Source organism: Eschrichtius robustus, chromosome 8 (assembly GCF_028021215.1).
Source record: "Eschrichtius robustus isolate mEscRob2 chromosome 8, mEscRob2.pri, whole genome shotgun sequence".
NCBI lineage: Eukaryota > Metazoa > Chordata > Mammalia > Artiodactyla > Eschrichtiidae > Eschrichtius > Eschrichtius robustus.
In genome coordinates, this window is record NC_090831.1 from 69,708,462 (window position 1) to 69,780,550 (window position 72,089).

Consider the following 72,089-nt stretch of genomic DNA (forward strand, 5'->3'; position numbering starts at 1 on the left):
CAACGACTTAGAAGAACTAAAGAGCAGACTAACAATGATAAACAACACAATAAATGAAATTAAAAACTTCTCCAGAAGGAATCAATAGCAGAATAACTGAGGCAGAAGAATGGATAAGTGACCTGGAAGATAAAATAGTCGAAATAACTACCATAGAGCAGAATAAAGAAAAAAGAATGAGAAGAATTGAGGACAGTCTCAGAGACCTCTGGGACAACGTTAAACACACCAACATTCGAATTACAGGGGTCCCAGAAGAAGAAGAGAAAAACAAAGGGACTGAGAAAATATTTGAAGAGATTATAGTTGAAAACTTCCCTAATAAGGGAAAGGAAATAGTCAATAAAGTCCAGGAAGCACAGAGAATCCCATACAGGATAAATCCAAGGAGAAACATGGCAAGACACATATTAATCAAACTATCAAAAATTGAATACAGAGAAAAAATATGAAAAGCAGCAAGGGAAAAGCAACAAATAACATACAAGGAAATCCCCATAAGGTTAACAGCTGATCTTTCAGCAGAAACTCTGCAACCCAGAAGGGAGTAGCAGAACATATTTAAAGTGATGAAAGGGAAAAACCTACAACCAAGATTACTCTACCCTACAAGGATCTCATTCAGATTCAACGGAGAATTAAAAACTTTACAGACAAGCAAAAGCTAAGAGAATTCAGCACCACCAAACCACATTTACAAAAAATGCTAAAGGAACTTCTCTAGGAAGGAAACACAAGAGAAGGAAAAGACCTACAATAACAAACCTAAAACAATTAAGAAAATGGTAATGGGAGCATACATATCGATAATTACCTTAAATGTAAATGGATTAAATGCTCCAACCAAAAGACATAGACTGGCTGAATGCATACAAAAACAAGACCTGAATATATGCTGTCTACAAGAGACCCACTTCAGACCTAGGGACACATACAAACTGAAAGTGAGGGGATGCAAAAAGATATTCCATGGAAATCGAAATCAAAAGAAAGCTGGAGTAGCAATTCTCACATCAGACAAAATAGACTTTAAAATAAAGACTATTCCAAGAGACAAAGAAGGATACTACATAATGATCAAGGGATCAATCCAAGAAGAAGATATAACAATTATAAATATTTACACACCCAACATAGGAGCACCTCAGTACAAAAGGCAAATGCTAACAGCCATAAAAGGGGAAATCGACAGTTAACACAATGATAGTAGGGGAATTTAACACCCCACTTTCACCAAAGGACAGATCATCCAGAATGAAAATAAGGAAACACAAGCTTTAAATGATATATTAAACAAGATGGACTTAATTGATATTTTAGGACATTCCGTCCAAAAACAACAGAATACACTTTCTTCTCAAGTGCTCATGGATCATTCTCCAGGATAGATCATATTTTGGGTCACAAATCAAGCCTTGGTAAATTTAAGAAAATTGAAATCGTATCAAGTACCTTTTCCGACCACAACACATGAGATTAGATATCAATTACAGGAAAAAAACTGTAAAAAATACAAACACATGGAGGCTAAACAATACACTAATAAATAACGAAGAGATCACTGAAGAAATCAAAGAGGAAAGAAAAAAATACCTAGAAACAAATGATGATGAAAATACAATGACCCAAAACCTATGGGATGCAGCAAAAGCATTTCTAAGAGGGAAGTTTATAGCAATACAATCCTACCTCAAGAAACAAGAAACATCTCAAATAAACAACCTAACCTTACACCTAAAGCAATTAGAGAAAGAAGAACAAAAAAAACCCAAAGTTAGCAGAAGGAAAGAAACCATAAAGATCAGATCAGAAATAAATGAAAAGAAATGAAGTAAACGACAGCAAAGATCAATAAAACTAAAAGCTGGTTCTTTGAGAAGATAGACAAAACTGATAAACCTTTAGCCAGACTCATCAAGAAAAAAAGGGAGAAGACTCAAATCAATAGAATTAGAAATGAAAAAGTAGAAGTAACAACTGACACTGCAGAAATACAAAGGATCATGAGAGATTACTACAAGCAACTATATGCCAATAAAGTGGACAACCTGGAAGAAATGGATAAATTCTTAGAAAAGCACCACCTTCCAAGACTGAACGAGGAAGAAATAGAAAATATAACCAGACAAATCACAACCACTGAAACTGAAAGTGTGATTAAAAATCTTCCAATAAAAAAAAAAAAAAATCTTCCAACAAACAAAAGCCCAGGACCAGATGGCTTCACAGGCGAATTCTATCAAACATTTAGAGAAGAGCTAACACCTATCCTTCGCAAACTCTTCCAAAATATAGCAGAGGGAGGAACACTCCCAAACTCATTCTACGAAGCCACCATCACCCTGAGACCAAAATCAGAGAAAGATGTCACAAAAAAAGAAAACTACAGACCAATATCACTGCTGAACTTAGATGCAAAAATCCTCAACAAAATACTAGCAAACAGAATCCAACAGCACATTAAAAGGATCATACACCATGATCAGGTGGGGTTTATCCCAGGAATGCAAGGATTCTTCAATATACGCAAATCAATCAGTGTGATAAACCATATTAACAAATTGAAGGAGAAAAACCATATGATCATATCAATAGATGCACAAAAAGCTTTTGACAAAATTCAACACCCATTTATGATAAAAACTCTCCAGAATGTAGGCATAGAGGGAACTTACCTCAACATAATAAAGGCCATATATGACAGACCCACAGCCAACATCGTTCTCAGTGGTGAAAAACTGAAACCGCTTCTTCTAAGATCAGGAACAAGACACGGTTGCCCATTCTCACCACTATTATTCAACATAGTTTTAGAAGTTTTAGCCATGTCAATCAGAGAAGAAAATGAAATAAAAAGAATTCAAATTGGAAAAGAAGAAGTAAAACTGTCACTGTTTGCAGATGACATGATACTAAACATAGAGAATCATAAAGATGCTACCAGAAAACTACTAGAGCTAATCAATGAATTTGGTAAAGTAGCAGGATACAAAATTAATGCACAGACATCTCTTTCATTCCTATACACTAACAATGAAAAATCTGAAAGAGAAATTAAGGAAACACTCCCATTTACCACTGCAACAAAAAGAATAAAATAACTAGGAATAAACCTACCTAAGGAGACGAAACACCTGTCTGCAGAAAACTATAAGACACTAATGAAAGAAATTAAAGATGATACCAACAGATGGAGAGATATACCATGCTCTTGGATTGGAAGAATCAACATTGTGAAAATGACTATACTACCCAAAGCAATCTACAGATTCAGTGCAATCCCTATCAAACTACCAATGGCATTTTCACAGAACTAGAACAAAAAATTTCAATTTGTATGGAAATATGAAAGACCTGAATAACCAAAGCAATCTTGAGAAAGGAAAACAGAGCTGGACGAAACATGCTCCCGGACTTCGGACTATACTACACAGCTACAGTAATCAAGACAGTATGGTACTGGCACAAAAACAGAAATATAGATCAATGGAATACAACAGAAAGTCCAGAGATAAACCCACGCACATATGATCACCTTAGTTTTGATAAAGGAGGCAACAATATACAGTGGAGAAAAGACACCCTCTTCAGTAAGTGGTGCTGGGAAAACTGGGCAGCTACATGTAAAAGAATGAAATTAGAATACTCCCTAACACCGTACACAAAAATAAACTCAAAATGGATTCAAGACCTAAATGTAAGGCCAGACACTACCAAACTCTTAGAGGAAAACATAGGCACAACACTCTATGACATAAATCACAGCAAGATCCTTTTTGACCCACCTTCTAGAGAAATGGAAATACAAACAAAAATAAACATATGGGACCTAATGAAACTTAAAAGCTTTTGCACAGCAAAGGAAACCATACACAAGACGAAAAGAGAACCCTCAGAGTGGGAGAAAATATTTGCAAACGAAGCAACTGACAAAGGATTAATCTCCAAAATTTACAAGCAGCTCATGCAGCTCAATATCAAAAAAACAAACAACCCAATCCAAAAATGGGCAGAAGACCTATACAGACATTTTTCCAAAGATATACAGGTTGCCAACAAATACATGAAAGGATGCTCAACATCACTAATCATTAGAGAAGTGCAAATTAAACTACAATGAGGTATCACCTCACTCCGGTCAGAATGGCCATCATCAAAGAATCTAAAAACAATAAATGCTGGAGAGGGTGTGGAGAAAAGGGAACCCTCTTGTACTGTTGGTGGGAATGTAAACTGATACAGCCACTATGGAGAACAGCATGGAGGTTCCTAAAAAAACTAAAAATAGAACTAGCATAGGACCCAGCAATCCCACTACTGGGCATATACCGTGAGAAAACCATAATTCAAAAAGAGTCATGTAACACAATGTTCATTGCAGCTCTATTTACAATAGTCAGGATATGGAAGCAACCTAAGTGTCCATCGACAGATGAATGGATAAAGAAGATGTGGCACGTGTATGCAATGGAATATTACTCAGCCATAAAAAGAAACGAAACTGAGTTATCTGTAGTGAGGTGGATGGACCTAGAGACTGTCATACAGAGTGAAGTAAGTCAGAAAGAGAAAAACATATGCTAACACATATATATGGAATCTAAAAAAAAAAAAAAGTTCTGAAGAACCTAGGTGCAGGACAGGAATAAAGACGCAGACATAGAGAATGGACTTGAGGACACGGGGAGGGGAAGGGTAAGCTGGGATGAAGTGAGAGAGTGGCATGGACATACATACACCACAAATAGATAGTTATGGGAAAGCAGATGCATAGCACAGGGAGATCAGCTCAGTGCTTTGTGTCCACCTAGAGGGTTGGGAGAGGGAGGGTGGGAGGGTGATGCAAGAGGGAGGAGATATGGGAATATATGTATATGTATAGCTGATTCATAATAATTCCTTTAATATTGCCTTTATTTCTTATAAGCAGATCCATTTTTGTCTTCCAAATTGATTTTTAAGCTCCTCCTTACCTTTAAATATTTATCAAGCCCCCAGTAAAGATCAAGTTTCATAGAGCATGAGCCCATAATAGAATTGCTGATATTAGGGGTTTATTTTCTGTGACAGAATACATATTTCATATATGTACAAACATCATATAAAAGTCACAGATAAAATTTTGTTTGGATTTTTCTATTGCTGGTTTAAGAATAAATGGAAGCAAATATCTAGAGTTCCAATATTGATGAGCATTCCTCATTCTTAGTAAAACTCTAGGACATATTTATACATTAAGGCCCCACAATGCTGCATAATGCTGACATTATTAAAACTTATAGACTGAAGGAGCATGCAGAAACAGGGCTGATGTGTGGGTGGAGTGGTTTCCCAGGGAGGCTGACACCTGGTATGAATTAGTTTCTTCACTGAGTTCCTAGGATTCTTGAAGCAAGATAGCATGTGTAGTTTACTCAGAGTAAGAGATGAGGTCCTAATAACAACCTACAAGGCCTCCCAGACCTCACTGTAGTAGTCTTCCCTAAGCTCACTCCCCTGCAGCCACACTGGCCTCCTTCCTGCTACTCAGACACACAAAGTTTGCTCCAACCTTCCAGGTGTGCTTTAGGTTCTCTTGGACTACAACGCTCTTCCCCCAATATCCACTTGGCTACCTCCTTTTACTTCCTTCAAGTCTTGCTCTGACGTGTTTCCTCCCTGAGTTCTACCCCGATTGCACATTACATACAGTAAGCTTCCTGGATTCCACCCCTGCCCCTCATTTTCCTTACCCTGCTTTTTATCCTCCTTAGCACCTACCACAGTTTAATTTATATCATCCTATGTTGTTTATCGTTCCTCACACTAGAATGTAAAAGCCACAAGAGCAGAGATCTTGTCTGTTTTGTTCACTGATGTACCCTATCCTAGAGCATTGGCTGGCCTATAGTAGGCACTCATAACCTTGTACGATGAATAAATGAATTAGTTCACTCATAGACCAGGCACTTTTATAGATTTCTTTCCCTTTTCAATTTTTTTTAATAAATTTATTTATTTATTTTTGGCTGTGTTGGGTCCTCGCTGCTGTGCACGGGCTTTCTCTAGTTGTGGGAAGCAGGGGCTACTCTTCATTGTGTTACACAGGCTTCTCATTGCAGTGGCTTCTCTTGTTGCAGAGCTTAGGCTCTAGGCACGCGGGCTTCCATAGTTGTGGCACGCAGGCTTCAGTAGTTGTGGCTCATGGGCTCTAGAGCGCAGGCTCAGTAGTTGTGGTGCACGGGCTTTGTTGCTCCGTGGCATGTGGGATCTTCCCAGCCCAGGGCTCGAACCCAGGTCCCCTGCACTGGCAGGCGGAGGCTTAACCACTGCACCACCAGGGAAGCCCTCCTTTTTCAATTTTTGAGCCTGATCTAGTATTAAGATCAGCTGAGAGGTTTTGCAAGTCTGTCTGAGAAGTTGAACTCTCCCAACCTGTTGGTTGGTCTTGCTCACTGAAGGGTCCTGTCTCTGGAACCTATTCCACTGGGCAAGTTGCCAAAGCCTGAATTTGTCCACCTTGGGGTATGATGCAAGATTTAGGTTCTTTTTTTTTTTTGTCTCTTTGGAAGGGCGTGTTTCAATTTTGGCTGACTTCACTGTTTTCTCTGGGGCTTTATTCTTATGTTGAGTTTTATTTTTTCCTGGGTTAATCAAGCAATTTAGCAACTATTCTTCCCAGAGCTATGGAATAGTAGAAATTAGAGCTGGAAAAGACCTCACAGTTGATCCAGTCCATCCCCCTTGCCATTGAAGTCTTGCTCTACACAATACAATGTCCACGGCTTTGTTCAATGAGGTTTTAAATGTCCTCAGAGATTCCTTTGGGCGCCCACTCAACTAACCTAATACTTTTAACAATTAACAAAAATTCTCAATGTTTGTCTAAACTTTCCCTTTCATATTTTCATTTTATTTTCCCTATTGGTAGTCCAAGGTAGCAAGCCCTTTCTCTTTGGGGATCTTATACCTTTCAGAGAAGTATGGACTTACATTTCTGCTCTGTCTGTTCCTTAGCCAAACTATACATGTGTTCCTCCCTTAATCTTTCTATATTCTCTTTGTTTAATTTTATTTTTGCTTATTGAATTCCTTCAAACTCTTCATCTTGATTATTAGTATGTGTACTTTCACTAACCATCCATTGAACCACTGTAACATAATGCTTTTCCTTCTGAAACCTGAAGACAAAGCACTGCCATCTACCACGTGACATTGCAAATATATCTGATTCACTGTCATAATCAACTAGGGTATTTTTATTCACCAGAATATTAAATAAGTTCTGTGCAATGCTCTTCACTTGAGTTTAAAATTTTGATGATAATTGTGTAATGTCAGATATCTTATTTAAGTCCTTTGCCCTTTTCATTTTATATCTGCAAAAGGAGAGAATATCCGCTTCAGCCTCCTTTACTGTAATCTTAATGAAAGTAAATATATGGTTATAGGGCTAGAAAGAAATCTTTCAGAGATAAAAACCTTTCATTTCCCAGCTCTTTTCCAGACAGAATCACACAGGTTAAATTGTTTTCAATACTATGAAGTTCAAATGGCATTCTTTTTGTTTGTTTGTTTATAGTAATTTATGCTAGATCAATGCATCTCAAACTAATTGTAGTAAAGGGAAAATTTTTTAAATCATCAAATGCCATGGACTGAGTTTTGTAAAATACAAAATCACAGGGTTGGGTGAAGTAGTAATGTCAACTGCTCTAAGATTTTCAAATTTACACTCATTTTCTGTATTTATCTTGTCTCAGATGGGCACTGGTCCTTGGACCTCATTTTGAGTAGCCTTGATGGACAATCATATTCCTTACCTTCAGATTCAGATACTTTTCAAGATAAATATTTCTCTTCTGATGATTGACATAATACTTGCTTTTACTTTTCAGCTTGTTTTCTGCTTCCCTTCAAAGTCAACTTTTAAAAAATATTGATAGGGCTTCCCTGGTGGCGCAGTGGTTAAGAACCGGCCTGCCAATGCAGGGGACACGGGTTCGAGCCCTGGTCCGGGAAGATCCCACATGCCGTGGAGCAACTAAGCCCATGTGCCACAACTACTGAGCCTGCACTCTAGAGCCTGCGAGCCACAACTAATGAGCCTGCGTGGCACACCTACTGAAGCCCGTGCGCATAGAGCCTGTGCTCCGCAATGAGAAGCCACCATAATAAGAAGCCCGCACACTGCAATGAAGAGTAGCCCCTGCTCACGGCAACTAGAGAAAGCCCGCGTGCAGCAACGAAGACCCAACGAAGCCAAATATAAATAAAATTAATTAATTAATTTAAAAAAAAAGATCTACTCTCAAAAAAAGAAAAAAAATATTGATAGAAGAGCCAATCAATTAACCATTTCCCCAAAACATCTAGTTATATGTTTCCCATTTATTTGTCTTCACCTTTTCAACATGTAGTAATCTTTAATTTACTTCATAAAATTAAATCTGAATGAAAAATACTTTTAAGAAAGAAAAAAACAACTTCTTGGAGTTTATACCAGGTCAGTGAGTTATATGATAGATTCTTGGTCACACATGCTGGTAGCTTCACTTCTGGAACTCTCACTAGTCTCTAGCAATCCTGACCAAGGCCACACTGATAGCGGCAGAAATCCACCAATCCAGAAAAGATTAAAAAACACTCTCATTTATTTCACCCTGTCTGGCACTCTGCCATCAACTTGTACTTTTTGGATTTAAGACACAGATTATATGTCAGCAATAACCAGAGTAGCTATTACATAAGCTGGTTATGGGATGCCATGTGCTTTCAACCGGCATCTTTTACAGTTTGTGTACAACAAAAATTTAGTTTTAGCACTCTCTTCTGAAATAAGCTTCTCTTATTTTTAGTGGCTTTTAATTACTTTGAGAGGGATTTAAATAAAAATATACTGAACTATCATTTCTCCAGGGAATTAAAAATATAAAGTTTATGGGAAAACATGAAATGTGGGGAAATATTAAACACAGTAAACTGCACAAATGTAATATATAAGTTAGACATCAAGCTTTTTATGATCTAAGAATCTATTCCAAGAAAAAGAAAAATTGAAATTCGAAGACTTAATGACCTTGTTTCAAAAAATAGTAAAAATAAGTTCCAGCTGGTGTAAGAGCATAGTAAAGGTACAACACAGTACCTGGGTAAATAATAGCAGAGGATGGGTGAGGCATTGGTAATGGGAAACTTTAAACAGAGAACATTTTACACTGCTTTTTAAAGGGATTTTTACAAAGATAAGGAAAAAATATATACACACATATAATATATATCAATAACAGAGAAAATGTATTACAACAATATATCAGATGAAGTTTTCTTTACACAATTTTCCAAGATCAAGCATATGGCTAATGTGGATTAATCACTATCACTAATGAATTTAATAACGTGAACAGATTATTAGCTCCTAAAGCTAGTTATTTTGTTTTCAAATGTTTCAATGTGCCAGATGTTTCATAAAAACAGTTTTTATTATTTAAAATGATTTATGAAGCTAGATGCCCAACTTTTATTTCTGTGTTAAAATTTAAGAGTTAAAAACCATTTAACAGACAAACAGAATTTGCAGTTCAGTTAGCAGTCACTGAATGTGAAAAGAGTTCTTAAAATGCTCCTCTTTAGAGCCATTCTCGTTCCCATAGAAACCAATGTGAGATCCAGGAAAACAAGGTAAGTTCTAAAATAATCACCATTATAAATACCCATTATATAAATGTAAATACAGGCAATTGAAATGATTTAGATGATTTTGAAATTGCATATCATTTCCCAAACCATAATGATTCCTTCAGAGTGGTTCTTGTCTGTCACATAAATACAGCATTTACTAAATTTTAAAAATTCTTATGATTTACTTGTGAGACCATAATTGCCTTCTCAAACAAGTCTTGGGCATGCAAATATTGATTTTTGAACATGTATTCTGGTGCAAGATGGGTCTTTTTTTTGGCTGGGCTTTTACTTTATGGTAGATTAAGTACTTATCATTATTAGCATTTGAATTTTACATAACCATTTCTCTATTCATTATTAATTGCTTTACAATGAGATCTAGAGATTTTAGTTATTTTACAATTACAATTTTTCACATTTTTATTTGTCCAAGCATTTTGTCATGATAAAAGATTCAAGAAATCTTTTAATGGGATTGTAATTCCTCTCAAAGTCCAGAACCAATCATTGAGTATACAGTACTCATAATATTAATGAAGATGTGAATGTGAGTTGTTATACATCCCTCTAAGAAGAGCTAAGCCTCCTAATGATTAAGGAGCAAGAACATTTCAGAGGAAAAGTTCCAACACAGAGAAGCAAACATTTGAATTTAGTATGGCTGTTGAAGGAGTTCTGGACATGCCATCCCAAAATATGCTGCTTTGCTATATTATTGTGAGCTGAACACATGAAAAATGGCAAGAGCTTTCTCTGAACTTCCCTTCACCTGCCTAAAGACAAATCCTCCAAAAGGAATTCAATTGTCATAAATCCCCTCCCGAGGATTGACTCTTATCACCTGGGAAGACACTAGATGTCAACTCCAAACCCAGATAAACTTTGTCACAAACCACCAAAATATCTCCCATCTATTCTTCTAAGAGCCCATTTATCATTCTTAAAAATCATTTACTCTCCCCTAGGTTGCCTATGTCTCCCACCTTCCCCTATTAAGACAGTATATAAGCTCTCAGATCTCACTGCTTTTTGGGGTGTTCACTTTTTTTTTCTGTGATGCCCCGGTGTGTTATAATAAAAATTATTAAATTTGTTTACCTTTAATGCTGTTAATCTGCCTGTCATAAATTTATTTTATAGACCCAGCTATTGAACCTAGGAGAGCAGAGGGAAAGTTTTTTCTCTCCTACAATGTTAAAAGAACCATAACAAGTTATGGACTAGTCACACAGTTTTGTTAGCTGGATGAATTTTCAGAAACTCAGATATTTTCCCTTACATTTCACTGAAACCCTCGATTCTTAAAATGTGTTCTCCAGACCAGCAACATTGATATCACCCGGGAGCTTGTTAAAAAAGTAGAATCTCAGGTCCTAGGCAGGCCAAATGAATAAGAATCTGCATTTTAACAAGATTAACATAGATTTGAATGCACATTAAAGTTTGGAAACATAGTCAGTCCCAAATATTTGCTCCAGAAAAATTTAGAAGTTTTATTCTGGTGGACTGATGGAAGCTAAAGAAGCTACTACCTAGGATGTAAATTCTAAATAGGGAAAGACCATGTCTGCAAGTAATTTTCTAGGACCCCTCAACTGGTAAGTAGCAGAGTCTGAGTTTGAACTCAGGTAGAGCCAAAGCTTTTTACATACCTTGAAAAGACATCATAGAGACTTGAGGTGTAGGTCTGCCACCTCAGTTCTTCATGGCCGGCCAATTAGCTGTTCCTTCCTAAAGTCAAAAGGAAAGTGCCTTTAAAATCGGTCCTTCAGATATCAGCCATTTAACAATACCTCACCTGGACAAAGATAGATATAGAAAGGTCAGTCTTATTGATCCATTCTGCCTAGTTACTGAATGGTCAACTCCACAGCAAACTTAAGGATTCAGGTATTTGTGATTTAACTTATACCCTGTGGATCCCGAATGGAACTTTTAGGTTTCATTTGCTTGAGACAAATGGAATCACCTACTATAAAATCTGCTTCTAACTTGATTTCCTGTGAAGCCAAATGTAATCAACTAATTATAGATATGACCTGATATGTAGGTAAAGGCATAGTTTTAACTACAATGCTTCTCACTAGAGTTGTAGAGGTTTTCCCCTCCAGAGAGCTGAGTCAATCCTAAGGTTGTTTTCTTCTTCATTCTACGGCTTTGCCCTCTGCATGTCTATCTACATTTATGTGTTTTTGCCATTTTCCTGCATGTGTGTATGTTTAGTAGGGTTAGAAAGAAATGATTCCAGGCATTCTGTGTCAACTGTCTGCCTCTTCACACATTGATATGGTTTGTTTCTTATCCTTTAAGAGAGCCCTTAGGATCTAATAGCTCCACCACTTCTTAGCACTGTGACTCTGGCCACATCACAATTTCTCTGTGCCTCAGTACCCTTAAGTATAAAATGGATTTTTTGGTTTTCACTTAATAGGGCTGTTGTGAGGAAGATTCAATAAGGAAATACACAGAAAGGGCTTGGCACAGTACCTCATACAAAGTAAACACTAAATACATGTTACCTATTATTACTTTATTATTATTATCATTGTTGTTATTATTATCATTATTATTAACTTGTGGAGGGCCTGACTTCCTTGCAAAGTATCATCAAGATACCATCTAAGAAACAAAACCCACGTTCAGAGACTTTTAGGAGGGCTGGTATGCAGGATCTGAGATATTTAAAATGTACTTCAGAGAAATTAAGTGATTTGCCTAAACCCCTGTTTAGTAGGGGTTTGGATTGAGTTTGGATTTATATGCTGGTCCATCAAATACATATTCTTATGTGCTTAATTTAACTAAGTAATAATGCTGCTTACACTTTAATAGCTACCATTTTCCAAAGTTTTTCCATGTACCATGACCATTAAAATGAGTTGTTCATTGTGCCATGTGTCACGATGATTAAAATGAGAAGTTATTTCAGTGGTTCCAGCATTCTGGATTTAACGAATCAGTAATTTGTTTTTAATTGGGGATTTAACATAAGGTTGTTTTTTAACAATTTATTGACCAAAGACGTATTAATACGTCTTTTGTTACCCGAATGTTACTGACCAGAGACGTATCAATACGTTTTTAGAGAGTGATACAATTAACAACACCCTGTGAAGTTGTTAAAGCTTAAAATTGATCATGGGTCCATTATACAACTTATGTTATTATCATTCATATTTTGCTCCATTAGGTTTTTGTTCCAACCTTGTGTATATTATAAACACAAGTTCATTACCGTAAAATTTTAAAAAATGATGCATCATGAAATTTTGAGTGAAGAAGAATTTTTCAGTGTACTTTATGCAGATACTTTCTCTGATTGTCCGAGCGACATATATACTAGTGTCTCAGAAGATGACAGTTTTTCAGAATATAGTTCTGATTCAGATGATGTGAATATTAGACCCACAAAAAGACAAAAAACCTTAGTGATTGATTTTGATATGGCGAGTGAAAATGAAACTCACAGTGCTGGAGAATGCTCCTTTGCTTCTACAGAAGAGTGGATTGAAGACAACATTTCATGAAAATTAGAAGATCTTACAGGTGTGTCAGGTGTAACTACTGAATGTAATAACCCGCAAAGTGTTAGTGAAATAACAATTAATTTTTAGTAATGACTTTTTCGAGTTGGTCGCTTCTTAAACAAACTTGTATCACCAACAGAATAAAAAAATCATATAAAAAGTATGATAAGGCTTTAAAATGGACTGATGTAACCAACAGTGACATGAAGAAGTTTCTTGGATTAATAATTTTGATGGGACAAATAAGAAAGTGACACTGGAAAGAATATTGGTCGACTGATCCCTTACTTTAAACACTTATCTTTCCAAAGATTATGATGAGGCGAAGGTTCAAATAAATAAAGACATTGCTTCACTTTAACTATAACTCAGAAACTCCACTTCCTACAGACAGAATTTCAAATGTTAAACCTCTTCTGGATTATTTTCTACCAAAATTTCAATCGATCTATATACCCAAACAAGAGCTATCACTTGAGGAGGCAATGATAAAGTGGAGAAGGTGACTCAGATTCAAAACCTATAATCCTGGAAAACTTGAAAAATATGGAATTTTGGTCAGGATGGTTAGCGAAACTGCAAATATATATGCAACCTTGAGATTTACGTGGGTGAAGGAAAGAAACTGCAAGAAACAGTATTATCGGTCCTACAACCTTATCTTGGTTCATGGCACCATATTTACCAATCATTACAACAGTGTGTCCACATCTGAAATATTGTTGAAAAATAAAACCAGAGTTTGTGGGACTATAAGAGAGAATTGTGGTCTACCAAACCAATTAAAGGAGAAATCTAAAAATCTACAGAGGGGAGAAATGACATTCTTACGGAAGGGAGAAGTGATTCTTCTCATAAGGAAAGACAAGAGGCTAGTCCACATGGCGACACTATTCATGATGCCTCCATAGCATCTACAGGAAAGGAAGACAGGAGGACTGGCCGTCAGATAACTAAGCCTACTTGCATATTAGAGTATAATAAATATATGAAAGGAGTTAATCAATCCGATCAATATCTGGCAAACTTCAGTATCCTCTGGAAAACTCAAAAATGGTATAAAAAACTGGTTTTCTATTTGAGTAATTGCAGTTTATTCAATGCATTTAAAATTTATTGTAGCCTTAGTGCACAGAATAAAATGGCTTACAAGCAATTTTTGTTAGCAATAGCTAGAGAATGGGTAACTGACCATTCTGGTGAATGTAGTGGTAGTCCCGCACCTGGTCCTTCTTGTGGCATTTCTAAAAGAGTCCCCTGCAAAGATCCACCTTGTCGACTATCAAATAAAATAAAAGAACATATTCTAGAGGAAATAACACCCACAGGACTAAAAAAAAAAAAAATGCTGCCAGGAAGTGTAGAGTCTGCTCTTCCAGGGGAAAGTGCAGTGAAACACAGTATGTTGGTAATAGATGTTCTGTTCCCCTGCACAGAGGTGCCTGCTATACTGCCTATCACGCTCTAACGAAATATTAGAATGCTTTAGTAAGACATGTTCAAAGTTTCAAATAAATACATTAAGTGCAAAAAAAGTTGTTGATATTTACTCAAACACGGGTGTTTCAATATTCACTTACATAACAAATTGCTGGCCACAGGTGTTAGTCTCTACAAAAATCCCCGGGTCAATAATATGTTAAAATTATTCCTTTAAATTGAATATATTCAGTTTTAGGGGAAAATCATTATACTGCCACTGATTTTGTTCTTTTGCTAAGAATTAATACAAATGTCATCATATATCAGATTATATAATAGGCCCAGGAACTAGAAATTCTTGACGTCTTGGTCAAAAATTTTATAGCACTTCAAAAATTGAGACATACATACTTCATGTAACATAAAATTAACCATTTTGAAGTGTACACTTCAGTGGCTTTTAGTATATTCACTATGTTTTGCAACCATCATCACTATCCAGTTCCAGAGGATTTTTATCACTCCACAAAGAAACCTTCCACCTATCAGCAGTTAGTCCCAAATCACCCCTTATCCATCTCCTAGTAGTCATTAATGTTTCTGTCTCTTCAGATATGTCCTTGGGAAAATCTTTTATTGCTGCACAAAATGGCTGTCTCAGATCTGTGATTTGTTTTTTATTCTTTGCTGCCTAAGCAAACTGCCCAAAACTTTACCTTGGTGTGTGGGTTGCCAGCGGCATATGTAATATGTACAATAGAGGGCATAACAGACAGTATGAAAGTCAAAGAGATCTCACTGTCTATATTTACTTCCAATTTTAGATCTTCCTCATCTTTTCTTTCATTAATTTGGTATTTACTTATATAACATGCCAAATTACACATACTTTGAACTTAATTTGAAGACAGCTAATGTTTTCAGTAATCAATACAAGTCAAAATAGTACTAGAAGCACCATCTTATTTTTAAAAATGTACATCTAATTATAGGTTCCCAAATTCTGGTCCAAATTTGTGCTCTTATTTAGGTTCTCCATTCTCTGTATGCCCATACACTCTGTTCATTTCTCAGATAATTTTATTTTAAAATAGAGATTCAAATGTATTACTATGTTTCATTGTGATTTATCTGTTTACATGTCTCTGAGTGGAATATGAACTCCTTGAAGGAAGGCCTTTGTCTATACATGTTTGATTTTCAGCACAGTGCCTAGTACATGATATAAGTTAATGTTGCTGAATGAAGGAATGGGATTTAAATATACAAACATATGTATCAAAATTTACAATACCCAATTATGTATCTATATATTATACACTATTCCTCTATTATACTACATATACATATACCATATCAAGTTTTATGTAGTTCACAACTATATTCAAAATGACTTATTATGAACACCATAAAATGTCACATATATCGAGTTTTACATAGTATTATAATAACCTGTAAACTAGTTATTACACACACACACGCAGCACAATGTTTAACAGGTTATTTACCACAGCTTAACCGCAAGACATAAGAACACTGAACAACGGAAAAGCTTGGCGATTAAAGTCAGGCAAACAAATCTGCTTTTGGGTTGTCTAGCACTACCTCAGTGACCTAGGCTATTTCTTTCTGAACCTGAATTTCCTGTGATGTGGAGACATTTAACACCATGTTTAGGGAATTGGTTTAAGGGTGGAGCTAATCTAATTTAAGGGCCTGGCACTTGGCAGGCTTTTAACGAACTTTAGCCGATACTTCATCCCTCAGCCTAAACCAAGTAAAGGTGTTTTTTTTTCCCACACATTATGAGTCTTTTCCAGTCACGGAAACCTACCCTGTTCTCAGTTTGTCAAGTCAGAGAGTCCGGGTAAAACGGCATACGCACAAAGTAATCTACCTTGCTAACTCTGAAGGGCTCCTAACCCCGCCGGAAGCGCTGGACGGACCTCCAGTATCCCAGCATCCCTCGCGCTATCCGGTTGCTCTTCTCCCGCGTCTCTATGATAGAGCCGGCCTTGGAGGCGGTAACGGCTGTGGCGGCTGTGGTGAAGCCGAGTGAGAGGTCCAACTTTCTTACTGGACTGAGAGGTTTTGGCCGCGGAGGGTCGCGATGTCAGAGAAAAAACAGCCGGTAGACTTGGGTCTGCTGGAGGAGGACGACGAGTTCGAGGAGTTCCCTGCAGAAGGTAACCGGCTGGCCCGCGGCCTCTGGGCCGCGCGGACAGTGACTAAGGCCTCCGAGTGGAGGCGGCGCGGGTGGAAGGGCTCTCGGCCGGGAGGCACCCGCGGGAAGTCTGGACCCCCGCTGCTGGCTCTCAAGGCTCTGCACGCGCGACCCTCCACGACCGACTTCGGGTCGAGGTGTCACGGTGGGACTCACCTCAGCGGTGAGGCTAAATGCCTTCTGCTTCCTCACTGGGAGGAGCCACGGGGACCCTGGTTCCCTAGCCCGGTGTCCGGGATGGTGGGGCCTTTTCCTCTTCAGCCCGGTTACCGCCACCTCGTTCATGTCTACATGATCTCTTTTCCCTTTATTTATTGTTATCGTTATTATTATTTGTTTTAGCAGTCTTCCTTTGCCTTGAACCCTTCCAGAATTAAATTGTTGTTCCTAGTTAGGCCAATGCTGCTTACATTTAGGACTTAACATATGAAGCCTGTTAAGTAGAATGGGAGGATCAGGTGTTAGTGCTTAATACCCGTTATTGCTTTCCTCTTGTTCCTCATTAATTTTTGATCACTTAACTTCGAACTAACGTAAGTTTAAGGATTTATAAGACCCTAAAACGTCTACATTTTTATTAGCTTCATGGTTACCAAGAGGAACTTCAGTTTTCTCATTGTAGGTAACAGCAAATAGCTAACATTGTTTGGGTGGTTGCTTGTCTGAGTATTTTGCTTCTATTAACTTAATTCATTTTCACAAGCCTAGTAAGTAGGAACTGGTATTTACATTTTTCAGATAAAGAAATTGAAGCTTGAACAGTTAAGAAACTTGCCCAGTGTCACGTAACTGGCTAGAAATGATGGACACCTGGCCCAGTTGACACTAGCGCTCTTAAACTCTGTAGCTGTACTGCTTCTGTTTGTTAGATCGTTGTTGCCAATCAGGGTTTCAGAATTGTTGGTTTTATCAACTAATTGCTATGCGTAAGGTAAATATCTTCTAAGAAAAGGAGGTTACTATTGGGTGACCTTTCTGAAGGTGTAGGAAGAGAATTGTGGTTAATGGTTACAAATCTGTTACATTAAATAGTTACTGCTTCACCAAAATGGTCCTAAGTTGTACTCCCTCATGATCCTACTGTGCATAAAACCACAAAGCTTGTAACATTAGTTATTTTTATTTATAGTGTACTGGGTTGTTTAGTGGAAGAAGACCTTGGAGCACATACTACACAAACTCGTAAACTAACCCAAAGCACATTTATTTTCAGTTCTGGGATTCATTATGTATTGTGGGGATTGTTTTTTGTTTTGGTAGTGGATTTATCTGTGCAGACATGTTTTCTTGATCTCACTTGCAAGTTGGTTCATAATCCTCCAACAGTGAGCTATGTAGTAAAAAACTGGCTTATTGAGATCAGGATCTGCTTCTAACACAAACTTCATATTTGATATAGTTAGCATTTATCATTTATCATATACAAGATACCATGTTAGGCACTTTATCTACATTAGTCTAATTATCACATCTCTGATGAAACTGAGGCTCAGAGATTTTAAAAGCTTGCCATTAAGTGGTCGTCAGGATCTGATAGGTCTTTCTGAGTCCCCAGCCCAAGCAAACTTTAACCTGAATCCGTAACGTTTAGCAAAGTGCCTGGCACATGGTAGATGGTCAGTAAATGCTTGTTGAATGAGTGAACCTGTGTTTAAAATAAGTAGTCGAGAACTGACTGCTTAAAAAGGATCTAAAGATAACTGGGCCTGATGATACACACAATGTTTCAGCAACTTTCATTTCATCAGCTTTTGCAGAATATGTAATTCTTGTACTAAGTTTATGTTGGGAGCATCAATTTGTTCAAAATGTTGGCAGTTACATAGTAAAAAAAAAAAAAAAAAATCTCATTAAAGTTAAAAGGAAAAGCAAAGAATATTTTTTCTGAAGACAGGCCTCCCACAACAGACTGGTTTATTAGCATAAGTAACTCACCATTTATTGGTCACCTTACAGAAAATCTGTCATCTTCAGGTTTGAATATGTAGAATCTCATTCATTCAGGAAATTTTCTGTTTAGAATGAGCAGTAACATTTGAAATGCCTTTGCTTGTTCAGGTTTTTGTGTGTTTCTTCTCTGGTTTTTAATTCAGACAGGTAAAGTTGGAGAAGCAGTACTTTGAAACTGGCCTGTTTTGAATCTTTCAGTATTTGAGTTTTCAGATCAGTTATTAGTGCCCTGAATTACCAAGTCCTTTGCCTTCTTTGGAGATTCTTTTTCTTGTGGTTGTCTTTATGGTAAATATGCCATTGACAAACTCCCCAGTAGATACAACTTAAAATTGCCTGTAATCATCTGTTCAATCTAGAGGAGGTCTTACTTTCTTTCAGTGGCCCATTGGGTCTCTGTGCTCCAGAAAGTGGATGATGTCCGTTGTCTAGGGTAGCTTGCAGTTAAGAGCCTGTTACATGAAAGCATTACTGAAATTATGTATCCCTGGTTTGACTAAAGAATTGTATATTTTTTGAGGGTGTTGTTGCTACATCTCATTCCTGATAAGAACTTGTTTGGTAAGATGTCAATTCAGTCATTATAAGGAAGGGGAATTTCTGTTTTGAAAAGGAAACTAAGATAATGTGTTTTCATGGAGACTTCATTGTTTCTTCTGAATAGCTCTTCTTCAGTGTGAGGTGTAAGGTGGGGTGATTTTCTGAAGGTGCAAAGAAACAAATGCTCCTTTTTTATCATTTGGACTGGGGATCTGTGTTACATTGGCAGTTCCTCACGATTCTAATTGGTGGGTGTGTGATCTGGTCATTAAGTAGAAACTGTTGAAAATCATGTTTAGGATCTTTGTGAATTCCGCAACTTCTTGACTATTTAAACTGATTGAGTATCAGATTTATTGGAAGACAGTCAACGTTTTGGGAATGATTTAATATAATTTTGGAGGCTTGGCATGGTTAAAATTTTAGAACTGGAAAGCAACTTAAAAGTCTTGAGAAGCTAGAACTTGTCAAGATCATACAGCTAGGTTAATAGTAGTAGGGTGGGGCCTAAAACTGAAATACTCTATAATTTATTTGAAACTTCAAACAATTTTTCAAATCAGACATATATTGAAAAGGTATTAAAATATTTTCATTTATCTCATTTCTCTTACAATTAGAAGTGGATGAGAGTGAAAATGGGAAGAACAAGTGGGCCTTTAATTTCTTTTATTCTGTTCTTCCTATGCCAGAATTGAGAGATTTCTTTCCTTTTTTTGAGGGAAACAATATTTAAAATGAACCTGAGTTTGCCTTCAGAAGCAATGGTGTGTACAAGAGAATACTATTATACTAAGTAGTTTATAATTTTTCTATAATCACTGGAACTGCTGTGTTATCTGAAGCAGGCTGGTGGTTCCCTAATGCTGCTAGCATTCTGGAATAACTGAGGTACTCTCGCCTGTGCCTAACAAAGTAGGACATCTTATATTGGTTTTTAACCAAGGGAGTATTTTTGGATATCGCATTCACTTGTCAAGTGAGAAAGTAAAATAACTGCCAGCATATATAGTGGGTAAAGTTCAAGGATTTTAAATACTTGCTATGCATAGACCAGTCCTGCACAAGGAAGAATTGTCCTGAGAAATACTTATGTGAACATTGGATACCAACTGGACTAAATCCTCAACAAAAGAGTTCCTAGGAATCTTAAATGTAGAAGGTAGATACAATTAATACTGACTATGTCAGATACTGTACTAGTCAGTTTACTTAGAACCAAAGGGGCTTTGGTGTTTTCAGTTATTAAATGTAATATAGTGGACACATAAATAAATAATAATGTCACATATTTAAATTAGTTGCATGGTGGTAGCAAGAAATGAAGAATTCATGTTACTAAGATCTTTTAAGAAAAACGATAAATATAATGATTGATAAAGTGCCTATTCGATGTCCATTCATGGTAGTCATATGCAAGAAGAAAATTTTTGAGCTCCAGGATGGAATAAGCATGATGAATCTAGGATCAGACCTAGGTTCAAAATCCACCATCCATCAACTTTTTTTTTTCCCTCAAAATTCACAATTTTATATGTTGTAGAATATGAATACAACAGAGAAGTCATTACCACCAAAAAGGTAACAAATATATCCATCACCCCCAAAAGTTCACTGGTGTCCCTTTATAATAATCTCTCCCTGTCAGTCCTCTCCACATCCCTTCCCATCCCTAGAAAATCACTGATCTCCTTTTGACATGATAGATTAATTTGCGTTATCCAGAATTTTATATAAATGGAATCAGACAGTATCTTTTTTTTTTCCTCAGGCATCTTGCACCCAGCATCATTATTTGGAGATTCATCCATGTTGTTGCATTTATCAATAGCTTGTTCCTTTCTCTCGCTGAGAAGAATTCCACTACATGGATATACCACAATTTGTTTATTCTTTCACTTTCAGATGAACATTTAGGTCATTTCCTGTTTTTTTCCAATTACCCGTTTTTTTTTTTCCCTTACAAATAAAACTGCTATGAATATTCATGTAGAAGTCTTTGTGTGAACATATGCTTTCATTTCTCTTGGTTTAGCACCTTGTAGTGAAATGACTGAGTGGTACAGTAGGTTTATGTTCACTTTAAGAAACTGCCAAGCTGTTTCCAGTGTAGTTATACATTTTACATTCCCACCAGCAGTGTATGAGGGTTCTAGTTACTCTACGTCTTTGTCAACACATGGTCATTTTAATTTTAGACATTCTGATAGGTGTTATGATATCTCATTGTGCATCAGTTTTTAACTTGTCGACTTGTACTAGTTACTTAAATCCTTTAAAATATTTTTGCAGCAAAATAGATAGGATAATTTTACAAGTAACTGCTTATTTAAAATTTAAACTTATAAAAAGGTATAAATTAAAAAGTGAAAGCACTGTTTCTTGTCAATTTTCCCCCAAAACATTTCTTATGCTCCAGTATAATCACTGTTAAACAGTTCTTTCAGTGTCCTTCCTGAATTTATATATGTGTACACATATATACATTTATTTGTGTGTGTACATATCCTCACAAAGGACCATGTTACATATACAGTTTTTCTACTTTTTACATTATATATCTTAGACGTGTGTTCACATTAATATAAACATCTACCTCATGCTTTTTAATAGTTGTGTTCTACTAGTCCATTGTATGCACAATAGATAATCTATAAATATGTATTGATATCTAGGTGGTTTTAGGTTTTTTGTTTGCTTGTTTTTATGTTTTGTTTTTTTTCTGTTACAGAATATGTTGCAGCGAATATTCTTACATCTTACATCTTTGTTTTTCTTATTTATAAGATAAATTCTTAGGAAATTGCCAGATCAAATTGGCAGGTTCATTTTAATTTTTTAATATAATTTTTATTTTGAAATAATTACAGACTTACAGAATAATTGAAAGTACAATACAAACAACCTTTTTTTCCATGAGCCAGCCTGATGTTCATCACCCCTAGATATTTTAATGTGTATTTACTACAAAGACATAACCTCAGTACAACCATCGAAATTGGAAATTAACACACGAATATATTACTATCATTTAATCCATAGGTCCTTTTCAGGTTTCTCCAGTTGTCTTAATGTCTTGATTAAGAATCATGGATTACATTCAGTTGTCATATCTCTAGTCTTCTTCAGTCTAGAGCAGGTCTCTGTTTGTCTTTGACTTTTGTGATTTTGACACTTTTGAAGGTTACAGGCCAGTTATAGAATGTTTCTCAACTTGGATTTGGCTCACGTTTATATATGATACGATTTAGGTTCTGCACCTTGGCGGGAATATCATAGTAGTGATGCTGTGTTCCCATTGCATCCTGTCAGGTGAAACATGATTCTCATTTATTCCATTGCTGATGATGGTAACTTTATTAAGGTAGTGTCTTTGAGACTTTTCCATTGTTAGATTACTGATTTTCCTTTTGTAATAAATAGATATTTTACTAGGAGGGACTTTGAAACTGTGTAACTACAGTTTTCCATTCATTATCAAACTTTCAATTTATTCATTTATGTATATCAATATAGACTCATGAATTCTCATTCGATGGGTTATAATTTGTTGCTATTATTTATTTTGATATTCAGATTGTCCCAATTTGTACATGGGGAGTCCCATCAAGCTGTCTTCTGTGACCTTTTGACATGTCACCATCATTCTTTGTGCGTTTCCTAGCATTCTGACACAAGAAGGTATTCCAAGCTAATCTTATACTTTTCCTGTTCCAGTCCTGGAATCAGCCATTCCTTTAAGGTGCATAGCTTTCAGTGGAGAATGATATTTGGAAGGTAAGATCTTACCTCCAGTTGTGCTAATGGCTTTCGGGATGCTCTCAATGGAAGGAACTAGGAAATAGACAAGTGTATGTACATGTATACACTTTTACATCTATTTATGTATGTGTTTGTATAAAACCATGAGTTCACATAGGTAATCTCTAATTTACAGTTCAGCACCACAGGGCTTATTCTAGTTTTTTCCCTTTCCACATTTGTAACTTTCTTCCCCAGCAGTGAGAAACCTGGCTCCCATTATTGTAAATATTGGGTCATTGTCTATTAGGTCGTCCTCCTCCCTAACCAATGTTTGTTGTCCCCTACACCTACAGATCCCCTCCTTATCTCACTTGGGCTTCAACATTTTATGCTAGGCCACTGTCACTTCTCCTTACTCCAGCATTGGATGGTTTCTTCACTCTGTCCTGGCTATGACACACCAACCACACAACACTGCCCCTCCACAGGAATGCCTTCCTGGCTCTGCTTAGGCTCTGACACCTCATTCAGGACCGGGTGCATTTTGAATTTTGACATATTCTCAAATTACCTTTTACAAGGGTTACACAAATTTCCATCTACAGTTCACCTTTTACCTGCACTCCATATTAAACATTTTAGTCATTACAAACCTGAGGGATGAAAATGGAATCGCATCATTTTGATTTGGATTGATTTCTTTGAGCAGGATTGACCATTGCGTTTTTCCTTTAATTGTTACCTTCTTAATCCTCAGTTCCTTCATGTAATTTGTGGATAATAATTAGAGTCATGTAAGGATTGTATGATTGTATTAGTCTGTTTGAGCTGCCATAACAAAATACCATAGACTGAGTGGCTTAAACAATAGAAATTTATTTTCTCACAATTTGTAGTTTGGGAAGTCCAAGATGAAGGTGTTAGCCTGTTCAGTACCTGGTGAGGGTTCTCTTCCTGGTTTGCAGACTATTGCCTCTCACCATGTCCTCACAAGGTGGAGAAAGAGAGCTCTCTGGATTCCCTTCCTATAACAACACTAACCTCATTATGAGGACTCAACCCTCATGACTTCATGCAACACTAATTACCTTCCAAAGGCCCCATCTCCAAATACCATAACATTGAGGGTGGTTAGGACTTCCTCATATGAATTTCAGGATTGGGGGACACAGACATTCAGTCCATAAGAATGATGTATGTGTAAAGCGTGTAGCGTAGAGTTTGGCACAAAGTTAGTATTCTGTGAACACTAGTCCCCTTTTTTTCCTCCCTCCTTATCTACTTAGGGATTTGGATTTTGCATGATGTTTGGTATTTATTTAATTTGAACCATTTTCAACAAATATTTTGTAATTTTTACATGTATCCAAAATTAAGCTTGTTGAGCTTGTGGGTTATTTGTTTATTTTTTTAATATTAAAAACTTATAAATTAAAAAACATTGTCAAAAGTTTTTCCAAAAGTACTTTAAAAAATAGTTTGATTATTCATATAAAATATAAAGATACATAACACAATAGTATATATTGTTTAAGGATGCATACAAATGTACAAGAGGTATAGAGATACAGTGGAATGAACCTCCCCCCCCACACCCAAATCAACATACTAGTGCTTGCCAGGGGGTTGTGAGAGGTGTGACTCAGGATGTTAAACAGTAAAAACTACTTTGAAAAACTATTTGATTAGTTATTTAACTGGTTCAATGGAATGAAGAAGCATTAAGCAATTGTGACTTAAATGGTGTTCATTGTTATGTAGTAGTGTTGTTTTTAAACATAACTCATTGAAAGATATGAACAGTGAAAACAATGAGGGGAAAATAAAAGTTTCAAAAACTATACTTACACTCTTCTGAAGTATTAAAAATTTACCAGATATCTTTTTTCCAGTTTTGTGCTCTGTTATTGGTGTAATGCTTGGTAGAAATGGTATCTTTATTCTGCAACCTGTTTCTCTTTTTACCTCCATCACCCCTTAAGTTTCCTTGGAGTGATTAGCCCATCATAAATGATTTATTCATTCGATATATGTTTGTAGAGTGCTTCCTATACATCTGGCACTGAAAGATGCAGAGCGAGAATGATTCTAGCTGCCATTTATCTGTACGAAGTGCTTTAGGTACATTGTCTTATGTAATCCTCATAGCAGCCTTATGACAGATTTATACTTGGGGCTCAGCAAAATAACTTACCAAAGACAAAGTTAACTAGAGGCTGCACAGAGGAAAATTTGACTCTTTAGGTAGATATTTGTCTCTGGACTTAGTGATACAAACGTCAATGGAGATCAGTAAGTTTTCATGCCAGACTTGAGCTTTTTAGTATTTTGCAAGTGCTTATCCTAGGAGGGGGCACTCTAAGCCTTTCTCTCCCCACCCCCAAGTAAACCAGAACACCTTTGCTTTTGACTGTCTTTCTGTTGGGTTTCTGGGTAAGATTTCACTTGGTTTCCTTCCAGTGGAAGGGGGGGGTGCGGGTGGTGGTGGTGTGGGGATTAAACCACTGATAGTAAAGTGCAACAGCAGCTGAAAAGAAGGGGAAATTATTTCCAGTTGTGTACCGCATGAGGCAGCAACATTTGAACAGAGCTTTCAAAAGGTAGAAGTGTAGGAAAGGGGTTTCCAGAAAAAGGGAAGAGGAGTAGATGCTTAGAGGTGGAAGATCAATGTGTATGTGTATTTTATTTGGCTGTGAAATAGTAGTTGTAATTACACAGGTAGTTTAGGGCCTAATCATGGAAAGCTTTAAGCCAAATGACCACTTTGGACTTGATCCTTAGGTAGATGAGAAGTGGGGGGTTTTTTGTTTGTTTGTTTGATATGTGTATGTTTCCTTTAGGCAATAGGCAGTTTAGGAAAAATTAACCCAGCAGAATTTGAAAGGATAGAAAGTCAGGGAAGCTAATTAGCAAATTGTTGAAATAGCTTAGGTGAGGACTAAGGGCCTGAAATAGGTTGTTATTAGGGAAGAGTGATGCAAGAATAACAAGGGAGCTTTGGCAGCTATTTTGATAGTAAGGAATCAGGGATTGTGATTTTGCACTTGCATAATTAATGGAAGACCGATGGTTGAGTTCACATTGGATACTCTTTTTTTTCTTTTTTTAAAAATTAATTTATTTATTTTTGGCTGCATTGGGTCTTGGTTGCTGTGCGCGGCCTTTCTCTAGTTGCGGCAATCGTGGGCTACATTTCATTGCAATGCGCGGGCTTCTCATTGCAGTGGCTTCTCTTGTTGTGGAGCACGGGCTCTAGGCGCACTGGCTTCAGTAGTTGGGGCACGTGGGCTCAATAGTTGTGGCTCGTGGGCTCTAGAGCGCAGGCTCAGTAGTTGTGGCTCATGGGCTTAGTTGCTCCGCGGAATGTGAGATCTTCCCAGACCAGGGCTCGAACCTGTGTCCCCTGCATTGGCAGGCGGATTCTTAACCACTGCGCCACCAGGAAAGTGTACTACATTGGATACTCTTGCCTCAGTAATGTGGAGGATCAGAATGAGAGAATCAGTATGAGTGTAGGGCATGAGTGCTTGGAAAAGATTAGAATAACTAATGGCTTTGAGGAATTTTATAGAATTAGAAATAAAAGCACTAATCAACCAAGAGAACCAAAGTCAGCATGTTTGTAGTGGAATCATTCCGATATATATAAATAATATATGCACACACACACGGGTGTGTGTATACATATGTTTAATTATTGATGAAAAGAATTGTGTTTGAACTTCCTTTTTTTAAAATGTAAGAAAAATTATAAATGGTTATGTAAGTCGTTTTGGACCTCTGTTTCAGACTCAGAACCACAAACAACTGAAAGTTCACCAATAGTTTGGTAGCAACATCGTTTAACACTTGCTTTTGGTTGTTTGCTCTGAAGTACCCCACTGACATTTTTGGTCCTTGTTGGCGAAAATATAAGTATAGTACAATGGTGCTATGCTAGTAGTGATTTCTTAGCCACTGAATAGACATTAGATTTCTAGGGTATATAGATGTTTTTGTATCATGATAACCTACAGAAATGAAATTTTATAAAAAATTTTAATCTGTTTTATACAGCTTAAGCAGGAACATGTGTAAATTTATCTCAGAATGACTAGATTTAGTGTGGCTTTATTATCATATTTATCAGTGTAATGATGCTATTTGCAGCTATTGCTGTTTCACCTATAGCGGTGAATGTACAATTTAGAACTTTTTTGAACTTTCCTTTGTTTCTTTTATATTTTTCTTCATGTAATGTTCTGTATATACATGCACATTTTTTATTTGAAGCAACTTTGTTGGAGATTAGTTTATTTATATTCAGAGTAGCTTTACTGTTAAGGAATGAATGAGAGTTTGATGCTCCTGAAAATCGCTTTAAAATAGAACATTTGCAACCCTATTTGGTATAAATAGAATTTCCTCTTTACTTTTCTCCAAAATGGTATACTTCATACTTTGAAGAAATTTCAGAAGGTATGTTGGAGGGTGGGGGAGAATAAGTACTTTTAAAAACATTGAGAGAGAACAATTTTTCACACTTAAACGTCAAGGTGATACTTAGATGAAGTATGTGGGATCTTTGGTAACTCAGATTTGTGAAATTTAAATCTAGTCAAAGATGTAATTCTCACTGGCAGATGTGAACAAAGTCAAATTTGGGGGCAAAGTCTCAGATAATTTAGAATTGCTAGACACTTATGTATTAGGCATCTGTTATTGGTTATTTCCAATTTTGACTTCTTAAAATATGGTAATTTTTTTTTTTACCAGTACACATCTGGAGGCCTGCACACTGAAGTAAACACAGCTGTGGTTATTTAAATGATTAATCACAATCCTGGCAATGCATTTAGTGTTAAAGATAAAGGGTGTACTTTATAGTCATCTACGTATTGAAGGAAGACATTAGACATAAATCAGGTATCCTTGTTTGATTTTATTATTTTGCCCTTTTAAAAAAAGCTGTTTCTGGGTTTAATGCTTTAAAAGTAAGTGATTAAATAAAATTGCATGGTTAACAGTGCAGTGTTATAATTGAATAGTAAAACACAGTTCAGAGATGTTTTGCAAGAGAAGTCTGCCAAATCCAGAGATTACAACAGTCACATGTTTTTTATGTTCCCCTTCATTTAGTTGAGTTTACATATATTGTAGTTTATATATATTGTACCATGTATAATATGGAGGACTTATAAGTGTTGGAAATAAATTTGGGGATGTTATACCCTATCACTTAAACTTTTACATAATATAGTTCAGTACATTCGTAGTTAATAAAGAAAATCTTTAAAGTTTCCACCTAAAATAGATTATAGATTCTGGTTTGTCTTTGTATGCTCAGTAGTGTCATAATTGTGAAGTACTGTATAATAATACGAAAGAAATACAGAGCTACTGTCATGAATCTTTTTGTGTGTGTGTTCTACCTAAAATTGTTTTTTTTAAATAAATTTATAAATTTATTTATTTATTTATTTATTTTTGGCTGTGTTGGGTCTTCGTTGCTGCGTGCGGGCTTTCTCTAGTTGCGGCAAGCACGGGCTACTTTTCGTTGCGGCGTGCGGGTTTCTCATTGCGGTGGCTTCTCTTGTTGCAGAGCACGGGCTCTAGGCGCACTGGCTTCAGTAGTTGTGGCACGTGGGCTCAATAGTTGTGGCTCGTGGGCTCTAGAGCACAGGCTCAGTAGTTGCGGCGCACAGGCTTAGTTGCTCCGTGGCACGTGGGATCTTCCTAGACTAGGGCTCGAACCCGTGTCCCAGGGAAGTCCTCTACCTAAAATCTTGCTCATAATACTGTTTTCCCTCCATTCATGAGCCAGTTTCGCTTTCTTGGGACTTTATTTCTACCTTCTTCCTTCTCCTTTCCTTGCCATTAAAGTAACATGAGATGGTTGTTACCAGAGGGAGAGATACTTGATCCTTATGCTAAATGATCATCAGAATTCAACTTGATAAGCTAAAAATTGTACTAGTTTTAAAATTTTAAAAAAGATACTGTTCAGGGACTTACTTCCCTGGCAGTCCAGTGGTTAAGACTCCACGCTTCCACTGCAGGGGGCACCAGTTCAATCCCTGGTCGGGGAACTAAAATTCCCGCATGCTGCTGCGAGGCCAAAACCAAAAAAAAAACAGAAACAAAAAAAGACCGTGTTCAAACTCGTATGTCCCATATTACGTAAAGAATTTGATTGTTTTTTTTTTCCCCTAGCCTTTGTGGAGTTAAGGATTGGACCTCCTACAAAATAAGTTATTGAAGCTGTTACATTTTTTGTTCTAGATTCTCTGAGACAGTAGGGTACAAATTAACAAGTATGTTTTTTTAGTCTCTTAAAGTTAAAAGAATTAAAGTCAACTTGAAGATATTTGAATGACATCAGTAATAACGATATTGAAATCAACTTTTTTTTTTTTTTTTGGCCGTACCATGTGGCTTGTGGGATCCTAGTTCCCCAGCCAGGGTTTGAACCTGGGACCTCAGCAGTGAAAGCACAGGGTCCTAACCACTGGATTACCAGGGAATTCCCTGAAATCAACATTTTGAATCAAGTCACAATTAGATTAAAAGTTCCTGTGGGCCCTGTATTTTTATTGTTCTGGAAAGTGTAGGCTTACAAGATTAGCAGAGAAATGTGAAATAAATATTCTTGTTTTTTTTATTTCTAACTTGAATCTTTTGACATTTTATCATTTCCTTAAAAATTTAGGAAACTGGTTAGTTAGAAGTGGTTCAGGCTGATGTGAGGCTTTGTGTCTTAGAACTTTAAAGTTCAATTGTGATTTGAGTTATGTCACCTTCTTTACTCAAGAGCATATTATCCAGTCGTAACGTATTCAAATTATTTTGTGGAACATTAAGCTCTATTAGATATCTTTATAAAGATTCCTTAAAATATCAGTGAAACAAATATTTCGTTTGACAATTCTTATTTCTAGGCTCAGCCCAAGTATATTTAAAGTCTAGGATTTGAGGTTGTGAAATAACGGTAGAAAAAAGTTAATAAATATTTTCTTGTAAGGCAGTCTTCACTTTCTGTTTTTTTGGTAGTGGTAATGGTGGTGGTTTCAAAACAAAGAGGGGTATGCTATACAGTGATCTCTAAGGCTTTCTCTGTTTCCAAAATTCTGTAATTTTAAATAATCTTCGGTCTTAGCCATTTTATAAAAATTTGAAGTATAAAGACAAACTTTGCTGCATTGTTTTAATGAAATAGTTTTATGTGAATTTTTTATACTGGAATGCTTAGTGTGATTAAAACAAATCAAGAAACAAAAACTCCTAAGCTGTCCATTAATATTATTAGATAGCTCAGAACTGTAGGTTATAGGAAGACTGGAGGGAATGGGGAGGAATAGCATGATTCACTTGCTATAAAAGGGATAATGGATTGCATTTTTCCATTGTAATAAGTTCAGAGTACAAGAAGCTGAATTTCTATGATGTGAAGTGTTTTATTTAATTTTAATTTAAAAAATTAAAATCATGTAGTTGATTTTTGATGATTTAGTATTAGGGAAGTATATCTACTGTTTGAGCCCCTTTTTAATTTAAAATCTGATCTTAGCCTGCAACTTGTACTATCTTTACATAATGTTCCTCTCTTGTATACTTAATGCTGCAATTTCTGCCCCTTTTATTTTTGCCTTAAAGTAGTTCCCTTCTTTCTGAGATTTCTCTGCTCTTAGAAAAACAAAAAGAAAATTTGTATACAACAATGTACATACTAAACAGTTTATTATTGATAGCAATGGCAATATGAGAATAACAGTACTGTTTTATCCCTATACCTAATGATTAACTCTTGACTTAACTAAGTCACTTTGCTCGTTTATAAAAGTTCAGAAATGTTGTTTTTTATCTTTAGCTTTGGAAATAGATATACTATATTTCTTTTTTATTTGGCCACACCGGATGGCGTGCGGGACCTTAGTTCCCCGACCAGGGATCGAACCCGTGCCCCCTGCATTGGGAATGTGGAGTCTTACTCACTGGACCACCAGGGAAGTCCCCAGATATACTATTTTTTAAAATTTGGTTGCATTAGCTTTCTCATCGCTCTTCCGTAGACTGAAGGAAATCCTAAATGTGATTTCCTTTACTTTAACTTCTTAATCTACTCTCATTATAAACTATAGGTGGATTCATAAATAGAATAAAAATTTTCAGTTTGAAAGGTACTTCTATAAGAAAGGAGAACATGTAAGGATATCTGTAGCCCAGTCAACTTAATTTTGAGATGTAATTAATACTTAGTATTGTTAAGTATTACTACTGTTGAGGACCTCAGAGAATAGTATAGGATTTGAATTTAGATCATTACAATATTTCCTTTTTGAGAATAATAATATTACTGGGAGATATAAGAACATTTAGACCAATAAAAATCAGTATTTTTGATTACTGAAAGTTTTTATTAATGAATATACATTCACTACCCTATACCAATGATTAAAGTTGAGTATACATTTGACTGAGCTTCCTAGCAACCTGAAATAAATTGCCTAAGAGAAACTTTAATCTTTTCAGGCACTAACATCTTAAAGAAATTTCCCACATGATCTCTCTTCAGGGAGCATTCAAACAGATGATCGCAAGTCTCAAAAGTATTCTTAGAGTAAATACAGTTGAGAATTCTACATGACTCATTCATAATACAAGATATTGTTATTCTCTTCTATCTTGAAATATATACTCGGCTTCACTGAAACCACACACTGCCCTCTGTTTTCTTGAGATTGACCACTCAGAGGAAGGGAACTTGAGAAACGTAGTTCCATTTACCCAACATTTTTTTGAGTGTCTACTATGTGCCCAATACTCAGCTATAGACATTAGAGTTGCAAATTTAATAAAATGTGCTTCCTACCTGAATGTTTTGCATAGTTACTTACAGGAATGGTGGTCATTTTGGGCATCAGTGGAAGAGGGTACAGACTGTAAGATTAGAGAGGAGGGGACAGAAAAAAGACCACAATAATAGTCCATGAAGGGAGTAATCCCTCCTAAATTAACATAGTGGCAGCAAGAATAGGGAGGGGGAGACTATAACTGTAGATTCTTGAGCTGAAATCGAAGGGATATAATGAATGGTTATGAGAATTGAAGGAGAAAGGATAGCTAAGCTGCCTCCCAAATTTCTGGTTTGGGGGGACCAGGTAAATGGAGGTACTTTATTATATTCTTAAATCATGATGTTGACATATGGCATTTAAAATTTTTTGTTAGATACATAATGTAACGAATATAATACCCATATGAACCATTGTTGAATACCTTTAAGTCTATATGTGCTTTATAAGAAAAGCCTAGATCATACCTTTTCTTATTAACTTCTTTTTTTTTTAAAGATCGAAATGTTCTTAGCTATGTTTCTAATAAGTAATTACTAAGATGAAGCTACTAGGACACATTTAAGAGCATGTGTAACTCATGCTTACTGTTTTTGGAGGGGAGGGGATCAAGCAAAATACACAAGGTCTGATTTAGAGTTCTGTTGCATCTTTCACAACCAGCTGTCGTGCATATGCACAACAGGTATTGTTGTGGCTTAAGAATACAAAGGTAAATAAAAGAGTTTTACCTTTAAGGAGCTCAGATACTAGTAATGGACATAGGCATATAAACTGATAAATATGATTGTACAGTATGTAGGTGCTGTGATAGAGATATACACAAAAGAGGGGACCTAATCTCTGAAGGAAAGGAAGAGAGGGAATCAGGAAAGCTTCCAGAGGTGATTTCCAGACTGGTTTTTTTAAAACTATTTGTCTCAGATTTTAATTTTGAAACTCAACCCTATAGAAGTTTTAAATAAAGGACAAATGGGGGGAGTGTAATGGGTGAAGGGATCAAAAGGTACAGACTTGCAGTTACAAAAATAAGTCATAGAAATGTAACGTATAGCATGATGACTATAGTTATTCATACTCTATTGCATGTTTGAAAGTGGCTAAGAGAGTAGATCTTAAAAGTCCTGATCCAAAAAAAAATTTGTAACTGTTGGTGACAGATATTAACTAGACTCATTGTGGATACAAGTATCAAATTATGTTGTATACTTGAAACTAATATAATGTTATATGTCAATTATACCTCAAAAAACAAGAAGGCACCAAACACCCATGTTTCATCAGTTGTTAACATTTTGTCATATTTACTTTATTTCTATCATATGTATGATAGACATGTATGATATAAAATATATTTCAGAAGCATTTACAAATAAACTGTCAACAAAATGACACTTGATTCTTAAATATTTCAGCATGTGTGTCTTAAAGAAAAAGGACATTCTCTAACACAATTTTACAACCATGTTTAAGAAAATATTTGGTTTGCTTTTTGTTATCTGTGTATGAGTTATCTTTTTTTATGTTTAGCAGTTTTGAATTCTAGGCCAGTATCGTCCTGCTACTCAGCTTACTTTTCTGTTATTGGTGCTGTGTTTTGAAAGATTGTGTAATAGACCTTATAAAAATTATCAGCAAAGTAAATATCCTCCTGAAGTTACAATAAATTTTCATAGCAAATAGAATTTTTTGTATTAACTACTGTTTTAGATGATCTGCAAATTCAAGAATTGAGAAAACAAGATAGCATCAATTGAGATTTAAAGAGGAAGATTAGCATTTCTCATAGATATGGTTTTAGATGTTTTGAATTGAGAGAGTTCAGTAGCAAGCTTTCTGAAGTTTTTGTATTTATGGAAATAATGTATGAGAAATATTTAGACGGCATCTGTTTCTGTTTTTAGACTGGGCTGGTTTAGATGAAGATGAAGATGCACATGTCTGGGAGGATAATTGGGATGATGACAATGTAGAGGATGACTTCTCCAATCAGTTACGGTAAGTTTTAAGCCAAATTTTTATATAGCTTAGTATTACTTGTAAGCATGGAATATGTAGCTTTATATGACAATTGGCCTTTGAAACAGATTTTCGAATTATGAAAAGTAAGATATATTGCCTCATCTCCTGTGTTTCTAAACATGAATACTTTGTGTAATTGCATAGAACTTTTGTTCTTTCTAGTCTCTTTATAAAAGTAGTTAAATAGAAGCATATTTGCTATTTTTTAAAATCCTTGTACGTTTAATTCTGTCACTGTTAATTTTCTATCAATATTGAACAACTCAGCAGAAATTAGAATCATAGAGTGCTCAGACCCAGTGTATTGGTGATTCCCAAACTGGAATGGAGATTGAGGTGTTGGGAGTGTATTTTTTCATATTCACGTACAAATCTACCTAAAATGATTGATTGATTGATTATCAATTGATTGAAGTAAAATTTATATAATGTAAAATTAATCATCTTAAAGTGTACAATTTAGTGGCATTTTGTGTATTAATAATGTCATACAACCATCATCTCTATTTAATTCCAAAACATTTTCAGCACCCTAAAGGAAACACCTTATCTATTAAGCAGTCGCTCTGCATTCTTCTCCTCATCCAGCCCCTGGCAACCACTGATCTGCTTTCTGTCTCTGGATTTTCCTGTTCTGGGTATTTCATATAAATGGTATCACATAAATGATCTGTATGTCTAGTTTCTTTAACTTAGTATAGTGTTTTTAAATTTCATCCATGTTGTAACATGTATCTGTATTCGGTTCCTTTTTATGGCTAAATAATGTTTCCTTGTATACATAGGCCACAGTTTGTTTATCCATTCATCGGATGATGGACATTTGGGTTGTTTCCAGCTTTTGGCTGTTGTGAACAGTGTTACAGTGAACATTCATTTACACGTTTTTGTTTGAATATCTGTTCAGTTTTGGTGGGATTTAGTGGAATTGCTGGGCCATATTGTAATTCTGTTTGACTTTTTGAGGAATTGCCAAACTGTTTTCCACAGCAGCTGAATAATTTTACATTACTACCAGCAATATAGGAAGTTTCTAACCTCTCCACATCCTCACCAAAACCTTTTTTTTTTTTTTTTTTTTCATTTTAACCATCCTAGTGGATGAACTGGTATCTCATTGTGGTTTTGATTTGCATTTCTTTAATGACACTGATGAGCTTCTTTTCATGTGTTTGTTGTCCATTTGTATATCTTTTTTGGAGACCTCTCTGTTCAAGTCCTTTGCCCATTTTCAAAGTTTGTCTTTTTGTTGTTGAGTTGTAAGAGTTCTTATTTATTCTGGCACTTATGGGACATATTATCTAGATATTTTGTCCCATTCTGTTAGGTTGTCTTTTCACTTTCTTCATAGTGTTCTTTGCACAAAAGTCCAATTTATCTACTTTTTAAGAACTCATTGCCAAATTCATGGTAATGAAAATTTATCCCTATGTTTTCTTCTAACAGTTCCGGAATTTTAGCTATTACATTTAGATCGTTGATCCATTTTGCATGAATTTTTATATGTGGTGTGAAATAGGAGTCCAACTTCATTCTTTTGCATGTGGATATCCAGTTATACCAGCACCATTTGTAGACAGTTCTTTCCTCCCTCATTTTGTTTTGATTCAACCCATACATTATATGTCTTGGCCACAAAGATATCTGTGTAAACTATCACTTGCTTTGCTCAAACCATGATATAGAAATTCTATTGCAATCTTTTAATTTCCTAGTCTCTAGTACATTTTTCTAAAAAAGTAGTGAGATAATTTATACTAAATTTTTTAAATTTATTTTTAGTAGTGATACAGTAGCTTTTGTTCTAAACTGCATTTTTTTATGGGCTCAGAAACCCTACATTCTAAAGACTTTTTAGTATTTTGCTGGAAACTAGTAACATTTTTACCCATCTCATTTCTCCCCTTTTTGGACATAGTACAGTTTGCTTTTCACGGTTATTCTGGCTCTTTTACAATTCTCCATGATTTCTCAAAACTGCTGACTCTCATTTTTTTCCTTCTTTCAGTACTCTGAGATGTAATTATTCAGGCCTTGAAACTTTAAACTACTTTAATGTAGTTTGGAATTATCTCATCTGTCTTAATTTTCAATTTTGTCTTAATGATGTTTTTCTTTTTGCAGTTTTATGGACAAGATAGAGCAGTAGCTGTTGAACAGTAATCTTGCTTTTTCTTTAAGATCTATTCTGAGCATTGGCTCTCTCTCTTCTCATTCTTCTTTAGCCATATTTGGCTTTCAAAAGCCCTTTTTGTTCTTTTTACAGATCTCATTCCATTCTGGGATTAAATTAATTCTATGTGTACAAGTTTTTGCCACTTTCTTTTTGTATTTATTTTAGGTTTATTTATTTTGGCCACATCAGAGAAAACCTTGCTGCCTTTTTTTTTTTTTAATGCATCCCCTCTTTTCTTTCTCATTATAAACATATGCTGTTAGAATACTTATTTTCAGACCTTACAACTCTGTTGATCCCTATTTTGTGTTTGATTTTAATCATGTATCAGTTTTTTCTTTTTGTTATCTTCTTGAAATTTTTAAAGTTGAGACCAAATGAGTTTTCTTCTTTCACTATTCAGAAGAGTCAAATTCCTCCCAAGTGGCTTTTGGGGTGAGGGTGTTTTTCATTAGTCAGAAAATAGCACTTTTCTCTTAACAATTAAATCAAGACATTACTGAATACTTTGGTTTTATTAGGGGACTTTTAGTAGTAAATGTATTGATAATTGGATTTCTTGTCACTACTGCATCTTGCCTTTTTATTGGTTTTGGAAATAGAACATTATCCTTATATTCTTTGTGGCTTGTTGGTTTTATAATATACCTCCATAGTGCTCTTATGTTCTATGTTGTGTTTCTGCCTTTAGGTTTGTGGATTTTTGTAAGTGTATACATCTTGATACCTCCATTAGTGAATGAGATTTTTCTTTTTATTTCCCTATTTGTGTTGTGAGTTTTTCTTTTTTAAACAAAGTTTTTGATGTATCATTAGTGCTGTCAAGTAGAACTTACTGTAGTTATGGAAATGTTCTATAAGCTGCACTATCCAGTACAGAAGCCACTAGTCACATGTGGCTGTTAAGCACATGAAATGTGGCCAGCACAGCTGATAAACTGAATTTTTAATTTTATTTAATTTTAGTAAATAGCCACATCTGATTACCATATTGGACAAGGCAACCTCAGATAACATTTATATTCTTTTAAAAACTGTCTTAACAAGTCTCCTGCAAAGATGTTCTTTTCAGTCTTTGTAAAATGCATCGAGGCCCTTAATGTGGTATTATAAACCATGGTAAAGAACATGTCTTGTTTCATTATTTTGGCCGTGCTGCGCTCGGCTTTCGGGATCTTAGTTCCCCTACCAGGGATTGAACCCGGACCCGGGCAGTGAAAGTGCTGAGTCCTAACCACTGGATCGCCAGGGAATTCCCAAAACATGTTTTATTGTTTTCTCATATGATTGAGTCCTAATTCCATCTAAATTTAGAGAGGCAGTTTATACTCTAGAGTCAGTCAGATTCACTGAGTTCCAGCCCCTGTCTGCCTCTTACTTAGCTGTATGGCCTTGCCAAGGACTTAGCCTTAAACTTTCCATGTTTCTCTTTCAGTGTAATTTACCTTCAACAAGTAGAAGTACAAAGAAGGCCAGCAATGTTTCCATATAACTAAAGATCATTCTGTTTTTACTGCTTTTGAAACATTTGTTTATGTACGTATCAGTAGAAATAGGATTATGAGATTTTTTTGACCTGTATCACATTTTACATAAAAATTCCCAAAGGCCAATAATTCCTGATTTACCATGTCAGATATAGCCAGTGTCACATAGCAGAGTAGTTTCTTGGATAATAAGAGTTCTGAAACCTACTAGTGGCTGTTAGTCTTCTTCTTGTTTTGTTGTAAAAGGAATGCTGCTGTTTTTGTTTCAAATAGTGTATATTCATTATGTGTGCCCTATGATATCTTTCCAATTGTGCTGGATTTCTTTACTTTTTCATCTCTGTTGGATTTTTCCATTCAACAGGCTCATGATATTAGTGTTTTTGTATTGTTTTGTACTTAGTGGTGTTCATTTATTTTCCTTTTGGTTTCTTACAAGTCCTAAATTCTACCAAAGAACTTTTCATCTTTTCTAAGAATTTAGCTAATTGAGAAATATCTCATACTCTCCTTTGTGTTTGTAAACAATTTATAAATGTAATTGGTCACCACCTCCTGTCATGAAGGCAAACAGACACAAACTCGGATGGATTTGGTGACTTATTACCTAAATCTTAGGTTGAATTTTGGGGTTTTTTGTTGTAAAATAAGAGAAAGTGAATAATCTACAATGATTTTGTTAAAGGCAGCAGAAGTATTGTTTAAGAAAGTTTAAAGTTACCTCCATTTTAAATAGGAAACATATGAAGGACAGGTATTATAATCTTTAATTTCCTGGGGAGGAGAGGACAAAGGAAGCATTTTAGTTAAATTTAGCAAAGGAGGCGGTAGAGTCAGAAACTTGTGCTGATCTCTTGACTCCTAATCCAGTGTTTTACCACCAGCGCATACTGTCCTCTACACCTGAGCAGAAGACAAAGATGATTCATATGAATAAGCTCTGGCCTTAATATTATTCATGGACTTTAGGTCAGTATTTGTATTATAAATATCTAAAAATTTTAAGGAAGTGAAGGAGTTTGGGGAAATGAGTAATAAATATTATACATTGTTCTTACCATGTATTTTTTGCATCGCATTTACATTGGATAGTGTGATAGTGTCTAAGCGAAATTATGCTTGAGAACAAATGTCTTTTTATCTTAGATGTAATGATGTAATCATGCTTAACATTTGTACAATTTTATCATAGGTTGGTCCTCACATAATTTTATTGTGAACTTTTATAAAATCAGAATTGTGGCAGAAAAGTTGCTGGTGATATTGGGAATGGTAGTTTAAATAACTGATATTGATTACAGGGCTAAACCTTTTTGTGCAAATGTTTATACAAGGCAGATCAACAATTGCAGTTGACATTCTCAAAGTATGACTGAAATTTCAGGTTGAAAAAATTACTTAAAATTATAAAAAGTATCTTTTTAAAGTGTTTATATTTATGCCAGTATACATTTTTTGAGATTTTTATCCACATTTAAAGTTAGGAAAGTAAAGTCTTGTTTAATATTTTATAACTTATTTATTATATTTAGTCTACATATATTTAATACAGAATAATTCTCACACACCCTTAAATTTGATTAATAATTTTTGTTTTGTTTAGGGCATTATATATGTCAATATGAAAAGCGATCTGTTTGTTGTTTATGTGTAAATAACAGTATTGTAATTATAAAATTTCTGAAAGTTTGATAGCAGTGTCTAGTGTTCTTAGCCATATGGTTAATGATTCTTAAAATTTATGTTTAAATAGTTATTATGAACAGAATAATTGTACAGTATTTGGAAAATATCAATAATTCCCTCACATTTCTTCCATAAATAGATTTATCAGAAAAATAAGGAATATAAAACATAACTTTACTAATGGGAAAACCAAATTTTATTAGCATTATGTTGATTCACATCCAGTTTCCTTCTAATATAGATTTCTTTTTAGGAACTAAAGTAAAGCTATTTTGTAGTATTTTAAATTGATGTTTAGGCTTATTAGCTCAATTATTTATTAATTGTGTTATTTCTAAAAATCATCTGTTTCTTTAAATTATCATGAAGAATGTCTAGTGATGTTGTTCTTTTGTGTTTCTTTATAGAGCTGAACTAGAGAAACATGGTTATAAGATGGAGACATCATAGCATCCAGAAGTGCTGAAGCAACCTAAACTTGAACTGTTTACTAAATTCTAGAGCAGAGAACCCAGGATGGGACACTTAAAAAATGTTTATTTCATTACCTCCTTGGATTTATTTTTGTTTTTGTAACACAAAAAATAAATGTTTTGATCTAATATTGGTTTGGTTCAGAAGTCTTGATCTTTTGACTCTCATCATTAATTTTCTCATACTATTTGTGATTTTTCCAGAGCTTTATTATAGACAGCAAAATTTCCTATTAATGAATTTTTTTTTTTTAATGTTAACTGAGGCTCTGAGAGGTTAAATGATTTGAGGCCAGAATTCATCTGATTCCAAATTCAGTACTTTTCTTAAACCACGTAGACTAAATGTTGGTCTTATTTATAAGGTATTCCTTTTAAGTTACATTTAACCTTAATTTCATCTGTATTTTGAAAGCTTAGACATTTACTGACATTTCTAAGGTGACCCTTCAAAACCTGTGTTTTTAAAATATTAATCATTTTAAATTGCTGTAATTAGTTCCTAAGCCATTAATAATATTAATAGTTGATAAAGTATTATTAGTTGTTAAAATCCAGAGTGGTTTGATCACACTTCTAAGAATGATGTCTCTGTCAAAACTGGGTAAGTGGGCTCAAGATGCTTTGTTAACATGTGCATATTCTCAGATACTACAGAACAGATTCATTTAGTACAATTAAGTTTCTGCACAGTGATTACTGTTTCCACATCTACTTTTGTGAAGGGGGAGATTTAATTTGATTGGTAAAGGATTCTTATAAGACTTAGAATGGAGCTAATATATACAGTTTTAATTTGGAATATTTTCAAACTTGAATGTGTTACTTATTTAGAAGTAGAATCATTGGTACTGTGGAGTAATTTAAAATCTAAAAGTTATGTAACATGATGTAGTATTGACACCAAAATAGGAGTTGGGCACCTGAAATATAATTTAAGGTATGCCTCGAAATGATTTTGAACATAAGTAAGTTTTCTCCTATTAAGACAAGCATGAATCTGCCTTGCCTACTAGATGGAACTACTGGATGATCAGATGGAATAAAGAATAAGAAAGAACTTTGAAAATTATAAAAAAAAACAAACATTTTTTAAATCATATAATGAAGCACAGGCAGCCATACTAATGTAGCATTTGAAGAAATATTCTGATGTATATTTTCTCACTATTCTGGTAAGCGGTTTACAAGGGCATTGTTAGACCCCATACCACCTTGACAATGTCAGATTAGTACCCAGAGGGATGGCCACTTCATATACCTTGAATTTAAATTGGTGAGGTACCATTCTGAAACCTCACAGGAATTGGGCAGAGGTTTTAATGGGTTACCTCTAGTTTTTCAGTGTTTTGTCAATAAGTTTTCAAAATTTAGTTTAGGTGGCTTTCTCTGTTAAGGATTGAATACCTGAAAATTGATAGTTGGCATCAGGATGATGAAGCACATCATTGGTAGGAAGTTAGACTAGCCAGGCAGCTGAAGAAAATTATTTTTATGGGATTTTACAGTTAGTAGATATTCTTCAACTTTTGATCTTCACAGTGAACCTGTGAAGCAGGCAGGAAGGGCCTGTCTATTGTAAACATCTCATGAAATAGAAAACTGGGTCTCACAGAAAATAAGAAATGAGAGGGTCCAAGGTTGCATAGCCAACAGTTGTCAGATGTGGATTAGAACCCAGGTTTTTTCCTTTGTAATTTTCCATAATGACTTAATTCAATTTGAATCATTTTGAATTCAAATTGTAGATGTAATAATGGTCAGTATTTTTCATCAGGCCTTAGATTAAAATTGTTGCCATTGGATGCCATGTCCCTTCATACTGTTCCCACTGAATATTTAATTTAGATGACTATGATAATGAGCCAACTCTCTTTTGAAAGATTGTATAGTGTATTAATAATGCTTTTTTTGTGGCATGTCAAGATGTGCCCTGTATTTTTTAAAGATATCCATATCTTTTTTCTCCCACACTTAACCTTAAGTTGAAAGAAGGAACATCTGCCACCCTTTGGCAGTGAGCTAATAATTTGCACTACTCTCAATCCACCCACATATATGACATTGAAGAGTTGGACTAGAGTTTTCTAGCTACCTTAATGGCTCCTGTTTTACTCCACTTTTAAATCTTGGTATGGGTCCAGACTCTGCCCTAGGTCCACTTCTTGCTCTATCCATATACTCTCTTTAGTAATCTCGTCTGGTCTCAGTTGCTTAAAACAAACAAACTCTGATTTGATTCTCTATTCTCAGTCTTGGCCTCTCCCTGAAACCCCAAACTCATAATCAGCTAACAACTCCATCACCTCTCCAGTGTCTAATGAGTATCTTAAAGACAACTTGCTGAAAACAGAAACCTTGATAATCTTTCTCAAACCTGATCTTTTCTCTAGTCTTTTGCATCGCAGTGGCTGCCCCCTTTTTCCCAATGCTAAAGCCAGCACTGTTAGAACTGTTCTTGAATCCTCTCTTCTCCCAGTATTCAATACCTTGACAAGCCCTGTCAACTCCATCCCCAAAGAATATCCCATGTATTTAATATCGTTGCCTGCCTCCTCAACGTCTATTTCCCCCTTCCTCTTTTCTAACAAATACTCATATTTCCCCCTCAGGTATCCATCCTTCATTCACATAGGCCATGTGACTCAAGGCAAGCCAACCCCATTCCCAGTTCATCTCCTATACAAATGAATGAATGAGGGATGGACAGGCTTAATAAGTGTGGGCCAATGAAACAATGGGCTAGAGTCAAATGGCAAAGAGGAATTCTGGCTCTTGAAATAGCACATAAAGTGAGGCTCTCTCTCTGGATATGAATAAGGGAGCACCTAGTCTCAATTGCTAGTGGCAGTCGTCTAACAACCATTCCAGTTTGAGGGTTAAAATGATTAGAAAATCTGGAAGAACATGGCCCTATGATGTCATCATTGAACCTGCTCTAGCACTAGGCTTCCTGAAAATAAGCCTATGAATTTCGTTATTTAAGACATCTTAGGTTGGGTATTTGGTTTCTTAGCATATCCAGAATCTTATCTACTTCCTCTTACTAATGTCTTAGTCTAAACCACCACCATCGTTGACTAGAATTTTCTGCAATGATCACCTAACTGATCTCTGCTGCTACTTTCTCTGCCCTATAGTCTTGTGGGAAAAACAGAGGAATCTTGTTAAAATTTAGATCCTGTCACCCCTTAAATGCCATCAAGGGCTTCTTAAAGCAGCATAAAATCTGAAGAATAAGTAAAAAATCACCTAAGCAGAAAATGATTACATGTAGTTGCTTGAACATGCCCAGGGACCTTTGTACCAGTTGTTCCCTGCAATGCTTGCCTTCTTCATCCTCACAAGTCAGGCCTTCCCTAGTCACTCAGTCTAAGGTATCCACCTAGTCGATCCGTAAGAAGTTACCAGGAAAAAAATGCTCTTCAATAATACTTGATTTTTCCATTAATGTTGCAATGCTAATGTTCAGAAAAGTATGTTTTCAGAAAGTAGTGGTGAATGATGACCAGAATATTGACTTGGTTTTACTCTCTCTGTAGTTGTCTTGGGAGGCTGATGGACTGCCAAAAAGGTTAATGCAGGATAAATTTCATTTTATGGTAGATATGGTTTGAATCCACTTGTCAGGTTGAATCACTATATTGTTATTCCTTTTGTTCCACAGATGTCATGGAATTAAATGAAGTTTATACTTCTGCCCTTTTTGTTACCCTTTGGCTACCGTTTATTATTCAGCAATTATTAGAACAATATCAGTAATGGCAATAAGGTAGGATGACATTTTAGAGTAAGGTAACTATTAGATAGTCTTATAGTTTTTTCCCAATGAAGATAATATTTAGAGTTATAGGAAGGACCATTACTAACATTGTAGTTGTACACAGAAAATTTAAAACTATCTAGATTGTTATCTGCACCTGAGCCAGCATACCTTTATTTACAATGTAATACTGTATATTTTTCCTCTTGGTTATTGTTTTTATTCTTTGGTTAGTTTGTTTTGTTTATTATTGGTCTCCTGTTTTAGGTTGTGAATTCTTTAAAGGTAGAACCCCTTTTGTATTCATCTTAATACCTCCTTGTCTTAGTTTGGGTTCTCTCGGAGGCAGACCTAGAGATAAGGATTTGAATGTGAGTAGTTTATTACAGAGGTCACAGGGGAATTGGGAGAGTGAGGCAAGAAATGGAGGGAAGCTAATAAAGTGTATATCAAGCAAGTTACAACCTTAATTCTACCTGGGAATTCTGGGAGGCCGTTTACAACATACCACAGTTACTTGAACCAAGGGGCTAGTGGGCCAGGGTATTTACCAACTCCAGTCAGTCATTGGTTGAGGGTGAGTCTGAGAGAGGGAAATTGTTAATTCTCCAGTAACTTATGGTTTGGCCCATGTGCATGGAGAGTTCATTTCTGGCTGCCAGGGAAAAACTTCAGGCAGAATCACAGCTGCTGACAGTTGGAAGTGAGGCTGTCCTCCCTGGAAATGGTAAGTGATGAATGAATAAGGGCAGGGCACTGACAACATCTGCACATCCCTAGGCTATACTTGATGTGTCTTAAATATTTACTATAAAGTAAATCTTGAAACCATTGATTAGGAGATCAGAAGAAGCATTGGCAGAATCAGCATAGACCAGGAAGTAGAGTAGAGATATCTTTTAATAATGAGAGATGACTTTTGCCTTTCTTCTTGGTTATCAGACACAAATCCATATACTAAGTCATGTCATCTAATTGGTTGTACCAATTCAAAACTTGTATCCTGCTACAAGAGGTCATTAGGATCACCAATGACAATGAAATATACTTTTAATTGTTACCTGTAGGGAAAATGTCCTGCAGAAAAATTTTCATAACTTTTTGCTTTGACCAAAATAATGACATCATTGAAGTTCAGTAACTACTCAATAAATTGATCACATGAATCGTGTTTATATTTTCAAGATTAATCTCTTAAGGTAAAATAATATGCTTTTATCTACATTAGTGTTCATAAGTAAATAAAGATGACTTTAATAAGGATGTTTGAATTTTGCAAACCTCATACTCAAAGGCTCATGGTTGGCATTTTGTGTAGAAACCTATGGTCCAAGTTAATAGGAAGTATCTTAATGATGTTGATTATGATATTTCTAAGTAGAGGAATGGACAAAACACTGATGTTATGAGAAGAGAAATTGCTTTTCTTTGTTAAGGCTAAGAAGGTCACTATCATTAACCACAAAGTTGACAATTTATGTTTGTATCATTTAATATTTGTCAATAGTTTCCCCTTTGGTGATTAAAAAAAGGGCAGATGCTAAATTATGTTGGCTTCGGAGACATATGTATCTTTCCTCTGAAGCAGGACTGTAGGAAAAAATTATACAGGAGAAAGATGTCTTGCTGAAATATATCAAAATTATAAGCAAAATTTTAAATGCTATTTATATTTTGGAGAGTTTTCATATTTTACAATTTAGCTTGTTAAATAAGTGTAGTAAAATGTTTTGGAAGCTGTATTTTCACTCTGACACAATAGTCTTCGTCTATATATTACTAGTTGTCAGTAGTGTGGGGGATTAATTGCTGTTTGATTTTATTGTTTTTCAAATTAAAATTACTTGTTGATAGACTAACAAATTGTCTAAGTCTTTTTCAAGCCACTGGAAGAGAGCGTATATACTCTTCCTTTTCCATGGGAAATTTTTTTTCTTAATTTTTCCTGTCTGAATGAAATTGGTTATCTTGTTTTTAGAACTATCATAAGGTACAGAAAAATATAGGGATATTCAGTCAGGAATTAGATGAGTGATGTCAAATGGTGTTCCCAGGAGCCTGTGGGAGAAGGTGTGAGGATGGGGATCCACACATCCCTCTTTGTTTCAGTGGTAGTTTTTTGACCTTTATTTGTTTTAGACATTGGGATTCAGTGTAAGATTTTACTTGAAAAATTGATTCCACTGCCTTTCTTTTAACGTTTGATGACAGAGATCTAGATTTTCTACAACATTGGCAATTTCTCCTAAATACTACCAAGTAAGTTAGGTTTTACTTTGTGTCCAGATTCAGGGTGGAGCCACTTCATACTGTGAAAATTATAAGCATTTTTTTCTAAGTTTGCTGAGTTTCTGTCATCTATATATTTGTGACTATGATGTTAGGCTTATGGAATTGGACAGATTCTTAAAGAGCATGTACCTCTATCACTTCATTTTACAGATGAAGATATAAACCCAAAGTGGTTGTGACAAGTCCCCAAGGTCACATTGGGCAGAAGCAAGAAAAGATTATATTCCATTATTCTTTCTACTGCATTGAACTTTCTCTTTTAGAGGTTCTGTTTCATCAAATCTTGAATAAGAAGTATTTGTTAAAATTGGGAAATATTAATGGCATACAGGAAAGGATGAGAACAAATAACAATGCAAAAGAAGTTAATCCATTAAAAAAATATTTATTGAGGAGCTACCATGCCTCAGGTACTGTTACTTACTGAAACAAGGCTGTTAACTTACATATGAAAAATCTACATGTGTTCTATGCAGTATGTGGTGTTAATATAAGTTAAGCAGATGACTCCTGGCCTTGAGGGCTAAAATAATTTCCATTTTTAATACCATATTGGACATTGGTTTCATCTTGGCCACCTAGGATACCTTGCCCTTTGTGTTAATAACAACACCCAGATTTCCTTATGGGTAATTAACACCACCACCTCCCTACTCCAACCATCCCCCCCCCCCGACCCCACCTTCGGAGGGCCAAAAATCAAGTTCATCCATCCAGCCCTAACCAAAGGGGTGGAAAGCATATGGCCAGTTCTAGGCCAATTAAACTCTTTTTCCTGGGACCTTCTATCTCCGAGAGATACAAACATGGGGAAACTGTCAGAATTCATTCAGTCTTGACCACTGAATAGTTCCCATTTCGGAGATCCTCTCCTTGCCAGAGCATCTTAGATTCTATCCTTCTCAAGGCTAGCATTTCAGCCTCATCTTTGATTCTCATAACTCTCGTGTTCTTTCACTGAATTCCCTTTAGCTTACGTTAGTTAAAGTTGGTTTCTCTCGCTTACACTGATACCTTTCTGCAATTCTTTATTGGACGTGAAACACAAACTATTAGAGAAGAACAGGAACTATGAATAGTTAGGTTCTTTGTCTCAAGTCCAAAACCTGAGTCATTGTACCAAGAAATGACAACCCTAATCCCCCCCCACCCCCTGCAATAAACCTTGTAGCTCTTTGTTATATTAACAAGCTTGGTATCAGGAGACCTGTTGCACAATAAAGATAATTCCCTTCTCTAACTTATCTTCTCCCATTTCAAGGCTGATTCCTAAGGAGTGGTACTGGGCCTCTTAGGGCTGTGAAGCACTGTCATCCTTTTCCCAGCCTTCATTTTCATCTGTTAAAGTACCATCGCACCAGCCCTCTGCTGAGTGCTGTTGACCTTGTTCGCTGATTGCTTTTAGTGATTCCCTTCAATGATTGATGAGATGACTGGACAGTAATGAAAACAGAGCTGATTCACTTTATTTTAGCAGGATTAAAGCCTGAAAACAAATCTAATTTTCTTTTATGGGGAGGGGAAATAGGAACAAAAGATTTTCATCAATGTCTTAAAGTAACATGAAAGGAAGACTGGAGGACTTAATATGGTAAAAGGAAACTTTGTAAAGGAAAGGAAGCATAACTGTTAGATTCCTAACGGAAGGAGTGGTGGTTCTCTAATTTCCTTTTTAACAGTAAATGCCATTCACATGCTAGGCATGTATATATACTAGTTCACAGACCCTCCAGATAAATTTGTGATCTAAACTGGGAGAAAAAGACATGTGGGAGACATAAAACAGTCATGGAAAAATTGAAGCGATTATAATGGAGCTTTGGTCAGCATAATTTGAGATCTTTCCCTTTCCATGATCTCTCTATGAAATCGGGAAAATCTAGCTTGTAGGAAATTAAGATATGTAGAAAGTTCTTGAGTTCTTTGAGTTGTTTTTCTGCCAGTGGTGATGAATATAAAGGGTTAACTATTAAAAACTATATTGTAGCACAGAATGTTAGATATTTGTACATATTTTTAAAGTTAAAATTCTAATCCTGTTAATACTTGTATGCAAGTTACAGGTACCTGTGACTATGGTAGGCCCTATCATAGAAGGATGGACTACTGCAAGAACACTCCTTCTCGTTTCAAATTTTCCTTGCAGGAATAAATAGGTGGTTCAATATGTAGGTAGAGAAAAAAGCAGCAGAATAGCCCAATGCGATATCATTGCATCACTGTAATCACAGTTTACTAGTATGACTTAATCACTAGGCCTCTGTTTTATAACTGAAAAAGATAGATGTATCAGTCAGGGGCAGGGCCACTGCCTGTCTATACTGTGCCTCTGTGGAAATTGGAAAATGCCACTCTTTCCTCCAGTAGAATGTAGCCCCTTGGCAAGTGGAGCACAGGCTGGATTTCAGCTCTCCTGGTTTCTTTTGCTGGGTTCTCTTATACAAAGTACTACCTACATAGCTATACATAATAGCCCTGGTTTGACTTTTTGGTTGTGTGCAACAGAGACTAACCCCAAATATTTTAAGCCAAAGGAGAATTTACTGGCAGGATATTGGGGGCTGCAGAAATCTGAGAAAGTGACAAGAGCTAGGGCATCTCTGGCACCAGGAGTTAACCAAGGTTTCAACTCAGGAGCTTCCTGGTCCTTGGGTCCTGAGGGCTGCAATGGATTTGACCTCTGCCTGTACCCTCTTCCTTCGTTTCACTCACTCAGGATTTACCATCCCTGGAGTGGTGTTTGATTGCCTGGCCCCTGGGTATAGCAGGGAGCTCGTGAAGGAGCAGGCTTGCCACTTCTGAAGTGGGAAATGGCAGTGAGAGGTGGCACTTAGTGACCTCCCACTGAGACTACACACCATTTGAATTATCCCCAAGGGGAGGCTGGTGTGCTATTAGGAAGGTGGGTATATGTGGAGAGAGTTGGGTGCTGGATAACTACAAAATGATAAATGTATGGTATAGGGCTTAGGTAATAATATCTGCTATTTTTACCTGGGTAAGGTATTATCTAGTCCAAGTTCTGGTACAAAACCGCTGTAAAGACAGTGACATAAAAAGTGTAATAACTAAAGGCACTTAATGTAACTAATTTTCCTGACCCAGTGTTGTAGTACATGTCCTTTTCTCTGTGTATGGAAGTGATGGCAGAAATGAATAACCCAGGAAAGAAGAATCTCAGGTGAAAATGTGTAGTGAAATACTCAAAAAGTAATGTTGTGAATTCATGATTCCTCTTGGTTCTTTGTAGTCTGCCCCATAGGGCAGAAGACAGTTTTCTTTGAGAAAGAAGAAAGGTCCCAAATTTCTATTATCTCCTTTCTTACAGATAGAAATGCATTTATTTTTTTACCTTTTCTTTCTCGTTCTCTTTTTTTCCTTCCTTTCTCCATCCCTTCCTCCCTCCCTCCTTTCTTTCTTTCTCCCTTTCTTCATGTTCTTTCTTTTTTTTCTACTCTTTCTACCCTTTCTTCCCTTTCTTTCCTTTCTTTCTGCCATACTCAGAGATAGCAAAGAAGTGCTTGTTATAATCAACAATGTGATCTGCTGGGGGTGGGGTGAGGTGCTGTGTCACTAGGCTCTTATAAGATCCAGAGCCTTCCACGTGACCCTTCCCGGCTCCTCCCTCCTGGTGCTTTTGGACAGGGTTACTAGAATGGGAGAGAGCGTAATAGCGATTCTGGTTTTCGGTTCTTACCCATGACACTCTGCTGATTTTCCTCTTAGCTGTGAATGTTTTCATGCCCTTGAGTTTCTTCTGTGTACAAAACTTTTTTGTAGTCAAGTCTTGTACAAATTTCTGGCCCAGCACGTAGTCCAGTGGAATTTGTCTTTCTTCCAATGCCATTGTCCATATTATGAAACAACAAACTTCCTGCTACTTTATATATACTTCTTTTGATGGATAGATGTTCACTTATTTAAAAAAAAATACAATAAATAAATAAATAAAAATTTAAAAAATACAAACACTGTTCTAAGACCTAATGATGTTCTAAGCCTTAGTTTATTTTTCTGTTTTATTGGAAAGTACAACCTAGATGTTCTTATAGATTTCTTGTGTATCTTATAGTCTAGTGGTGGAGACAAGGAAAAAACAAGTGGACAAATGTGTAATTATTAATTACAAATTATGAGGGAAATAATATTAAAGAAAAACAGGGCTCAATATTAAGAATAGTAAGGGTGGTACCTACTTAAGAAAGGATGACTATTAGGCTTCTCTGAGGAACAGATAAGTCATGATCTGAAGATTGACAAGGAACCTATTAGACAGGTGGATGGGGAGGTGGGAGTCAAGGGTGGGGGACGTAAGGTTGGTGTGGGGGTGGGATGTAAGTGGTGTGTATTATTCAGGATGGGCCAGGCTTAAGCTAAGGTAGCAAATCATCATAGCTTAACACTTAAAAGTTTATTTCTTGCTTACATGAAGTCTGTTCTGTGAGACAACTGTACACTTGGTGAGTCAGGTCCATCACATGGACTCCGATCTTGACACACGGGTGCCACGTCCTCACCAAAAGGGGGGAGGTTATGCAGTGCTTTTCTCCACTGTTAACAGACCATTGACCCGATCTGAGTTCACAGCCCTACGTAAGTGCAAAGAGCTGGTATGCTCAGGAAGGAGTAGAGAGCTGTGCATTGTTGAGCACGAGTCACATCCACCTCAGAGTCTGTGGGAGTGAGTCAGGAGCTAGAACATTCCAGGCAGAGAGAGCAACCTGGAGGAAAGTTTTGAGGTAAGATTATGGTTAGTATACTGCAGTACTATTGAGTCGTAAGAGATCATGCCACCTACTGTAGTTATGTAGAAGATGCACAGTTGAAGAGCGACACCATTTGTTGTTTCAGTTACCAGAGTTCAGTGCAACATCATGTCTTTTATATAATAATATGGCTTCCAAATTTTAGAGTCCTAGATGGGAAAGAGATAACTATTAATAATTATTAATCTTATGCTATGTGTGACAAATGTAGCATATTCATTTTCTCATTTAATTCTAAGTACTGTTATTCCATTCTACAGATGAGGAAACAGACAAAAAGAGGCTAAGTAATTTACTTAAGGTCATACAGCTGGTAAGTGATGGAGCTGGTGTTCAAACCCAGGCAGTCTGACTCAGGGCCTATTTAACTACTAACTCTAATGCAGACTGAAAATGTTTTCTTGGTCTTGGCCAGAAAGGGCCTTGGTGACCAGATGTCTGACCCTGTAGAAGAGAAAGTGTTATAGCATCTCTCAGGCACAGGACGGAGGACAGGAGAAAGGAATGAGTGTAAGGTGCTAATGAAGTTGTATTATCTTTTGGAGTTAGTGTTTATCCTAAGAAATGAATTTTGGATAGTGAGAAGCCATTACTTTTTTAGCTTAACTAGATATTGTCCTTCTACTGTTGTTGTTGTTCTTTCATACTGAGTGTTTTCGGAAACTTCATCCTGTTGTAGTTGGAGAACCAAAGGTACCCTGTACTGCTCTAGTGCCCAAGTCATAGAGGCACCACCCAGGGGGTGGTAGTACCCATCATCAAAGCATAGAAATGAGGGGGACAAAAATTCAATGGGAGGAAGCTGGAGGTTCTTGAACAACTGCCTTTTCCCACCTAGAGTGTCTCCCCTCAAGGCTAAAACCTAGGTGGGTCTGAGGTTCTCTTAATAATGGAGGTTTTCCCCTCCAAACCTTTGAGTAATTGCCTGACAAATTCCATAACTTGGCACCCAACTGTGACCTTGAGGCAGAGAGGGTACCATTCTTGGTTTCCTGTCCACCATTTTTCTTTCCTTATAGCAAGTGACTCTGGGATAGAAGTGCAAAGTACTGCCTAGAAGCCCTGGGAAGAAACGCTGGTGTGCAGGATATTCAGTAAATAATTTTCAGGGAATTATACTTGAGAAGCCATTGGGTTTCTATTTGTCTTACCTGGAGTCACAGCAAGCTTTCACTCAATGAGGGCACTGACCTGAGAACCGGTGTGAGCTGTGTAACCAACCAGGAGACAAACGGAGTATTTTGGTTTTCTAAAAGTAAATCCATTTTTATAGAAGATAGCTCTAGGACCAAATTCTCCCTCCTGATATGGGCATCATATAGTAACAATAAGTTTCCCAGTTACAGTGCACACTGTGAATTTAAAGCTTTTAACAATATTGTCCAGCTAGTTAATTTTTTCCATTTAGGAAGGCATGAATTACAGTTTTCAGGTTAATTCTGCTCTGTATCCCCATAGCATGTTTTCCCAGCATATTCTATGATGGTTCCTGCCTCTTGGCTTTACTCATGCAGTTTCCCAAGCTGGGATGCCCTTCCTCCTTTCTTCAGTTGGCTAAATCCTGATTACCATTTAGGATTCATTTTAGGGCACTATCCCCTCTTGGAAGCCTTTTTTGGACTCCCACGTTGGGCTCAGTGCCCCTCCTCCAGCTTCCCATTGCACTCAATTCCTTTATCTTATTTTTTAGCTTCATTTAATTGAAATTATCTGCTTTGAGGGTTTTTTCCCCTCCCTTCATTAGAACCTCAAGTCCTCATGGGTGGGGTCTGTCTGTATTCAGCCTTTTCACCTTTAGATCTAGTAAAGTCCTTAATAATGTCAGTTGAGCCAAGTTAAATGGGCAAAAGCTGGTCATAAGATGTAGTGAGAGTTCCATAATTCATTCATTTCAGCTTTGGAAGTGAGAACTGATTCTATATAGCCACCATTGAAACAAGGGAACCAAAATTAAGCTCCAGCCATCCCAGAGAAGGTAAATAGAAGACACTGAAGCTAGACTTGAATCGTATTGCTGACTTCTAATTCTAACTTGTTTTGAAGCAAGTTGTTTATTCCATGTGTCTTAATTTGCACAACTGCAAAATGACTATATTATATTCACTGAAATCTGTGAGGCCTGCTATTCTTATTGAACCATTGGATATCAACCATTATGAATGCAGCTCATTTTGCCAAAAACATAGCACGTGCAGTTTAATCAATGCAGAAGTGAAGACCAAGAGTCTTGGAACAGTTGTACTGATTTGACATTTTCCTGGAATCGACAAGGAGATATACTTCCATGTGGCAAGCTACTGGATCCCCCCCAACCTCCTCCTTTTTCAAGTTATAAACACTTTGCTCATTGACATTTATTAGAAAGTAACACAAAGCAGATTGCTGGGTTTGCATTCTGTGGACGTTTCATATTTGGCATATTGTAAGCTCTCTGTGTGCCAGGCATGATGGCATTCTTGGAGGTTAAGCTTTTAAATCCTGTTCTACCACTTAATAATTTCATTGACTTAACCTTTATATAGATGAAGTGTATAATTTCCTCAAAGAATACTTCGGTGCCCCATGCTTGCCAAAAGAATACTTCAGGTTGGAAATTCGGTCTGTGATCTGTCAGGTGATGAAACAAAAGGTTTTAACTTAAACACAAACGCTAGGTTGCAAAGGGACCTAGGTCACAAAGGATCCAGATGATTTTGTATTTGGTTACAACATCCTCCATCTCCCTGGCATCTCTATCCTTTCGTCTCTTTTCTGCCATCTGTCAATATACTTGAATGAGGAACTTAATCACATATGCTATCAACAGGTTGGTTTGGGTTTTTTTCCACCTTCTCTTTGATGAGGTGGTAATAAAAGAGTATATCATAAAACAGTATCCAGTTTTACATTGTTTTCAATTTTTTCTCCAGAGCTAAATAGTTTAAGACTAAGGCTGGACCCATTAGTAATTCCAGTATTTGAGTCAAAGAAATCAAATGTTATATTTGATCTAACTTAAAGAGGAAAATAAAATATAATTTTCTTCCATTTTTTTGTTCTTTCTGTTCTATCCATTCTGTGGTGAATTGTATATTTGATTATTAATTGATTTTTATTTATTATTAAAAAAATTGTAGGTTTTGTTATTAATTATAATAATAATACAATTAATTATAGCAAATTACCACATTTGTTTGGAAATTGAACATTTGAAATTAAACAGTATAAGAAATTAACAACAGTATATAAAGTGGCTTTATTTATGAACCTTGGAGTCAGAATCACCTGATTTATTCTGGGCTCAGTTAAGTACTAGCTATGTGGCCTCAGGTGCATTGCTTAATCTTTCTAAGCCTCATCTGTAAAGGGGATATAGGACTATGTAACTTATGGGGTTATTGTATGATTAACGAGATAATTGTATACAGCATTTACCAGAGAGCTTGACACTCTGTAAGTGCTCAATATCATTTTTAATGTTTATTCTATTTAACTTTGACCACTAAAGTAAAGAGATAAAGTAATGAAATGCAGTTTTTAAAAAACCTACTACTTTATTTTTAAATGTGATTCTCAGGTGGTTTTATAAAAACTGTTTTTATTATACATAGAGTGATATAGCTCCAGGAATACAATTATTATTATCTGCAGAAAGTCATCCACTGCTTAGCTTATGTGTCTTGGGTAAAGGCTGCATATTGCTTTTCTATCACGCTTTCTACCAAGTCCATTGTACTAATGTCAACAACTTGGAACGGGATTCAGCAAACTGCAGCCTGCAGACCAAATCCAGTCCCCTGTCTGTTTTTGTGTGGTCTGAGAGCTAAGAATGGTTTGTACATTTTTCAATGGTAGGGAAAAATTTTTTTTAAAGAATAATATTTTGTGACTTAGGAAAATTATATGAAATTCAAATTTCAGTGACTATAAATAAAGTTTTATTGGAACACAGCCACTCGCATTTATTTACATATTGTCTACAACAGCTTTCCATCAGCAGAGTTGAGTGCTTGTTATAGAGACTGCATGACCTGCAAGGCCTAAAATATTTATTATCTGGCCCTTCACAGAAAAAAGTATGTTGACCTCTGACTTCAAATAATAAAAATATATTTATGGATAAATCTTTCAGAATCCAGTCTTCTCAATTTAAAGATTGTATTTTCGTTTGCTAAGGCTGCCATAACAAAGTACCACAAACTGGGTGGCTCAAACAATAGAAATTTATTGTCGCACAGTTCTGGAGACTAGAAGTCTCAAATCAAGGTGTGGGCAGGCCATGCTCTCTCTGAAACCTGTAGGGGAATACTTCCTTTCCTCTTTCTATCTTCTAATGGTTTGCTCACAGTTTGGTGTTCCTTGGCTTGCAACTACATAAATCCAGTCTCTGCCTTTGTCGTTGCATGACGTTCTCCCTATGTGTCTGTCTTCAATGACTGTCTTCTAATAAGGACACCAGTCATATTGGATCATACCCTACTCCAGTATGACTTCTGGAGTTATACTTCTTAACTAATCTCATTTGCAAGGGCCCTATTTCCAAATAAGTTCACATTCTGAGGTACTGCGGGTTAGGATTTCAAAATATCTTTTTATGTTTGTAGGGTGGGTTGGTTGGGGAGACACAACTTAACCCGTAACTGTCAGGAAACTAGATTCCAAAAATATAAAAGGATTCCCTCTAAGTCACAAGGAGAGTTAGTGGCAGAACAAAGAAGAGACTTTGAAGTCATACAGACTTGAACCAGAACCTGGAAATCTGGAATTCTAATTAATGAATAATCTTTCCACTACACTATATGGGTTCAAAGTGAATTAATCTCCCATACCTAATGTATATGCAATATAGAACTTTTTTGAGTCCTTTTTAAGACATATACATGTCTTAAATATATATATATAAACATTAATAGTGAAACATACTATTTAAATTTCTGGACTATTATTGGCTCAAATTCCCAGTACTATAATTAATTTTTATTTATTAACACCAAGAGAGAATGAGTGTGATGAGTTTTTTCTATTTCATATGTCAGCTAACCATTCCAGAAAACAGAATGAACTGTATTCATAATCTACATTATGTAGTGACACTTCAATATTCTGCTAAACTGTCAAAGTTTACATTTTTATTCAGAAGTGACATGCATACAAGACAATATTAAAGAGAAAAATCAGTAATGTAAATAATAATTTAAGTTCTTTTAAAAATAACATAATTTTTTCCTTTCCCAATGGCTATCACTTTTATCAACCATAAAAACTCAAGCTTAAAGTTATTTCTCTCTCAAGGACACTCTAAAAGTAGTATCTGTAGATAGGTTCTCACCTCCAGAGGTCTGTTAATGGTTGTATGCAAGGGGATAATAGAATTTCTCAGTGTTAAAATATCGTTAAAATATGGATTATGGGAAAAAGGATCCCTTTAGAACTAAAAGTAATAGAAACATGGCAAATAAAGAAGTATGTTTGTGTCACACAAGGGCAGGAAGCAGAGTTGGGAAACTTTTCACCAGACCTTGTTTGCCTGTGAATACCAACTATTCTACAGAGTATTTTTCAAACAGTATCAGATGCTTATGTTATGGGGAAGCCAGGGCACTTGAGGTTAAAAAAAGCCACCTGTGTGATTTAGCAATGCTGTCCCCTTGAGCTAAATCCAGGCTTTTTGGTTTAATGTTTTAGAACATGATTCTGCCTCCATCAGCCAGTATTAGGGCAATGGGGTACATGGCTCAGTAACCCTAGATATAAATGCCTCCAAATGAACCTCCAGGTGTAACACTTGGACACTCAAAACATACAGTATTTTAGGATTAAATTACTAGACTTTGAAGGAAAAAGCTGACAGTAGCTTCGTTACTGCACGGAAAGTTCCAGGTTTAGTGGGCCATAGGGTAATTAATTGTCATAACCTTTGCCTTTGAAGTAGTTGGAAGAAAGAAAAAGTTACCCCATTTAACTGACAGAAAAACTGAGACAAGGGCAGCTAACTTGCTTGTGGTTACCCAGGGAATAGTTGGCTGAGACTCCAAGATTCCTGACTCCACATTCATTGCTGTAACCACCAGACTAAAACCATCTGCCAAAAGCTGTAATTTGGTCTTGAGGCCGTGGCCATAGTTCAGAACCACAGTAGTGAGGGAAACACACTTAAAGGAGGACCTTGAAAATCTTTCAAGGGAATTATGCCTTTTTATCTATGTTGCTTATGCAATGATTGGAATAAATGCGGGTTTGGGCCCCACCACATTTGTGGTTTAGGGTTAGGCTAGGGTCCCTTTCAGGAAACTGGGAAGGTTTGCCTCACCCTCGGGCCCAAGTTTTTAAACCAATTGTGTTGAGTTTATGATGCACAAATCAATGTGTTAACATTATGCTTTTTATTTGGCAGAAGTCATAACATGGGTTGCCATGGATGTAACAAGATGGGCCAGAGAGGAGAGGATTAGAGACGTGGAAACTGAGAGAGCACACTTGTTGGGACCACACAGCGATCTGGAACGGCCCTGAGGTGGGTGATTTGCAGGGAACTGAATGGGCATACACTTTGCATTGAGAAAATCTTCAGTGTCTCCAGGAGAAGCAGCAGAAGTAGGTTCTGACCGTGGGTACCAGGCTGAAGTTCTGGAAGGCAAGCCTCAGGCATCAAGGAGGTTGGGCTGTTCATCTTTGGGGTTGAGGCTCAAAGAGTGGGTTTCAATGTCAACATTCAAGTTATTTTTGAAAGAATAAAGCAATATACTCCACTGGAATGGTATACCAGGTAATAATAATCATCACAGTAATATTAATAATAACTATATGACATCTACTCTTTATTGAGCTTCTATGGGATGGGTGTTATGCTAGCTTTTTATATTTGTTACCTTGTTCATTCCTAACTATGGTCCTGCAATATAGGTTTTATTTTTTATATTCTGTAAATGTGGAATTGAGACTCGGCAGGGTTAACTGACTTGTCCAAAGTCACAAGGAGACAGTAAGACAGAGAAGGGATTTGAACCCAAGACTCCAATACCACTGTGCATGCTTTATGCTCATCCTTACTGCAGTAGGGGACATGTCAGTACTTCAGTCCATAGGCATAAGGTGAGAGCCTAGTTATCAGATCTAGGAGGCAAGGCTGATGGATACAGTGGGCAAACTCTTAATGTGTCTTTTAAGAACAAGACTGATTCTAGAGATTAGGTCTTGGCTGTGTTTTCAAGTAGGAATGAAATGGCTCTAGAGTAGGAAATTGAAGTTGCTAAGCAGGTCCTTATCCATATGTAAGTGCCTTTCCCCATAATGACAGCTTTTCCTCACTTATTAATGGTTATGTGCATGGACTTTGAAGTCATACAGATTTAATTTCAAATCTTGTTTCAGACACTTACTGGCTGTGTGGCCATGAGTAATTTACTTAACCTCTCTGAGCCCTAGTTTCCTCAGCTGCAGGGCTGGCAGCTTACAGGATTGTTGTGAAGAGTCAATAAAGTCTTGTATACACGTTTAGCCTTTGACAGGTTGTCAGCAGTCCTCAACATTACATTACATTTATTATATTAATTACTTTAGAAACACCCATAGGGCTGTGAAACCCCTGATGGCTGGGCACATTCCAGATCACTTTTTTTTTTTTTTATGCTTTCATTTTATTTATTTTTTTATACAGCAGCTTCTTCTTAGTCATCAATTTTATGCACATCAAATTGTGTGTATGTGTGTACATACACACGTGTATACATGTCAATCCCAATCGCCCAAATTCATCACACCACCACCCCCACCCCCCGTGCTGCTTTCCTCCCTGGTGTCCATACGTTTGTTCTCTACATCTGTGTCTCACTTTCTGCCCTGAAAACCGGTTCATCTGTACCATTTTCCTAGGTTCCACATATATGCATTAATATACGATATTTGTTTTTCTCTTTCTGACTTACTTCACTCTGTATGACAGTCTCTAGATCCATCCACGTCTCAACAAATGACCCAATTTCGTTCCTTATTATGGCTGAGTAATATTCCACTGTATATATGTACCACATCTTCTTTATCCATTCATCTGTCGATGAGCATTTAGGTTGCTTCCATGACCTGGCTATTGTAAATAGTGCTGCAATGAACATTGGGGTGCATGTGTCTTTTTGAATTATGGTTTCCTCTGGGTATATGCCCAGTTGTGGGATTGCTGGATCTTATAGTAATTCTATTTTTAGTTTTTTAAGGAACCTCCATACTGTTCTCCATAGTGGCTGTATCAATTTACATTCCCACCAACAGTGCAAGAGGGTTCCCTTTTCTCCACACTCTCTCCAGCATTTGTTGTTTGTAGATTTTCTGATGATGCCCATTCTAATGGGGGTGAGGTGTTACCTCATTGTAGTTTTGATTTGCATTTCTCTAATAATTAGTGATGTTGAGCAGCTTTTCATGTGCTTTTCAAGGCCATCTGTATGTCTTCTTTGGAGAAATGTCTATTTAGGTCTTCTGCCCATTTATGGATTGGGTTGTTTGTTTTTTTTAATATTGAGCTGAATGAGCTGTTTATATATTTTGGAGATTAATCCTTTGTCTGCTGATTCGTTTGCAAATATTTTCTCCCATTCTGAAGGTTGTCTTTTTGTCTTGTTTATGGTTTCCTTTGCTGTGCAAAAGCTTTGAAGTTTCATTAGGTCCGATTTGTTTATTTTTGTTTTTATTTCCATTACTCTAGGAGGTGGATCAAAAAAGATCTTGCTGTGATTTATGTCAAAGACTGTTCTTCCTATGTTTTCCTCTAAGAGTTTTATAGTGTCCGGTCTTACATTGAGGTCTTTAATCCACTTTGAATTTATTTTTGTTTATGGTGTTAGGGAGTCTTCTACTTTCATTCTTTTACATGTAGCTGTCCAGTTTTCCCAGCACCACTTATTGAAGAGACTGTCTTTTCTCCATTGTATATCCTTGCCTCCTTTGTCATAGATTAGTTGACCATAGGTGCGTGGGTTTATCTCTGGGCTTTCTATCTTGTTCCATTGATCTATGTTTCTGTTTTTGTGCCAGTACCATATTGTCTTGATTACTGTAGCTTTGTAGTATAGTCTGAAGTCAGGGAGTCTGATTCCTCCAGCTCCGTTTTTTTCCCTCAAGACTGCTTTGGCTATTCGGAGTCTTTTGTGTCTCCACAAATTTTAAGATTTTTTGCTCTAGTTCTGTAAAAAATGCCATTGGTAATTTGATAGGGATTGCATTGACTCTGTAGATTGCTTTGGGTAGTATAGTCATTTTCACAATATTGATTCTTCCAATCCAAGAACATGGTATATCTCTCCATCTGTTGGTATCATCTTTAATTTCTTTCATCAGTGTCTTATAGTCTTCTGCATACAGGTCTTTTGTCTCCCTAGGTAGGTTTATTCCTAGGTATTTTATTATTTTTGTTGCAATGGTAAATGGGAGTGTTTCCTTAATTTCTCTTTCAGATTTTTCATCATTAGTGTATAGGAATGCAAGAGATTTCTGTGCATTAATTTTGTATCCTGCAACTTTACCAAATTCATTGATTAGCTCTAGTAGTTTTCTGGTGGCATCTTTAGGATTCTCTATGTAGAGTATCATGTCATCTGCAAACAGTGACCGTTTTACTTCTTCTTTTCCAATTTGTATTCCTTTTATTTCTTTTTCTTCTCTGATTGCCATGGCTAGGGCTTCCAAAACTATGTTGAATAATAGTGGTGAGAGTGGACATCCTTGTCTTGTTCCTGATCTTAGAGGAAATGGTTTCAGTTTTTCACCATTGAGAATGATGTTTGCTGTGGGTTTGTCGTATATGGCCTTCATTATGTTGAGGTAGGTTCCCTCTATGCCCACTTTCTGGAGAGTTTTTATCATAAATGGGTGTTGAATTTTGTCAAAATCTTTTTCTGCATCTAATGAGATGATCATACGGTTTTTATTCTTCAATTTGTTAATATGGTGTATCACATTGATTGGTTTGCATATATTGAAGAATCCTTGCATCCCTGGGATAAATTCCACTTGATCATGGTGTATGATCCTTTTAATGTGTTGTTGGATTCTGTTTGCTAGTATTTTGTTGAGGATTTTTGCATCTATATTCATCAGTGATATTGGTCTGTAATTTTCTTTTTTTTGTAGTATCTTTGTCTGGCTTTGGTATCAGGGTGATGGTGGCCTCATAGAATGAGTTTGGGAGTGTTGCTCCCTCTGCAATTTTTTAGAAGAGTTTGAGAAGGATGGGTGTTAACTCTTCTCTAAATGTTTGATAGAATTCACCTGTGAAGCCATCTGGTCCTGGACTTTTGTTTGTTGGAAGATTTTTAATCACAGTTTCAATTTCATTACTTGTGATTGGTCTGTTCATATTTTCTATTCCTGGTTCAGTCTCGGGAGGTTGTGCTTTTCTAAGAATGTGTCCATTTCTTCCAGGTTGTCCATTTTATTGGCATAGCATTGCTTGTAGTAGTCTCTTAGGATGCTTTGTATTTCTGTGGTGTCTGTTGTAACTTCTCTTTCATTTCTAATTTTATTGATTTGAGTCCTCTCCCTCTTTTTCTTGATGAGTGTGGCTAATGGTTTATCAATTTTGTTTATCTTCTCAAAGAACCAGCTTTTGGTTTTATTGATCTTTGCTATTGTTTTCTTTGTTTCTATTTCATTTATTTCTGCTCTGATCTTTATGATTTCTTTCCTTCTACTAACTTTGGGCTTTGTTTGTTCTTCTTTCTCTAGTTCCTTCAGGTGTAAGGTTAGATTGTTTATTTGAGATTTTTCTTGTTTCTTGAGGTAGGCTTGTATAACTATTAACTTCCCTCTTAGAACTGCTTTTGCTGCATCCCATAGGTTTTGGATTGTCGTGTTTTCATAGTCATTTGTCTCTAGGTATTTTTTGATTTCCTCTTTGATTTCTTCAATGATCTCTTGGTTATTTAGTAACGTATTGTTTAGCCTCCATGTGTTTGTGTTTTTTACGTTTTTTTCCCTGTAATTGATTTCTAATCTCGTAGCACTGTGGTCAGAAAAGATGCTTGATATGATTTCAGTTTTCTTAAATATACTGAGGCTTGATTTGTGACCCAGGATATGATCTATCCTGGAGAATGTTCCCTGCACACTTGAGAAGAAAGTGTAATCTGCTGTTTCTGGATGGAATGTCCTATAAATATCAATTAAATCTCTCTGGTGTATTGTGTCATTTAAAGCTTCTGTTTCCTTATTTATTGTCATTTTGTATGATCTGTCCATTGGTGTAAGTGAGGTGTTAAATTCCCCACTATTATTGTGTTACTGTCGATTTCCTCTTTTATAGCTGTTAGTACTAGCCTTATGTATTGAGGTGCTCCTATGTTGGGTGCATATATATTTATAATTGTTATATCTTCTTCTTGGATTGATCCCTTGATCATTATGTAGTGTCCTTCCTTGTCTCTTGTAACATTCTTTATTTTAAAGTCTATTTTATCTGATATGAGTATAGCTACTCCAGCTTTCTTTGATTTCCATTTGCATGGAATATCTTTTTCCATCCCCTCACTTTCAGTCTGTATGTGTCCCTAGGTCTGAAGTGGGTCCCTTGTAGACAGCATATATATGGGTCTTGTTTTTGTATCCATTCAGCAAGCCTGTGTCTTTTGGTTGGAGCATTTAATCCATTCACGTTTAAGATAATTATCGATATGTATGTTCCTATGACCATTTTCTAATTGTTTTGGGTTTGTTTTTGTAGGTCCTTTTCTTCTCTTGTGTTTTCCACTTAGAGAAGTTCCTTTAGCATTTGTTGTAGAGTTGGTTTGGTGGTGCTGAATTCTCTTAGCTTTTGCTTGTCTGTAAAATTTTTGATTTCTGCATCGAATCTGAATGAGATCCTTGCGGGGTAGAGTAATCTTGGTTGTAGGTTCTTCCCTTTCATCACTTTAAGTATTACATGCCACTCCTTTCTGGCTTGTAGAGTTTCTGCTGAGAAATCAGCTGTTATCCTTATGGGAGTTCCCTTGTATGTTATTTGTCGTTTTTCCCTTGCTGCTTTCAATAATTTTTCTTTGTCTTTAATTTTTGCCAGTTTGATTACTATGTGTTTCGGCATGTTTCTCCTTGGGTTTATCCTGTATGGGACTCTCTGTGCTTCCTGGACTTGTGTGGCTATTTCTTTTCCCGTTTTAGGGAAGTTTTCGACTATAATCTCTTGAAATATTTTCTCTGGTCCTTTCTCTCTCTCTTCTCCTTCTGGGACCCCTATAATGCGAATGTTGTTGCGTTTAATGTTGTCCCAGAGGTCTCTTAGGCTGTCTTCATTTCTTTTCATTCTTTTTTCTTCATTCTCTTCTGTGGCAGTGAATTCCACCATTCTGTCTTCCAGGTCACTTATCCAGTCTTCTGCCTCAGTTATTCTGCTATTGATTCCTTCTAGTGTAGTTTTCATTTCAGTTATTGTATTGTTCATCTCTGTTTGTTTGTTCTTTAATTGTTCTAGGTCTTTGCTGAACATTTCTTGCATCTTCTCGATCTTTGCCTCCATTCTTTTTCTGAGGCCCTGGATCATCTTCAGTATCATTATTCTGAATTCTTTTTCTGGAAGGTTGCCTATCTCCACTTCATTTACTTGTTTTTCTGGGGTTTTATCTTGTTCCTTCATCTGGTACATAGCCCTCTGCCTTTTCATCTTGTCTATCTTTCTGTGAATGTGGTTTTTGTTCCACAGGCTGCAGGATTGTAATTCTTCTTGCTTCTGCTCTCTGCCCTCTGACATTCCAGATCACTTGAATCAGAATCTCTAGGCATGGGATCCAGACATCAGTTTTTTTTTGTTTTTTTGTTTTCAAAACTCCCTATGTGATTGCATTGTACAGCCAAGGTTGGGCACCAACATGTAAATGCTGAATGATATTTTTCTCTTGTTTAGGTGAAAAGTAGTTCTCTTCCTTAGTCTAGTAAAAAGCATTGGAGAAATTCCTTAGTAAAAATAACTATGGCTAAGCTAAATATTAAACATAAAAAGAGTGTTTTCCTATTTATAAATAGGGAAGTAACTTTTCATATTTACTCTCTCAGGAGTTCAAAGTTTCTACGTTTCCTTTATTTTATTAGGTTTCCAGTTTAGCTATTAATTTGAACAGTGAACAAGAATGAGAAACCAGGGACATGTTTTTAAGGATGCGTATGTACCTCTAAAACAGATCATCAAGCATTGCTCCCCTGCCCAGACACCCCACCAACATACATATGTTTTTCCCCCTTTGGGAGTTCCTTGTGTTGCGGATTGGCAGTGTCTGTGACCAAGTTGTGTCTGAAACCCATCCCTGGGTTCTGGTAGGCCAGGGGGCAGTCCAACGAGAGGCCTGGGTCTGGGACTGGCTCCCAGCGATGGGTGGGTGGGGAATAGTGTAGAGCTGCCTTTCTGGGGTAGAGGATTGTGGGGACAGCCAGTGGGAAGTTTGGAGGCCAATGCCTACAGGGGCACTGAGAGTTTCAGAATTGAGAGCCCACATGCAAATGCTGAGTCTACTGAGCAGGTGTAGGACTGTAAATGAGGGAAAAGTGAATGGAAACTGGGTTGAATCAGGAGCAGACTGGAAACCAGTAAAGAGGTTGCTGAATGATTGTCTCAAACATCACTGTGTTTCCTATCCACTGCTCAAACTGTGAGTGTCAAGCTGGTTTATTGGTCAAGGTGGGCTTGTTGTAAAAAGGTATATGTCATGATCCTTAAGTCACTCTATGACCAATAATTTTTTTAAAGTATCGGTTGGCTTAGAAATAGTTGGCGTAACTGATAGAACAAACTAGTTGTTAAAAGAGCAAAGAATAGAGTGAAAGTAGGGTGTCTATCCTGGTTTGACAGGTATAACTTAATTATAAATAGGGCTCCCTCTCGTTCTCAAAGGTGTCCTGATTTGGCCAAAAAAAATTGTATGGCCCCCTCTGTAAAAGAGTCTTGGTGTTCCATATTCTTCTAAATTAGAACTGACTACACTAATTATATCAATAGACTTAATTAGAATTGCAAAATTAGTGTCTGTGATCACCTGTGAGGATAAAAGTAAAAGTGATTTACCAAATTCATTCCTTAATTTGAGGGAGCAATTGTTCCACAGGTTGAAAGCTCTTTATAGCCAGGTGGTAGAAGCAAGGTTTAGCAGAAATTAAGTTCACTTTGGTCAAATTTATCTATTTCTATGCCAGCTCCATACCACCCTAATTAATAAAGTATACAGAAAGTCTTTATATCTGGTGGGGCAAGTCATCTCATCTTACTCTTCTTCTCTAGGAATGTCTTAGCATTATTGACTCTTGGTTCTTTTCACATGAATTTTAGCATCACTTTTTTGAATTCCTAGAAACAACTTGTTTAGATTTTGATTGAAATTGCATTGAATTTAGGGAACAATTTTGAGGACGAATTGATATCTTAATGATTGGGGGTCTTTCTAATCAGAAATGTGGTATATACTTTTACTTATTAGGTCTGAATATATTTCAATAAAACTTTATGGATTTACCCAGAAAGATCTTGCATGTCTTTTGAGAAGCAGTGAAGAATAGAGCTGTAGAGTTTAGAATCTGGCACCAGACTGCCTGGATTTGAATTCTGTCATTTGCCAGCTGTGTAATGCAAACTTATGTAAACTCAGTGTGCCTTAGTTTCTTCATCTTTAAAATGGGGATATAATTATGCTCACTTCAAAGGGCTATTATAAATAGTAAGTGAATTAATATGCAAAACATATAGGAACAGGTCTGGGAAATAATAAAAACATATAAGTATTTGCTGCTAGTATTCCTAGGTTCCTTTTTTTTTGTAATTACATTTTCCTACATAAACATGTAATTGACTTTTATGTAATATTATTTTAAACTTAATTATGTTGTGGTCAGATACCATTTGTTAGATATTTCCTGAGAATTGCTCTATGGCCTACTCTTGGTCAATTTTCATAAATATTCCATGAGTTCTTCGGAAGAATGTGTAATCTTAAATTGTTGGGTACAAATTTGTCTATATGTTAATTAAATTGAATTTATGAATTATGCTGTTCAAATCTTCTATGTTAATACATTGGAAGTGTGTGGGTTTCACTAGATTAGCGGATGAAATTGAGTTAGTAATGTAGAAGATCTCTAAACAATTTAAAATTTTCACAATGCCTACTGGAAATTATACATACAACAATCATGAGGCTTCTCAGCTTAAATAAAGCATAAGGCTCCTTTGCTTTTTTACTGGGATTAGATTGAGTCCTTATCTTCAGAGTAGCAGTTATTTATATTTCTGGTTTTTAAAAATAAAATTATTGCACAATAAAATGCCACTATATTTCTACTAGTGTTTTGTTTTCTTAATCTCTTTGACCTATTCATAATTGAAGGAGGTGTGTTGAAATCTCCCACTATGAGAAAGGACTTGTCCATTTCTCTCTATGCTTCTATCAACTTTTGATTTATATCATTTGAAACTATTTTTTCATTATATGCAATTTTAGAATTGTTATATCTTCCTGGGGAGTTGAAACTTTTGTTGTTATATTGGGGCATTCTCTATCCATAGGAGTGGTTTTTTGTCTCAAAGTCTATCTCATCTGTATTATTATAGCTAACCCAACTCTATTTTGATTAGTATTTGCATGGCTAGTTTTTCCTGTCCTTTTATTTTCCACTATTTCATGTCCTTAGGTATGTTTTTGGTATACTACTTATAAACAATATATAGTTGGATTTTACCTTTCATCCAGTCTGATACTTTTATTTTTAACTGGCAAGTGTAATACAGTTATGCTTACTGTGATTACTGATATATTTGGGCTTTTTTTTTTTTTTTTTAACCATCATACTTTGTTCCTTCTATTTGATTCACATTTTCTTTGCTTCCTCCAATTATCTTCCTGCCTTTTGGGGGTTGATGGAATATTTTGTTTTTTCATTCCATTTTCTTTCCTCTATTTATTTGAAAGTTTTTCATTGTAATTCTGTTGTTTTAGTGATCACCCTTGAAATTTGGAAATAAGCTTAAAGAAGTCAGTAATCAGTGCCTTAGTCTCTCTCTTGAAGAATACATCTATCCTTAATATATTTTAATTCTAATCACTCTCTCACTCATCTTTAGTGTTTCTGTCTTCTTTTAAGACATCAAATTTGAATTATTACTATTTTATACAAATAGTTTTACTTTTCTTCTTGTGTCTCTCATATTTTCTTTCTTGGGATCATTTTCCATCTTCCTGATAATCACCTTTGGATATTCCTTTAGTAAAGATCTTTTACTGATGATTTCAATTTTTTGGGGGGGCAAGTTTCAGGATATAAGTAGGTTTATTTTTATTATTTTTAAAAATATTTTAGTTTTATAGGGGTATAGTTGATTTAAAATGTTGTGTTAGTTTCAGGGGATATAGTTGATTTAAAATGTTGATTTCAACTTTTGTTTGCCAAAAATGTCTTTGTTTTGCCTTTATGCTTGAAAGACAATTGTTCTGAGGATATAAGTTGGCAGTTATTTTTGTCAGCACTTTGAAAATATTATTTCACTGTTTTCTGGCTTTCCTCATTGTGCTGGAGAATCTACCTGTAATTTGTGGATCATTTTTTCCTGTTGCTTTTAAGGTTTTCCCTTTGTCTTTGGTGTTCTGTAGTTTCACTAAAATGTATTCAGATAGGAATTTCTTTTTATTTATTTATTTTTTGGCACATGTCGTTCTGTGTCGTTTGGCACAGGCACATTCCTGTGTCTGTGAATGCATATTTCCTCAATTCTGGAAAATTCTGAGACTTTATTTTAGATATTGACTTTCTCTAAGTCTCTTTTATCTCTTTCTGGGGTTTGGTGCAATACAGCTCTGCAGGTACAGACATCTACCAAGACTTTCACAAGACTTTCAATGAAGTTGCTGTATTGTTAGAAGTAGTTTAGAGACAACCACAATAATGCAACTAAGCACGCCTGCAGGACCTCGGCTGGGTGGGTTAGTGCCTTTGTGCAAATTAGAAAAAAGTGCCCCCTTTAGGCAGGTATAGGGCATTTGATTTAGTGAGCAGAGAGCATGGCCTGGGGAGCAAGGCTCAGGGTAGGTTTTGGTCACTTGTTGCGTCCTTAGCTGGGTGTCTTTAAACCAGGGGTCCCCAACCCCTGGGCCATGGACCGATAGTGATCCGTGGCCTGTTAGGAGCTGAGCCGCACAGCAGGAGGTGAGCAGCGGGCGAGCGAGAGAAGTTTCATTTGTATTTACAGCCACTCCCCATCGCTCGCATTACCACCTGAGCTCTGCCTCCTGTCAGCATTATGGTGAGTTGTATAATTATATATTACAACGTAATAATAATAGAAATAAAGTACACAATAAATGTAATGTGCTTGAACCATCCCAAAACCATCCCCCCACCAAGATCCGTGGAAAAATTGTCTTCCACGAAACCTGTCCCTGGTGCCAAAAAGGTTGGGGACCACTGCTTTAACCAATCGCAGCACCCCTGAAATGGTAAGACCTGTGGTGGCTAGGTGCAGGGTTAGGGTCAGAGGCACAGGGAAGGAGCCCAAAAGGGCTACAGAACAACAGGGAAATCTTCATGTTGTGCATAGAGAAAGATGGCTTGATGACAGGCCGGTCTCTTCAACAACACTTGCACACAGAGACTCTGCCACCTTTTGTGGCTCACCTTCTAACATGGGGACAAGTTATGGGCCCTGTCTCCTAGGAATTGCATAGTTCCTGTGTATGGATTTAACCTTCGTTTCTTTTTACCTACACACTTTCTTAAGGGGGGCATGTGTTCATATAAAAACAAATTATTTGGACATTTTTACTAATGAATTTTTACCATGTGATTTAAGCATTTAATCAGTAAAGAAATGAAAACACTGTACATTAGAGATGTTCAGCATACTTTCATTATATAAAATATATACACCAAGCATTCCTGATCACCAGAATGGGTGCTTAGATACTGACCAAATCCAGAGAAAAGAGAGGCAGGAAGATTTACACTCAGCCATTTTTTGTTGGGCACTAATACTGTGCCCAGGACTGGGCTGGCACCAAGCTTTGCACTACAAGGGTACAAAGGGAATATTAGCAAAATACTAACATGGTAACCCTCGGGCCCTGAAGCCAGGAGAGATGCAGGCCATTGAATCACACGTCCCATCCTCTGATTTCACTTGGGATTCATCAGCCTAAATAACCTAATTGAGTGTCATAATTGATTTGGGAGACTAATTTCCTTCCCTGGAAATCATTAAAGGTGGCCACGGCTTGCTTGAAGCAACACTTTCTCTAATGGAATCCCCTGGACTCCTTCGTGAGGAAGAAAGTCCCTGTCAGCAGGTGGCTGCTCAGCCCTGCTGGCCCAAGGCCTGCCCAGACCTGCCCTCTCCACAAAGGCTACCAGTAGCTCCTCAGGCCTCCCCACTGGGCGCCTTTCAGAGTGGACAAAAAGGGCATATTGCCAATGGAGGCAGCCACCCTGGGCAAAGGGCTGGCTACTAGCGTCCTCTTGGCCATCACCCCAATTAGCGAGACACACTCCTTACTACTAAAGAATTTTCAGCAGGAAACTCTTTTGTGAGTGGTTCGACTTCTCCCCTGTGTGAAGTACTTAGAGATTGTGACTTCTTTTTCGAAGCCAATGTTAAATTCCTAATTAAATCCTTACCTTTGAGGTTTTCCAGCCAACTGAGAAAACCCACTAGAGGTGGCCCTAAAGAATTTGCAATTCCTTCTGTTTGATTTCGCCAGTGAGAGGTGAAGCTGGGAGCAGCCACCCTGCTCAGAATACCTTTGGAATCACAAGAGGTGGTTCTCCTTTTCCTAGATTTTAATCCTCTTCTATTTAGGGTGGAAATAGCCTAAACCAAAAATCTGAAAGAGTGGCATCAAGTCCTGATAAAGATGCTGAATTTTAGAGTCACAAATTGAAAGATGTCTGAGATTTAGTTTTATGACGTTCATTCATCTCTGTAGGTACTCTATTCTTAAGCATGCCTCTCTGTCTGCAGTGGAAATTTCCATTTGAAATACTCCCCCTACAGGTGTAAGCCATCCCCAATTTAGAATCGTCTCCATAGTGCTAAGATAGCCTCAAGTCTATAAATGACATTTCTAAAATCATCTAAGAAAAAATGTCCATGTCATTGGTAAGATAGAAAGGCTGCCCTAACTTGCTCCTTGGTTTAACCATTCTCACTGTTCTTCCATGTTCTCCCACTCATCCAACTTAAATTTTCTTGCTGCTGTTTAAATTTCTTGTCTCTGTGGAGATGAATAACAGATGTTTCATAGTTTTCAGGGCTTAAAAGACAATATTTCTGTTGTAATCACAATTTAATATTGTAGATTGCATATTTTTATAGTAACAGCTACTGCCCAATTTATAAATTGGCTCAAATTATAAATAAGCCCAACTTACATGTATTTTTAAAATTTCTTTTTATATTTTATATATTTTGAACATGTGCACTCTTCAGTTGAGCTACATCAGCCCCAGTAGTTGAAGAGCACACATGTTAAAAGTGCTAGAGTGTGGCATTCTTATTCAACCCTTTCTCACTTACAGATTTTATGGGACTCAGATGTTATTTTTCCCACTTGATCTTGCATTACTAACTAAATAAATATAGATGATTTTTTGATGTGCAAGGTAGATTTCTTAACACTGATCCTGCATTTAGATGAAAGAATCTTACTTTTATTTTACTAGGTCTACACTGACTCTTAAGGACTAAAGAAAAAAAAGTATAATTTATCATGGAAGCTGCTTAAATGCAAAATTAATTAGGCCAGGGGAGGATGGACATGGGGATTAAACTGTCATGCTGGGATTTGATGGTTGGTGACAGATCAGGTGGGCCAGGGAGGCCACGATGGGGTGGGGGTTGATGTGTTTAGTACATCAGAGGCTGCAGGACAGAATTCAGCGAAGCAGTGATGATCAGACAAGAGAGTCAAACTTGGGGAGATGAGCCAAGCTGCGAGGGAAGAATGCTAAGGAATGGGGGACTAAGAATGCTAAGGCTGTAGGAATGGGGGACTCTGGCTAAGAGATTGGGGACGAGTGGGTTTGGGCAACCTAAGGCCAGAACCGAGACCAGAGAAATTTGGCTGCATCTTGTATGTGTAGCAGATGCTAACACCACCAGCAAGAATGGAATTTGATTTTGAGCTCTGAATTTGGGTGGAGGGAGACTTTATATGCTTCTATCCAAGGGCCAGACCTTGTCTCTGAGAGAGGTCTAATCTGAGCCTAAGGAAGAAAGGAGACTTGAGATGGGGAGCAAAAGGACAGGGAGCTGGAAGTACCCTGCATAGCAAGTTTCCTTACTGAATGAGTCCATTAAAGGCTGTGTAGAATCAGTGTGGGAATCTGGCCCAAAGTTTCTGTCATCAAGATTAATGGCTAATTAATATATAGCCAGTTCCATTTTTACTTTCCACTAGTATTATAATAACAATTGTATCTCTAGTCCTTTGTTTTATAATCACTATCCCTCAAAATATTCTGGTTTTGAAGGTAGCTTTATATTTATTAAGGAGATGATAAAATGGAAGCTGAATAACTTATTCAAAGCCACAGGCACCTAAGTAATAAAACAAAAAGGAGGAAAGGACCAAATCTGTTGAGATGAAGGATGGACTGGATTACCAAGCGTCTTGAGAACACTTCTGAGGGGGTTGAACTTGTTCATTATCCAGTATTAGTTTCATAGGTGTGGACATATGTCAAACCCTTTTAGGTGATACAATTTAAATATTGGCAGTTGATTATGTGTCAAATATAGTTCTATAAAGCTGTTCAAAACATGAAATAAAATAACAGATGGTACCAACAGTTGATGAATGTAAGTGAATATAAGCTGCAGTTTTTGTACAACCACATGACAATGAAAATGGGAGTCTGTTGGTACTAGATACCTCTCTATTTTTTCTGTCAACAAGACTGAGGGAGAAATTTGAATAAAAGGTAAGGGCTAACTTGTCCAGGATTGACCCCCTGCTGGCTGGCCTCCCTGAAAAGGAGTTGGCCTCCTGAAAAGCTCCATGGAAAGAGACTAGGCTGTAGTGCTTAGAGCAATGAATCATTTCTGGTCAACTACGAGGCATGGAGCCTAGCTTCTCCCTGTCCTGCCGGGGGAAGGCATGGTGCTTTATAACCATAACACTGACACGGTGAATGCTCCACATAACTTGCCACTTGTATCACTGTAACTCAAAGTGTATACCTCAACCTCTGATCATACCAGGGAAGAAGCCAGTGACCCTCAGTCATGAACACTGACCTGACAGTACAGGCTTATGCCAAGATTCCATTATACTATGTAGGTTTTGTATCCTTGCCCTTCATTATGTCAAAGGAGGGATGATGCTTTCTAATGAAGTAGCTTAAAAGCTTCACAGCCCGAAGTTCAGATCCCTCTCCTCGAATCTGAAACCTGGCCTGGCTAGGTCTCTCTATGATGCTGTAGAATTAAATGTGAGATGGGGACCTATGTCTTCTGTCTCTGTGAATTTTCCTCAGTGAACACTGGTATGAGTACTTCTTGGCCAGTTGCCATAGTTTGCACAATACTGAGTGACGA

The 72,089-nt window shown here is 36.5% G+C and overlaps 1 protein-coding gene across 3 annotated transcripts; it reads left to right on the forward strand.

Moving 5' to 3' along the window:
* The first annotated feature begins 16,597 nt into the window (after positions 1 to 16,597).
* SEM1 (SEM1 26S proteasome subunit) lies at positions 16,598 to 39,874 on the forward strand. Of its 3 annotated transcripts, none has more exons than XR_011074748.1 (4): positions 16,598 to 16,798; positions 33,806 to 33,899; positions 38,457 to 38,555; positions 39,680 to 39,874. XR_011074748.1 is itself a non-coding variant. In XM_068549980.1 (4 exons), exons 1-3 carry the CDS (start codon positions 16,723 to 16,725, stop codon positions 38,508 to 38,510), a joined length of 210 nt encoding a protein of 69 aa, XP_068406081.1. In that variant the 5' UTR covers positions 16,598 to 16,722; the 3' UTR covers positions 38,511 to 38,555; positions 39,680 to 39,874. The 3 variants fall into 3 exon arrangements, 2 of the variants coding, with proteins under 2 accessions (XP_068406081.1, XP_068406080.1); XM_068549980.1 differs by having other exon boundaries at positions 38,471 to 38,555; XM_068549979.1 differs by lacking the exon at positions 38,457 to 38,555.
* The last annotated feature ends 32,215 nt before the right edge of the window (positions 39,875 to 72,089 follow it).

Excerpts from the sequence above, each read along its gene's own strand:
- SEM1 (XM_068549979.1), top strand. The coding sequence starts at position 16,723 with ATGTCAGAGAAAAAACAGCCGGTAGACTTGGGTCTGCTGGAGGAGGAC. Across the intron at positions 16,799-33,805 it reads CGAGGAGTTCCCTGCAGAAG|ACTGGGCTGGTTTAGATGAA; the intron begins GTAACCGGCTGG and ends TTCTGTTTTTAG. Across the intron at positions 33,900-39,679 it reads GACTTCTCCAATCAGTTACG|AGCTGAACTAGAGAAACATG; the intron begins GTAAGTTTTAAG and ends GTTTCTTTATAG.